The 72,089-nt window shown below is 36.9% G+C and overlaps 2 protein-coding genes and 1 long non-coding RNA gene across 10 annotated transcripts in view; 2 read left to right on the forward strand and 1 right to left on the reverse strand.

Annotated features, from left to right (window-relative positions):
- LOC109168210 overlaps window positions 1-1,705 on the reverse strand; it is a 2,815-nt gene extending 1,110 nt beyond the window's left edge. For 5 of the 8 annotated variants that reach the window (XR_002052027.1, XR_002052026.1, XR_002052025.1 and 2 more), the window contains exons 1-4: window positions 1,437-1,705; window positions 468-533; window positions 222-372; window positions 26-78 (exon numbers count right to left, since the gene is read on the reverse strand). Coding sequence is in view for 1 of the 8 variants with exons in the window: in XM_019317254.1 (XP_019172799.1) it covers window positions 366-533; window positions 1,437-1,604 (336 nt within the window). In the remaining 7 variants the exon portion in view is untranslated. Of the gene's footprint in view, window positions 1-25; window positions 79-118; window positions 534-634; window positions 832-1,436 lie in introns of those variants that run through there. The other 3 variants (XR_002052022.1, XR_002052024.1, XM_019317254.1) reach the window with 3 other exon arrangements.
- Window positions 1,706-29,347: 27,642 nt separating this feature from the next.
- LOC109168328 lies at window positions 29,348-45,370 on the forward strand. Its single transcript, XM_019317341.1, has 9 exons — window positions 29,348-29,367; window positions 29,740-30,503; window positions 30,727-30,876; window positions 31,220-31,357; window positions 31,781-31,861; window positions 32,765-32,902; window positions 43,578-43,826; window positions 44,021-44,346; window positions 44,430-45,370. The coding sequence occupies exons 2-9, from the start codon at window positions 29,885-29,887 to the stop codon at window positions 45,087-45,089; spliced, it is 2,361 nt and encodes a 786-aa protein (XP_019172886.1). The 5' UTR covers window positions 29,348-29,367; window positions 29,740-29,884; the 3' UTR covers window positions 45,090-45,370.
- Window positions 45,371-62,482: 17,112 nt separating this feature from the next.
- LOC109168329 lies at window positions 62,483-65,355 on the forward strand. Its single transcript, XR_002052073.1, has 3 exons — window positions 62,483-62,781; window positions 62,916-63,054; window positions 64,821-65,355. It is a non-coding gene; the product is annotated as an uncharacterized LOC109168329 (long non-coding RNA).
- Window positions 65,356-72,089: the final 6,734 nt, after the last annotated feature.

Below are 72,089 nucleotides of genomic sequence, written 5' to 3' on the forward strand. Positions count from 1 at the left end.
AAAAGAGGTAACAAAGAAAACTCACTACCCATCTTGTTTTCACTAGAGAAAATGTTCACATAAATTGCAGAACCCCTCCTGTTGAGAAGCTTGGTCAGCAAATTCCCAAATTAATAGAGCAAATATTTCACAAATTTAGGTGAAACTCCTAATATCCAGTACAAAGTAGTTTTCTTTTAATGTTTTGACATCTTATCTTATATCCCAAGAAAAGTGCATACTCATCACAAATTCGATATGCTGCCCAACATGGATGCAAAACTTTGGTCGTTTGCTCTGCCTCAGTTCCCTTCTCCAATTCTGACATCCAGTAAAGAGCTTGTTTCTGGTAGGGCCTTAGGCAACACACAAGTGTTTCAGGTGGCTTATCTCCTACAAAATGCATATAAAACAAGAAAGATCAGCAGAAAGGCAAAATGACTAAATACAACATAGAAAAGAAAAGGAATTAGAGAGGATAATGTTACATTTGTCTCTGGATGGTTTAACCTCAAGCTTTCACATGCATACTGATTCAAATCAACAGTCCATTTCTGTAGTTGAATTTAATAACCTTATCAATACAAGTTAGCAACTTGACAAGCAAAGGTAAGCTTTCAAAAGCAATTATAACTTAGAGTAACCAGATTAGCACCACAACTATTAGCTCCTAAACATAATCATGTAAACGTTTCTCCATAATTGTTAAGAGATCTTTTATTCTCCTATGATCCTATCCACCACATTGTTGAATTCCTACAGAAAACATTCAGTAAATTATGCTAGCAAAATTATTGTATAGGATTCAAGTCAAAGAAACAAGACTTGTAGCGAGTATCAAGAGAAAGGAATTTCAATCTGGCAAGCTTTAATTTGATAAATAAGCCACATCTTTATTGCCTCATTCTAAAGTGGAATGTTAGACAATAATCATCTCAAGAACATTTATTTGATAAAGTAAAAATGTATGTTCTATGAAAACAGAAGTTCATATATCAAGTTTCTTAACCTCCCAATATGGATGAATGCATGCTAAAGAGCCAGAGTAAAGTGATTGCAGTAATTTCACATATTAGATAGAAAAATGATACTATCTAAAACCTCTAAACTTTTAAGCAGAATCCCATGTTCTATGAAGAAAGTGAAAATAAGAACTTTTTGCAGAACTTGAAACTAAAACCTTTGGAACTTGTGGTTTTCTTGATATAGTTCAAAAATCTTTCTTCATAAATAAAGCTATTTTGCAAAACTTGAATCTAAATCCATCTCTCATCCATCATTAATTGATGAATCATGCAATTACTAATTGCTATTTTAGGTTATTTCAGTAATTCAGTAGAAAAGAAATACATACTCATATGGCTAGGCCAAGATGAAACATAGACGGCAAATTATTACATTTAATCAGTAAATATAAGAAAATCTAGCAGTAAATTTAAGTTTTTGAAACAACTTACCTTGAGTTCCCAGTAAGTATGTCTTCGGCGGAAGCGGGAGGTGGCGGACTGGCGGTTGATCTGCTGCGTCAGCAACGGCGGCAGGGAGAGGGAGCGGGAGGTGGCGTCTGACCTTCTACGTCGTCGGCAGCAGCGAGAGGTGGCGGACTGGCGGTTGATCTGCTGCATCGACGTTGATGTTCCTCCTCGTGAGCGGCAATGGCGTCTCCACTCTCCAGGAGTCCAAGGAGGCAGCGAGAGATTTTAGGGTTTCCCTACTTTACTTTCTAAACTCGATCAACGCTTGTTGTAGATTATTACAAACCGTTAATTTATAAAATTTTAGTACAAAATTTAAAGGCGGTTGTTATAATTGTCGCGAAATATTTATTTAGAGGCGGTTATATATAACCGCCGCTAAGTGCATGTCGCTAAAAAAACAGTTTTTTGTAGTGTACGGCACACGGCAAACCCCAACACTATAGCTTCGTCATGCTTACGAATCTTATGAAACTTCATGCTTACAATTTGCACACGCCCACCCACATAAGCGCAACCACCATCGAACTAAATTAAAAAAAAAAAAAAAAGAGATGGTGCAAAGTTCCATTACCAGAAATTCGCACACACCCTACCACACAAATGCACACACTAACGCAACATTAACGTAGGAAAATTTACAAATGTACATACATGTGTTCTTATGCACCATTTGCAAGCTCTGTATGAGTGTAAAATACCATTCCTTATTTGCACGTTAAAATATCATAATACAAAGTATATCTAATTATTACCATTGATAGGATGAATAAACACGCACACACCATAACAACATCATGCACAGGCTTCCAATTACCATTTTTCTACGGCTTTAAATATGTTTCCCCCCACGTTACAAAAAAAGAAAAAAAAAACCCAAATAAGTTCATGCACAAGTCCAAACAAATACATGCATGCACCAACAATCAAATTAGACAAATGTTTTTCACCCAAAATAAATGCAATTCACCTGTGGTCTAATTCTCTAATAAAAAAGTTATATTGATTATTACCATTCATATTTAGTCTATTAGTATGCTAATTATTACATTATTATTCTAACAAAAAATAACCACACTAACACAATTACTATTTTCTTCTCATGCTTAAAATCTATCCTTAATTAATTGATATAACTCTTTCAATCTCATCCATCAATTTTAAATGAGTTAATGGTTGTGATGTGGCCTCATGATCTCATTTCTAATAGGGACCTCATGAATCTCATCTCATTTATAATACTTATACTAACACTTGTACTATATATATATATATATATATATATATATATATATATATATATATATATATATATATATATATATATGGTTGCATTCAAATACAAACCCCCTTAAAATACAAACTTCACTTAAAATACAAACTTGAGCTCGTGCACACATTAACATACTTACATGCACACAGGGTGCACTGCCAATAATTTCTGGGATTAACTCGTGCACAAAATAACATACTTATATGCACACAGCGCGTAGGAGGAAAAATCACAATCATTCATCAAAGCTCGTGCACACATTAACATACTTGCATGCACACAACGCGTATGAGAAAAAAATCACAACCATCCATCAAAGCTCGTGCACACATTAACATACTTGCATGCACACAACGCGTAGGAGAAAAAAATCACAACCATCCATCAAAACTCGTGCACACATTAACATACTTACATGCCCACTGGACACACTGCCAACAATATCTGGAATTAGCTCGTGCACACTTTAACATACTTACATGCATACAGTTTGTATTTTAAGGGAGGTTTGTATTCTAAGGGGGGTTTGTATTTGAAAATAATCCTATATATATATATATATATATATATATATATATATATATATATATATATATATATATATACACTAGTTTTTCTACGCGCTTTGCGCGAATAGGATAATGCCCAATACTTATTTTTAAATAAATATTTCAAAGTATATCAATGCAATATTATATAGAAGATGTTCATGCATAGGTAAATAAATGTTGAATTTGTTTATTTAAATCGGTAATTTAAAGTATATAAATGCAAGATAATATATGAGAGATTGATTATATATAACTATCACAAAAATAAGTGTTTACAACTTTGTAATAACGTTAATCTAAATACTAAGTCTAAAAGCGATAGTCTAAATAAATATTACTTTTGGTTTAAATTTTTCTAATTCTCTTTTAGGTAGCATTGTTATTGTTTTCATCTCCACAGTACATGTTTTTTTTTTCTTTTTTTTTTTCTTTTTTTTTGTTATTGGTAGTGTGTCATGTTTAATTGGTTTATTAGTAGTATCATAGAGAGATTCATCATGCAATGAGATTATGGTGTATGAAGTTTTAGAGTTGTCTTGTTGTGTATATGACTGAGATCTTAGTAGTGCTATGAACTCCTTATCTTACAAGCACATGTTGATATTTGGTGTTGGTAGTTTTCCCTACATGTTTCATGTGTTGTAAGACATCTAATTCTAAATTAATTAAATGCATATATATTATTTTTTGTTGTAGCTACTAATTTATTTTTTTAATTTAAGTAATAAGAGCAATAAAATGGGAAAATTATAATGTGGAACTGTGTCCACCTTGCAAGGTGGACACGGTTCCAAAACTGTTCATAATTATGAATATATAGTTCAAAAATTATGAACATATAGATCTATAATTATGAACATAACGTTGTGAACATAATTATGAACATATAGTTCTGTAATTATGAATATAGAGATTCAATAATTGTAAATATGAAGTTAAAAAATTATGAATATATAGCTTTATAATTATGAACATATAGTTCAGTAATTATGAACATAGAGTTCTGTAATTGTGAATATAAAGTTCAATAATTATGAATATGAAGTTCAAAAATTATGAATATATAACTTTATAATTATGAACATATAGTTCAGTAATTATGAACATAGAACTGTGTCCACATTGCAAGGTGGACACAGTTCCACAACTGTTGGTCCCGAAAGGGAGGCGAGAAGTCTAGAGGGGGGGTGAATAGACTTCTCTAACTTTTTCAACTTTCTTCGAAAACACACAAGGCAAATAACACTTTGGTAATTTCAACTCTAAGTAACAAGCATCAACAAGATAACAACTTAGAGTGCACAGCGGAATATATAACGGTAAAGTGTTATGCTTAATTGTGCGGTGTTCAAAGAGAGATTCTAAACATGCAACACGTTAGAAACACTTGATATGGTTCAAAGATGATGTACGTAAGTTTGGCTTGCATGCAAACGTGGGAACTATTAAACCCAGATAGATAAAGATATGCGATAAATCGTAATTGGGTTAGTTCGTAGTTAGAATAAGCATGCACGAAATATGTGAGCAGTAAGTAAAGAGAGAGAGAGATTTATAGTGGTTCAGAGGTGGTGTAATCCTCCTAGTCCACTCTTCTCCTTTCACTCCAAGGAGGAAATTCACTATTCTTCGATCACCCAGATACAATAGTGAATAAGTGTCCACCGACACTTCTCCGAGTGCTTCGCACAAAGCTACACTCCACCAAGGTTTTTCGCAAGCTCCTCTTGTTACTCCGCCTTCCCGAGTACTTTGCACCAAGCTGTACTCCTACACCACGAGAACTACGCACAAAGCTACGCTCTCACAGGGTTTTCACAAGCTCCCCTTGTTACTCTGCCCTTTACACCGAGTGCTACGCACAAAGCTACACTCAACCAGGGTTTTTCACTCTCTCTAGTTACTCCGTCCTCTTTCTACACTCAGTAGAGAAATTTACAAAGAGATAAAATTTTTCTCTCACTCAGACTTGAATTTAATCGTGTATAGCTCAATATGTCACTTGATGATTGATTGGAAATTCTTCGTTGTTTTTCAGCTCTTGTTCAAGTGTCTTGTACATCTTCAAATCTGCTTGGGAAATTTATAGCCAATGAAAACTATTTGCCCGTTGATCAACTTTCGATCTCAATCGTCCATTTTGAATTGTAGTTAATCAAATAATATTGTCAACTTGATCTGAAATATTAGGTAGAAGTCTTTTCTCCTTTTGTCAGATGATTTGAATATTTTGCCCGTTGCCGTGTCTTTAATTTTGTAGCCTCCAAAATTTGAATAAGTTCGGCTTGGCAAGCTTGATTTTTCTTGTCCTTCATAAATGCTCTGACATGTCAAGTTGATCAAATAATTTATCTGCTGATTCTTGCTTGAGTATGAAATAATTTCTCCGTGAATCAGCCTCCTTTGAGCGTCTCCGGTTCCACCGTAAAAAGTTGATGTTCAGATGAAAATATATCAGTTATTTTCTCCTTCATGATCCTTGTAGAATAATATACTGGAACCTTCTGTAAAAGCTTCATTGTTGTTCATGGTGAGATGCTCTGTTTCGGTTTTGCACTTGGTTCACCATACTTGGAATGTTTCTTCATCAGTGCATGGCTTTTGTGAGACTTGTGCATTTTACTTGGTTAGTCTCCATTTTACTTAGTCTCCTTCTTGGCTAGTCTCCAAGTTGGTCAATTGAGGTTAGTCTCCCAAGCTAGTTAGTCTCCCATACGGTATTAGCTAGTCTCCCAAGCAAGGTAAAAATGCTCCATTTAAGATTCAAACTTAGGATAATTTGGCACAGCTCACACGCATATCATCCAACTCCTCTAGCATGGTTCTTAGTGACTTATCCGCATCATAATTTTGTTAAGCTATAATCCCGCTTAACTTCTTCAAATAAATTATGATCTTCCAGACTTGTACATGGGTTGCATGGTATGGGTGCACCATACTCTGTAGACTCAAACTGACTCAAATAGAATAAAATTGGGGACTACTTGCTTTTTCAAAAATACATTCCGCTCATCAAAATTTACAATTTATTCATAACAATTTCCCCCTTTTTGATGATGACGAAATTTATACCCAAGTCATTTTGGCTTTTTCAATTTTGAAAAATAATTTCTTTTAATTGCTTTTATTTCGACAAGCCAATTGACGGGTTTAACAAAAATTGAGACTTAGAGATTTTAACATTGGACAATCCTAAACGTATACTAGAGACTTTGATCGTGGGGTTTGCATTTTTCTTTTTAGCTTGAATTTTTCTTCCCCCTTAATTTTATATTCTCATTTTATACGTATTACAAATTAGTTCTAGGTCCAAATTAAAATTTTGTAACATACTAAACACAAATAAAATAAAATAGCTATGACACACTAGATAAGTATGGTACCAAATTTTGTCATGCAATTTCAACCCATTTTAGCTTAGCATAGATAACGTACCAAAAAGATAATGTGCTTGCTAAATATCATGTACACCAAAAATATGGAAATTTGTCAAGCAATTTTACCTTTCTCTTAATTTAGCATTAATGTGAGCCCTCAATTTCTTGAAATCTTTCTCAAGGCCTTTGTGTTGACATGGTGCTGCAACTTGTCCGATTACGTAGTTACCGTAAGCTTCTCTTATGTTATCTCCTTTCAACACGCCTGCTTCATGCCAAAATATGCACTCATCGAACGTACGGCCATCGCTCATTTGTTCACTCCGATGTCCGAACTCGGTTTGAAGCTCTTGCAATTTTTGTATCCTTGTACCAATAGACTTCGGCATTGGTGCATTTGGCGTTGGTGGCAACACATCATGAGGGGTTGAGCTTGAGCTAGGGCAAGTACCTCTAAGATAATCTATCATGCTCACACGGCTTCTACCTCGACCTCTTGTTGTTGTTGGTCGAATGAGTTCCACCAATGGTCCTCTTGGTTGTGGAGCTCTCGGCTGTGATGATGCATATGCATACGCTTGTGGTACAAAATGACTTGCCAATCTTTCCCCCTTTTAGGCAGCATTAACAAACTATTGAAAGCTCTCCGAGGAAGAATTTTGTGTCTCGAACTCCTTCAAGAAGATCCATATTGATGTGGGTTTGTTGTAGAAGTCCCTTCATTTGTTGCTCCAATAGCTTGAGCCTTGAGGTTGTTTCGGACCCAAGCTTTCCCATTTCAACAAACAATTTCATCACTTCATTCTTCAACTCCTCCTTTGCCATATCAATCTCATTTTTCAATAGGCCTTGCCTATTGAACAATTGCAAAGCATGGTCAACCATGTCTTTATGATAGCCATCAAGCTTGTTGTCCATGGCATCCATTTTGGTGTTTAACCCTCCTGTGGACTCTTGAAGAATTACCTTGACATCTCCAACAATCTCCTCCCGTAATGATTGAACATTGAACAATGTTTCGGCTTGCATTGGGGGTGTTGGATTCGGCAATGTGTGAGTAAAATTATCTTGAGGAGTAGTAAGCATTGTCTCGGCAAGATTTGGCTCGGCCTCCTCGTTGTTGTAACAAAGCATCAAGGTGGTACGATTCCTTGGGTGATCTTGATCATAGAACTCACAACTAGTTGGCAAGCTAGGCAAATTTTGTGCTTCATCCAAAGTTAAAGAAATTTGATGGCTTGGTACACTCACATTGTCTTGAATTGATCCCGTAATCTCCATTACGGGATGAGGAAAGCAAGACTCATAACTCAAGTTTTCATCTCCATAAGTAGCAGGATACGGGTCCAACTCCGGTAGTCCTCTATCATCAATTTGTGCCATAGATCCCTCTCCGGGTGCCCTTCAAATTTCTTCTAAAGAATTAATAGTGGCCCGGCGAATATTGTTCGGGTCAAATTCTCCAATTGGTGCTTCCGATGTGGCTTCAACAACAACATTTTTCTCAGTCCTTTTCCTTCGTGCAAGCTTGGTCACAAAGCAAGAATTAATAACCGACAAACGGGTGGCTCGGGCAAGATCACGAGTACCTAGCCAACTCAAAACAAGTTCCTCCCGTTCCAAGGTGTTTGGCCCAATTGTCTCGGCCAACATGTTGTGATCTCCCAACCTCCATGCTCTCCAAGTTAGTGCACGCTCATACTCCTCCAACAATGCACTGTCCGCCCCAATTGTTGGCATATCATCAACACTTCCAACCTGAACTGTAACACCCCGTGTTACGGTCCCTAAACCAAATCAATTAAATTATCACCCACCCTAAAAAGTGAATTAAAATCCATTAATTAGCTAAAAGGGGTCCACCATAGTCCATGGGCCTTTATCCCTAAAGCCAATCCCTTAGTCTTATAAGAAATAGAATTAGTAAACCCATGCCACTTAGACCCTAATTAGGACTCTTAATTATATAAATTGGGACATAGGAGGCACCTAGAACTCACACCACAAATAATCTCTCACCACACGAGAAGTTCCAAGAATTCCCTTAGGAGAAATCAAGAAAGAAGAAATCTTAAAGAAAGACCCTTCATAGCCAAGGAAATTAATTAAGGCTAAGAGGTAACCCATGTCTCAACAAAACCTATTTTCTTCGCTATAATCTCTTTCCTTGGCCTCCCTCTATATGCTTGTGTCTTGATTAATTCCTCTATGTTATTTGTGAAATATCCTTGTTGATTGATAAAATGATTTGTGTGTATTCTTGATAATCTTGATGATGAAAAGAGGTTCTTGATATTGATGTAATGATTCTTGACAAATCTTGAAAGTTCTTGATGTTAAAGATAAATTGTGATTTCGATGAATTGGGAGGGATTAGAGCCCTAGGATGGATTGGGAATTTGTGTTATAATGTTCTTGATATAAATTGGGTGGGAATTCGCATGTTCGGGTGTTGTTTATGTTTAGAAGTCATAATAGGATGAGTTATACGTGATTTTTGCTTTTGATCCATTAATTGACTACGTGGTGTCGTTAATTGCGTTCCACAAAGGATCCCGGGACGGATTTGTGATGAATAAGTCAGTGGGGTAGGTGGGGGTAGGGGTACCCGCCACCTACCCGCTGCCCGAAGATCACCGCCGGGCAGCGGGTAGGCGCCGGGCAGGCGTCCGCCCGCCGGCAACCCGCTGCCGGGCAGTGATCTCCGGCGGGCAGCCGGCGGGTGACCCTCCACCCGCCTGCTACCCGCTGGTCCGTTAACCACCCCGGGTTCCCGGCTTCCCCGTTTTATGTTCCCCATTCCCCGTGGTGTCCCAACGGACCCCGTTTGTCGTGCTCGAGTCTAGTTTGATGTTTCGGGTGCCGTTCGTAGGATAAAAGAGTTTTAGAAATTGAAGAATGCTAGTTGAATTGGTGACCCGTTGACCTAGGTGGAAGTTGTATTAACCCCTTAGGACTATTCTTAGTATGTGAATAATCACACGTAAGCTTAATTTATATGTCTCCCCCTTCCCAATGTGCAATTATGTGCTATTACGTTCTATTGTGTGTTATGTGATGCATGATTCCCCAACTTGGTTGCGATCAAGTTGGCTATACGGGCAGTTGAATGGGTTGAGAACCATCCCAACTGTTAACCAGGCCGGTTAAGATCGGTAAGGTATATAAATATTATATAGGGCTGCGGTCCACTATACGGGCAGTTGAATGGGTTGAGAACCATCCCAACTGTTAACCAGGCTGGTTGAGATCGGTACGGTATATAAAGATTATATAGGATTTCAGGTCCACATGGGCCTCGGTGATATGACCCACCGACCTGGACGAGCCAGGCGGTGTGTAGGGCCAACAAGCCGAGGAAGGCTGTAGTCCACCAACCTGAGTAATCAGGCGGTGTGTAGGGCTACGGCTGGCTGCGATCCACCGAGTGATGGGACAGCGGTGTGTAGGGCAGTAGTCTCCGAGGATCCTTGCCCACCGACTGAGTCCAGCTCAGCGGTATGTTGGGCTTGATCCTCTACGGTTCACCGACTGTACGCATCAGTGTAGGGTCGTAAGTCCCCCCTTGTAAAAGGGATCACGGTCCACCGACTGTGCGCGTCAGGGGTGTGTCGGGTCGTGGTCCGACGTTGAGTTCGTCAGCGATCCTCTATGGGTTGGTTGCGATCAACTCCCTTCATGCCGCGGTATGAGGTAGGGTGTTGCGGGGCCGTGTTAATGCTATACACATTAACCCTCATGTTCGGGACATGCGATTGGTCCCGTGGCGCCAGTGCAGTGTGATTGAGTGTCACAATGATGATTAAATGACGATTGAATGATGATATGATTGATCTGGAAATAGACTGTGACCTTAGTTGCATACTCTTTATGATGATTCTCCTTAACTATTATTATTGCTTGTGTGCTTACCCTATTTGCTGAGTCCGTTCCTGGTTTTAAAATTAGTGTCTCTTAAGTATATATCTTCCAGCTCCGAAATGATTTTTATATATCTATATATATCTATCTATAATGTATTTCAACGCGTTGGAGTGGGTTACCAGCATCTCTCGCTGAACAGATATATTTGGCTTTCAGGCACAGATGAGTAGACACCAAAGTGTGCTAGGGATCTGAAGCGTAGAGTAGTTAGTTTCCCTTTTCGGCCTGTGTGCCATGTTTATGTACTGACATTACTTTGAGGATTTTAGGTTGTTTGCCTGTGCACCTGAGCTCTCTAACTCAGGTGTGGCATAGCACCCCGTACTCTTATGCTTACTTTTGGAATTTAATGAGTATTTACCTTTGTTATATAAGTTTTAAAAGTTCCAAAATTTCGGGGTGTTACAGTTGGTATCAGAGCCTAAGTTTGACCCTAGGATAAGACTCTTAAGACTAAAGACCTTAGGACGATAGGCTTAAAACACTAAGAGTTCAGTAAGAATAGGATTTAGGTACCTAAAAACACAAGAATTAGGAATCATAGGACGCGCGGCGAGATCATGGGAACCCTTATAAAACTCTCCCTCACTTTATCCCTCATTAATTTAAAGAACCTCCCTTCGCTTATCGCATCAAGGTAAGGGTACCACACTCTAACTCAACATCACTATAAACATTGGCTCTATAGATCAGCAACATGGCACCCAGCAGAAGACCTTCAAGGACTCCAGAACCCGCCACACATGACCCCCTGACTCAAACCCTACAGCAACTCACCCAAGTCGCCCAAGCACTAAGCGACATAGCTCTCCGCAACAACAAACCACCACCACCTCCACCAAACACAAACTCAGAAGTCGCCCGACAAGTTTCTAATCACCGACCACCCACGTTCTCGGGAGAAGAAGACCCCGCCATCCTCGAAGAATGGATACGAACCTTCGACAAAATTCTAGGGTTGGTAGAGTGCCTAGAAAAACGTCGTGTAGAGATAGCCTCGTTCTACTTCGAACACGAGGCAGACCTCTGGTGGATCCACGAGGGACCCACTTACAGACAAGAACCGGGATTCAACTGGGAAAGCCTGAAAACACGACTGAGAGAACGATTTTACCCAGCCCACGTAAGATCATCTATGCACGAAGAGTTCCTTCACCTAAAACAAGGAGCGGCTACCGTCATGGAATACGATAAACGATTCCTCGAACTGGCACGCTTCGCGCCAGAACTAGTCCCCACAGAGACAACCAAAATAGAGAGATTTATATCAGGCCTCAACTTCGAAGCCCGAAAAGCTCTAGTAGTGAGCGCACCCTGGACCCTCAACGAGGCCTACACCAGTGCTGCCAATCTCTATCGAATCCAGCTACTACAGCGTGGGGCTCAGGAACAGATTAGAAAAAGAAACACCAGGGGTGGGGCACCACCTATAAAAAGAACGAGAATCGACACCAACTCAAGGCCAAGCAACCCAGCTGGACAAAGGCCACCCCCAAGAAACGACGAAACCAATATAGGGAGCTTCCCTTGCCCAAAATGCCACCAAAGCCATAGGGGCAAGGACTGCATGGGGAACCCTTTACGATGTTACAACTACGGAAAAGAAGGGCACAAGGCCTTCCACTGCACTCAACCCTCAAGCTCACGCCCTATAGCCATGGGCCAACGCGGGGGCACGAACAATCATGGAAATTACGGTGCCTCCGGAAAAGTATTTGTCATGAGTCGCACGCAAGCCGAACGCGAGGACAAGGGCAACCCTGACAAGGAAAATACAATCCCAGGAGACGAAGATCACGCAAACCCACCAGAAGAAAACCAGGGAGATGAATTCCGTTTAGGATAACTAACAAACCCCTTGCAATCTCCTCGTAGTAGAATCGCTTGTTTAGACTAATTATTTCAGAATTATTATAAATAAAGGGCTAGATCAAAATAATCTTAGCATAAAGAAAAGGAACTAGACTATCCACATCAACAACAAGGGGAACCAACCAAATCTTCTACCACTAGAAGACAAAAGAAGGAAAAAGACAAGGAATACACAATAAGGAAAACTAATGTCATTAAGGCGAATTAAACTCTAGACCTCCCATTTGTAAACCCAAGCACCTAACTACTAAGCCATGAGTGTTTCTTAAAACCTCAAGGGGACACTCCATCCTTAAACCCCAATAGTTCCCTAAAAACCCCCCAAAACCCCCAAATCAAAAACCCTTCTTCTTCCCCTTCTCCCTCCATATTCTCTCTCCCTCTCTTCCTCTTCACCTCGCCGCCACACAACGCAATTCCACCACCACACAAACCACCCCGCCAACCATCGCCATCAGCCGAGCCACCGGCGTCCCCCCAAAACCCTCGCCGCCGCCGCACCGGGAGCAACCCGCAATACCACCGCCGACCACCCGGGGCTTCCCCGCTGCCACACGCCGTCACTACCACGCACCACCACTGCCGCACACCGCCAACGCCGCAAGGCCGAGCTCCACCTTGGTCCGTCGCCACCTCGCCAAGCCGAACCACGCTGGGGACCGCCACCACTGGAAGAGCCGTACCGCCGGAACCCTCGCCGGAATCTCGTCGGAAAACCCGCCGGAAAACACTACCTATGAGAAAATTCGAAAAATGCCGAAAAAGCCCCTCGGAGTCCGCACCCCGGAATGGAGCAACGCCGACTACACCGTGATTGGAGGTAAAGCCCTCGAACCCGACCAATTCTCTCTGAAATTGGTCGACATGCTTAACTACCAAGGGCTTTTGGATACGTATCTCACCATTAAAGGGGATACGTACCCCGAATTGGTAAAGGAGTTCTACCATCATTTGGTGGCCGACAAACGAGGTGATAAACTGGAAATCACCGCTAAGGTCCGAGGCAAAGAAATCATACTTTCCGAAGGCCGCTTGGCCAAGCTGTTAAAACTGACCACCACAGGTGTGTCAGACTACGACCGGAAGGGGTGGATTGGTACCTAAAACACGGGGTACAGAGACTACCTCGGGTACCTACTCAGAAAAGAAGAAGGTTTCACCTCGGCCACTCGGCCAAACAGGAAATGGCTAACCGCGGAACAAAAGAAATTAGTCATGATTGTAACTGATAGCCTGTTGCCCACAAATAATAAAAGCAAGGACGTGGGAAGTTTGGAGTGCACTTTTGCTTACCTCCTAAAGCACAAGATCAAGTTCAATCTACCAGCCCTTATGTTGAAACACATGGAGTTTTGCAAGACTAGCAACCGGCTTAGCCTACCATATGGGATGATCCTAAGTTGGATCATGGAGAAAAAGGGAGTAGACCTGAGCCACACAGAATCTCCGTCGCAATGACATCTACTACACCGAAGGAGGACAATACATCACCCTCGAAGAAGTTTGCCTTAAGCCCGAGGAGGAACGAAGGGAATTGGTTGACCAACTGGATATCTCCAACAAGAAACTCAAACGGGCAATGCAAGAATGTGGGGGAGTGGAGGGAAATGAGGAGCAAGAAGAAGAGGGCGAGCCTAACCCACCAATGACCACTCAGACAAGGGAAAACCCAAGGGACCGAAACGAACAAATCCTTGCACAGCTCACCCGACAAAACCAAATCAAGGACGAAGGATTCTCGGCCCTAATCCACGCAACACGCGCCTTGGATCAGAGGGTGGCGGCAATCGAGACCATCCTAGGTACTCGCGAGGCATCCAGTTCGGAGCAGGAAACCAAGGTAGACCCGAACTTTCCAATCACCACTTCACCAGAAATACAGTCCACACCAGCAAAAACAACGCGCGGGGCCACACTTCCTAATCGGGAGGCCAAAAATACGCGACGTCCAGGGGTGAAAGAGTGGATCCACACACCGGCTTCGGGGACGAAGCCTCTTGTAAGGGGGGGAGAGTGTAACACCCCGTGTTACGGCCCCTAAAACAAATCAATTAAATTATCACCCACCCTAAAAAGGGAATTAAAATCTATTAATTAGCTAAAAGGGGTCCACCATAGTCCATGGGCCTTTATCCCTAAAGCCAATCCCTTAGTCCTATAAGAAATAGAATTAGTAAACTCATGCCAGTTAGACCCTAATTAGGACTCTTAATTATATAAATAGGGACATAGGAGGCACCTAGAACTCACACCACAAATAATCTCTCACCACACGAGAAGTTCCAAGAATTCCCTTAGGAGAAATCAAGAAAGAAGAAATCTTAAAGAAAGACCCTTCATAGCCAAGGAAATTAATTAAGGCTAAGAGGTAACCCATGTCTCAACAAAACCTATTTTCTTCGCTATAATCTCTTTCCTTGGCCTCCCTCTATATGCTTGTGTCTTGATTAATTCCTCTATGTTATTTGTGAAATATCCTTGTTGATTGATAAGATGATTTGTGTGTATTCTTGATAATCTTGATGATCTTGATGATGAAAAGAGGTTCTTGATATTGATGTAATGATTCTTGACAAATCTTGATAGTTCTTGATGTTAAAGATAAATTGTGATTTCGATGAATTGGGAGGGATTAGAGCCCTAGGATGGATTGGGAATTTGTGTTATAATGTTCTTGATAGAAATTGGGTGGGAATTTGCATGTTTGGGTGTTGTTTATGTTTAGAAGTCATAATAGGATGAGTTATACGTGATTCTTGCTTTTGATCCATTAATTGACTACGTGGTGTCGTTAATTGCGTTCAAAAGTGTCTAAGCATGGTTTCGGGTTCCACAAAGGATCCCGGGACGGATTTGTGATGAATAAGTCAGTGGGGGGTTGGGGTACCCGCCACCTACCCGCTGCCCGAAGATCACCGCCGGGCAGCGGGCAGGCGCAGGGCAGGCGTCCGCCCGCCGGCAACCCGCTGCCGGGCAGTGATCTCCGGCGGGCAGCCGGCGAGTGACCCTCCACCCGCCGGCTACCCGCTGGTCCGTTACCCACCCCGGGTCCCCGGCTTCCCCGTTTGATGTTCCCCATTCCCCGTGGTGTCCCAACGGACCCCGTTTGTCGTGCTTGAGTCTAGTTTGGTGTTTCGGGTGCCGTTCGTAAGATAAAAGAGTTTTAGAAATTGCATGCTAGTTGAATTGGTGACCCGTTGACCTAGGTGGAAGTTGTATGAACCCCTTAGGACTATTCTTAGTATGTGAATAATCACACGTAAGCTTAATTTATATGTCTCCCCCTTCCCAATGTGCAATTATGTGCTATTACGTTTTATTGTGTGTTATGTGATGCATGATTCCCCAACTTGGTTGCGATCAAGTTGGCTATACGGGCAGTTGAATGGGTTGAGAACCATCCCAACTGTTAACCAGGCTGGTTAAGATCGGTCAGGTATATAAATATTATATAGGGCTGCGGTCCACTATACGGGCAGTTGAATGGGTTGAGAACCATCCCAACTGTTAACCAGGCTGGTTGAGATCGGTCAGGTATATAAAGATTATATAGGACTTCAGGTCCACATGGGCCTCGGAGATATGACCCACCGACCTGGACGCGCCAGGCGGTGTGTAGGGCCAACAAGCCGAGGAAGGCTGTAGTCCACCGACCTGAGTAATCAGGCGGTGTGTAGGGCTACGACTGGCTGCGATCCACCGAGTGATGGGACAGCGGTGTGTAGGGCCATAGTTTCCGAGGATCCTTGCCCACCGACTTAGTCCAGCTAAGCGGTGTGTCAGGCTTGATCCGCTACGGTCCACCGACTGTACGCATCAACGGTGTGTAGGGTCGTAAGTCCCCCCTTGTAAAGGGGATCACGGTCCACCGACTGTGCGCGTCAGCGGTGTGTCGGGTCGTGGTCCGACGTTGAGTTCGTCAGCGGTCCTCTATGGGTTGGTTGCGATCAACTCCCTTCATGCTGCGGTATGAGGTAGGGTGCTGCGGGGCCGTGTTAATGCTATACGCATTAACCCTAATGTTCGGGGCATGCGATTGGTCCCGTGGCGCCAGTGCAGTGTGATTGAGTGTCACAAATGATGATTGAATGATGATTAAATGACGATTGAATGATGATATGATTGATCTGGAAATAGACTGTGACCTTAGTTGCGTACTCTTTATGATATTCTCCTTAACTATTATTATTGCTTGTGTGCTTACCCTATTTGCTGAGTCCGTTCCTGGTTTTAAAATTAGTGTCTCTTAAGTATATATCTTCCAGCTCCGAAATGATTTTTATATATCTATATATATCTATCTATAATGTATTTCAACGCGTTGGAGTGGGTTACCAGCATCTCTCGCTGAACAGATATATTTGGCTTTCAGGCACAGATGAGTAGACACCAAAGTGTGCTAGGGATCTGAAGCGTAGAGTAGTTAGTTTCCCTTTTCGGCCTGTGTGCCATGTTTATGTACTGACATTACTTTGAGGATTTTAGGTTGTTTGCCTGTGCACCTGAGCTCTCTAACTCAGGTGTGGCATAGCACCCCGTACTCTTATGCTTACTTTTGGAATTTAATGAGTATTTACCTTTGTTATATAAGTTTTAAAAGTTTCAAAATTTCGGGGTGTTACATCAACTCTGTCACTCTCAACAGTGTTAACCTCCAATTGATTAACTCTTTCGGCCATCCCGGAACTATTTAGGACAAGAGGGTTCGGGTTAGGAAAGGGTAAGGGTCGAGTGGTGATTGGGTGGCTTGATTGTTCTTCATTGGATCGAATTGCAGGGGTATTTGATCCTTCATTGCTTGGTTCACGAATGAACGGTCTAAGGGCTAGGGAGGGGTTTGAGATTTTTCTCTTTCGGGTAGGCTTGGGTATTGTGGGTACGGTGGGATTTTTGGGTTCGGTTGTGTTTGGCCGAAAAAGGTAATTGTGGTTTGTGACATGTTTGGCTTTGGATAAAGTCACATTTTTTGTCCTCAAAATTTCTCCAATTACAAAACCATAACCGATTTCCTGTTGAAACCAACCATCTACCTAGGGTTTTGCCTTCTTCAAGGATTCACACAATCTCCCAAATACAAATGCACCCCAATCAACACAAACATTATTCAAGATAATATCCATTATCAACAATTTCTCCCCCGACAACTTATCACGGCAATGGTACCTAGACTCAACACACTTGTGTATAATATCCAAGAGGAGTCCGTAGTCCTTTTTGAGATCCTTTTTACTGCCGTTTATCTTAGGTGCTAGCGGTGCGTTTGCATCGCGTACCTCGGCCCAAGTATCATTGATATCAAACACATGATTTTCCACCCGCAAATTTGTTTCAACAAGGTTAAATATCCTCTGAAAATCATCGATTTTTATTTCTATTTCAACTCCTTTGACCATAGAAATAATTGAATCATTTTCAACTCTAGCATGCATATATAACTCGATCACCTCATCCCTATAGAAACCAACATATCTAAAGGTGCAAAAATTTAACAACCCGCAAGATTCAAGAGAGTTGATAATTTTTACCCCTATAGTTTTGTCCTCCACTTGCTTGTTGAAATCGGTGATGTCGAGTATCATCCCACTAAGCACACGGCTAGATTTCCTTGTCCCTCCAGTAGTGAATGTCTCCACCTCCATTTGCTCAACCTCCATTTGAGTAGAATTTGAGTTTAGGAATTTTTGGAAAAAAAAAATGGGTGTTTCGGCAGTGATGTCCGAAAAAGGGTGAGGGTATGGGTATTTGGATTTAGAGAGTATTTGGGTGGAATTTTGGGTTTGGGTGATGGGTTTTTAAGTGTAGAAGGGTTTTGTGTAGAAGACTTTGGATGTGTGTAGAAGCATTGGAAGTTATGGACTTTTCTATCTTCGAATTTCCGGCCGACGAGTGTTGGAGAAGAAGAAGTGATTTCACTTTTTGGGTTTCTCTCTTCTACCCGTTAGAATTGAGGGAAAACCCTTGTGAAATTACTTCTTTGCCCTCTAGTGGATGGAGAGAGAGTATTGATCTCCTTGAGGATAAATTCGACCTTCCACATGATTTAAATTTGCCAGCTCAGATTTAAATACTCCATTTGTGGGTACATGGCGCCAAAAATTGTGCTTCATATAACCGCCAACCTGGAGCAAATCAGATAAAAGAAAATCTCGAAAATAATCTGTTAGACCAATAAATGTATTCCAGATAAATATTATCATCTCGATTTCATATTTCAATAAAGCTGACATATTTTCTGAAAAGAGATCTGATAAAAATTTTAGATTGACAGATGTATACCTAATATTCTGAAAAGGCTTCAAGTTCCAAACACATTTAAAACATTTGACTTTCTACATTTGGGCCTAACCTTTTTGACATTTGATACTTCAAATTAGGCAAGCAATCATCAGAAAAAAAAAAAAAAAAAAAAAAAAACTTCTTTGTAAAGAAACCCATGCAAATTTCTAAATTCCCCTAAACAGATGTTTTAATTAAAAATTAACCAAACAGAGAATTCATTCCCCCTTAATTGCATACTAAGCTCAAATTAAATTAAGTAAACACACTTAGTAAATAAATCACACAAATTAATTATTCTAAATTGTGACAAATAAATAGATACACATTAAATTACAAACACATGTACATAAATTTCGTAAGATAAATTTTAACACATTTAGACACATATAAATTTTACGGAAACATATATCACATGTACACAAATATAACATATGCTTCAAATTATTATAACAACACATAGGTCACATATTTCACACAGTACGGGCATATTTCAAAATTAAAAGATTAGAAACGCTTAGCTCATTTCGATCATTCCCATTTCATGCCTTAGAGTTGCAAAACGAGATTCACACAACGGCTTTGTGAGAATGTCGGCAATTTGTTTCTCCGTGGGAACGTGATCGATTTTCAAATCTTTCTTTTCGACGTGGTCTCGGATAAAATGGTGTCGAACGTCGATATGCTTGGTTCGCGAATGAAGCACCGGATTTTGGGTTATGGCGATTGCACTAGTGTTATCGCATAAAATGCTAACGTTTTCGCACTTAATCCCATAGTCCAATAATTGTTGCTTCATCCACAAGATTTGTGCACAACAACTCCCAGCTACAATATATTCGGCTTCGGCAGTGCTCGTGGCTATGGAGTTTTGCATTTTGCTGAACCAAGAGACCAATCTTCCCCCTAAGAACTGGCATGTCCCTGAGGTACTTTTTCGATCTATTTTACAACCTGCAAAATCTGCATCTGAATAACCAGTTAGTGTAAAATCTCCTTTAGGATACCATAATCCCACATTGATTGTTCCTTTTAGATATCGAATTATCTTCTTGGTTGTAATCCGATGACTTTCTTTGGGCTTTGATTGGATCTTGCGCATACGCCAACCGAGTAGGATGTGTCCGGTCTGCTTGCGGTTAGGTATAGTAACCATCCAATCATCCCTCGATACATCGTTTGATCGACATCTTTTCCTTCATCATCTTTACCCAATTTTTGAGATGTACTCATGGGAATTTTGACTGAGGATTTTCCATCTACGCCAAATTTTTTGATAAGATCTCTTGTGTACTTGGCTTGATTTATGAAAATTCCTTCTTCAAGTTGCTTGACTTGCAGTCCCAAAAAGTAATTTAATTCCCCCATCATACTCATCTCGAACCTGTTCTGCATGAGCTTAGAAAATTTCTCACATAAAGATTTATCAGTACTTTCAAAAATGATATCGTCAACATAAATTTGTACTAATAAAATGTGATTATTTTCTTGAATTCTAAAGAGAGTTTTATCGACTAGACCTTTGGTGAATCCACAACTAATTAAGAACATCGACAAGGTGTCGTACCAAGCTCGCGGAGCTTGTTTTAACCCATACAATGCCTTCTTTAATTTGTAGACTTGATCACCAACGTCTTTTACCTCAAAATCGGGTGGTTGTTCGACGTAAACTTCTTCTTCAAGTAAGCCATTAAGAAATGCGCTCTTTACGTCCATTTGATATACGATGAAATTCTTGTGCGCTGCATATGCTAGGAATATCTGGATTGCTTCGAGTCGTGCGACGGGGGCGAATGTCTCATCAAAATCAATGCCTTCTTCTTGTGAATACCCCTTCGCAACTAATCTTGCTTTATTCCTAACAATGACGCCGTCTTCGTTTGCTTTGTTCCTAAAGACCCATTTAGTGCCAATTACATTTTGGTGAGTTGGTCTTGGAACAAGTTTCCATACGTCGTTGCGCTTGAATTGATCTAATTCCTCTTGCATGGCATCTATCCAAGTTGGATCGGCTAAGGCTTCGTCAATTTCTTTTGGCTCCAGTTGTGATAGAAAACATGAGAACATTGCATCCCTTGTTACTTATTCGTTCCCTGTAGATGGTCGTGTTCTTACTCCGTCTCTTGGATTTCTAATGACTAAGTCATGTGTGTGACTTTTTAGCCATTTTCGATTCGGTTGGAAACTTGTTGGATTCTCAGAGTTTCCTTCTTGTTGAAATACCACTTGATATGATTCCATTTGTTGCGAATTGTTGACGGGTGTATCTTCGGGTTCATCTACTGGGATTTCTTCAGTTGGAATTTCGGGTGCAATTTCGATTGTAGGTGTGAGTGATATTTCGGGTGTCACATTTGATATTGTCTCAATTTGGTGAGTACCCATATCACTTGATTCTTCTACCTCCTGCAACACATTGTCTTCGAAAGAATTGTTAGAATTATTTAAATCGCGATTACCTCCATTATCTTTGCCAATTTTGTCGTGATTTTCGTCGAACACAACGTGAATTGATTCTTCTACCACCATGGTTGATTTGTTCAATATTCTATATGCCTTGCTGGTAGACGAATATCCTAATAATGTTCCTTCATCCGCTCGCTCGTCAAAAGTCTTTAATTGAGACTTTCCATTAACAAGTACAAAACATTTACAACCAAATGTATGAAAATAGGTGAGATTGGATTTTCTCCCTTTCCATAATTCATATGGTGTTTTGTTATAGGACTTGTGGATTAGACTGCGATTTTGAGTATAGCACGCCGTGTTGATTGCTTTTGCCCAAAATCTCTTTGGTAGTCCGGCGGCTGATATCATGACTCGTGCGGCTTCCTTAAGTGTTCGATTTCTTCTTTCAGCTACACCATTTTGTTGCGGCGTTCGTGCGGCAGATAATTGAAGCAATATTCCTTGTGAGTTGTTGTACGATTGAATCACTCTGTTCACGAACTCTGTTCCTCGATCGATTCGTATTGTTGCAATCTTCATGTCCTTTTCGACTTGCAGTAGCTTCAATAGCTTTGGCAACTTTGATAAGACTTCATCCTTTTTCTTGATGAATATTGTCCATGTGTACCTGGAAAAATCATCAACAACAACCAAAGTATATTTCTTACCACTTATACTTACTGGGTCTACTGGACCAAATAAATCCATGTGCAGTAGACTTAAGGGTCTTGATGTTGACTCTTGATCTTTAGCTTTGAATGATGCTTTGATTTGTTTTTCTTTCTGGCATGCGTCACATATTTGATCTTTCTTGAACACAATGTTGGGTAGTCCTTCGACTAGCTTGTTTCTGGCAAGCTTGTTGATGGTTTTGAAATTCAAATGATTTAGCCTTCTGTGTCATTCCCAACTAGTTTCATTCGAATTGTTTGCCATCAAGCATACAGATTCCTTTGTTGTACTCCAATCTACGACATACATATTTTTCTTTCTTGATCCGGCGAGTACGACTTCGTTCGTAGATTCGTTCTTGACTTGACATTTGCCTTTGTAAAATTCTACGAGATATCCTTTGTCGCAAAATTGACTTGTACTAAACAAGTTGAATTTTAATCCTTCGACATAGGATATGTCATCAATTCGTAGACCATTTTTCACAATTGCGCCGGTTCCTTTTGTCATTCCATATCGATCGTTTCCACCGAACACTACTTTTGGTCCTTCGATACTTTTGAACTCAACTAGACTAGCTTTATTGTCGGTCATATGTCGAGAGCATCCGCTATCGAAATACCAAACTTCCTACAAAAAAGATTAATTACTTTTAGGTACTCATACTTGTTTGGGTCCTTTTGTGTTAGTAATTTTTGGCATCCAAATCCACCTAGATCCCACTGATCCAAGAGTAGGTGATTTGTAACCATTAAAGACTCTATAATCATAACGCACTTGCGAATAATGATTCGGTGCGGGTTGGGAAGCAGATAGTTACTTGATCCTATGAAAAAGAGCAAATCTGGACTTGGTCCATGGTTTGTCTTCAAGCGACCAATCTTGTTCTGAGGGATATAATCTCCCAGCCCTAATTCTCGGGATTCTTCCCATATTCCTATGAGGTTTTATTGCACTAGACTCATTGGCTCTCTTTTGAGATACAAATTTTTGCCTTTTAAAATTTTGTTGTCTATCCGAGATATTAATTTTTGGATTGGGCCTTGCAACATTTTTCTGGGCATTTATTTGATTGCCAACTCCTTGTCTCATTGTGCTATACTGACTTTTCACAAATTTTACCACTGGAACTTTATTAATTAAATTAGTAGTAGAATTTGTCAGTTTCACAGGGGTTTGAGAACATGATGGATCGTAGCCTAGTCCGGCTTTATCTCCAGCGGGTTTTTGCATGTTTACCATTTTATCCATTATTTTGGATGAATTTGTAAATGATGCGATTACTTCTTGAAGGTTATGTTCTCGAACCTCTCTAGCTTTACACTCTTCTTGAAGTCGAACATTTTCAGCTTTCAAGTTACTCATTTCATTTAGAGCATTTTCCAATTTTTGTGCCATTTCTTCCTTTTCAAGGATTAACGTATTATTGCGCTCTTTGATTTGAGTATGAGTGTCCATGACCTTTTGACAATCTTTCATAAGACTTTGAAATGATTCTTGAGTCTCGAAAGAAGTGTCAACGGAACTAAAAGAGCTAAAAGAACTAGAAGATACCTCTTCGTCGATTTCACGCACCATATAGCATTTCTCATGTTCGGATGTCTTGCCCACTAGGCATAGTAGCGCCGTATCTTCTTGTGATGAATCACTTTCGTCACTAGATGATTCTTCGGATTCACTTGCTTCTAGCGGATCGCTTATTAGTGCCTTCCGTTTTTCCTTTTTGAACTTCTTCTCTTTGGATTTGTATTCCACCTGTGGAGAATTAGAAGTGTTCGAATTTTTGTCCGTCTTAGGGTGTGGACACTCGGCCATAAAATGTCCAGACTTTCTACAATTGTAACACACACTTGCGTTATCTTCGACCGGTTCCTTTCTTGATCTTCTATTCTCTCGAAAAGAATTTCCTTGTGGTGATCCTTTGTTCTTTCGCATGAACTTCTTGAATTTCCTAACAAATAAGGAAAATTGTTCGTCAGATAAAAAATCATTATTTACTACTGACCTTGATGAGGATGGTTGTTCGGCCATCAGTGCGGATGTTCATCATCGCGTTCTTCTTCGACTCGTGTCTTCATCTCGAACTCGTACGCCTTAAGATCACTAAAGAGTTATCCGTAGATAATGTCCTTAGATCTCCATGATCGCGCATTGCGGTCACCTTCATATCCCAACTTGTAGGTAGTCCGCGTAACACTTTGAGCGATATTTCTTTCTAGGTAATGATTTTTCCCAGATTCGTGATTTCTCCAAGGATTTTGATCAATCGAGCTTCCATGTCGGTGATGCTTTCGCTCGGTAGCATTTTGAAATCTTCGAACCTCTTCATGGCAATGGTTAGTTTGTTATCATTTTCTTGTTCATCGTCTTCACCGATACCGATAAGTGTATCCCATATTTCTTTTGCTGTGGTGCACTTTCGAACCTTTGGGAATATGGTGTCATCTACGGCCTTGAATAAAATATCTTTGGCAATGTTGTCCAAATTATTTCGTCCTCTATCATCACTTGTCCACTCCATTTTTTGGCTTTGGAACATATTTTGGAGCATTTGGAGTTAGTGCGGCGGCCGTGTTAACTTTCATGATTTGGATAGGACCATTAGTGATGACTTCCCACATTTCGCCATTTAGAGCAGATAAGTGCACCTGCATTCGAATTTTCCAATCATCAAATTTGTTAAGTGAGAAAAGCAGATTTTGAGCGAGAACCATATCTCTCTTCATCTTGAAGATTTTGAGATCTATCTAGCAGTCAAAATTGACTCAAATAGACAACTGCTCTGATACCACTTGTTGGTCCCGAAAGGGTGGCGAGAAGTCTAGAGGGGGGGTGAATGGACTTCTCTAACTTTTTCAACTTTCTTCGAAAACACACAAGGCAAATAACACTTTGGTAATTTCAACTCTAAGTAACAAGCATCAACAAGATAAACAACTTAGAGTGCACAGCGGAATATATAACGGTAAAGTGTTATGCTTAATTGTGCGGTGTTCAAAGAGAGATTCTAAACATGCAACACGTTAGAAACACTTGATATGGTTCAAAGATGATGTACGTAAAGTTTGGCTTGCATGCAAACGTGGGAACTATTAAACCCAGACAGATAAAGATATGCGATAAATCGTAATTGGGTTAGTTCGCAGTTAGAATAAGCATGCACGAAATATATGAGCAGTAAGTAAAGAGAGAGAGAGAGAGAGATTTATAGTGGTTCAGAGGTGGTGTAATCCTCCTAGTCCACTCTTCTCCTTTCACTCCAAGGAGGAAATTCACTATTCTTCGATCACCCAGATACAATAGTGAATAAGTGTCCACCAACACTTCTCCGAGTGCTCCGCACAAAGCTACACTCCACCAAGGTTTTTCGCAAGCTACTCTTGTTACTCCGCCTTCCCGAGTACTTCGCACAAAGCTGTACTCCTACACCACGAGAACTACGCACAAAGCTACGCTCTCACAGGGTTTTCACAAGCTCCCCTTGTTACTCTGCCCTTTACACCGAGTGCTACGCACAAAGCTACACTCAACCAGGGTTTTTCACTCTCTCTAGTTACTCCGCCCTCTTTCTACACTCAGTAGAGAAATTTACAAAGAGATAAAATTTTTCTCTCACTCAGACTTGAATTTAATCGTGTATAGCTCAATATATCACTTGATGATTGATTGGAAATTCTTCGTTGTTTTTCAGCTCTTGTTCAAGTGTCTTGTACATCTTCAAGTCTGCTTGGGCAATTTATAGCCAATGAAAGTTATTTGCCCGTTGATCAACTTTCGATCTCGATCGTCCATTTTGAATTGTAGTTGATCAAATAATATTGTCAACTTGATCTGAAATATTAGGTAGAAGTCTTTTCTCCTTTTGTCAAATATTTGAATATCTTGCCCGTTGCTGTGTCTTGAATTTTGTAGCCTCCAAAATTTGAATAAGTTCGGCGCGGCAAGCTTGATTTTTCTTGTCCTTCATAAATGCTCTGACATGTCAAGTTGATCAAATAATTTATCTGCTGATTCTTGCTTGAGTATGAAACAATTTCTCCGTGAATCAGCCTCCTTCGAGCGTCTCCGGTTCCACCGTAAAAAGTTGATGTTCAGATGAAAATATATCAGTTATTTTCTCCTTCATGATCCTTGTAGAATAATATACTGGAACCTTTTGTAAAAGCTTCATTGTTGTTCATGGTGAGATGCTCTGTTTCGATTTTGCACTTGGTTCACCATACTTGGTGTGTTTCTTCATCAGTGCATGACTTTTGTGAGACTTGTGCATTTGACTTGGTTAGTCTCCTTCTTGGCTAGTCTCCAAGTTGGTTAGTCTCCTTCTTGGGGTTAGTCTCCAAGCTTAGCTAGTCTCCATCTTAGTTAGTCTCCCAAGCTAGCTAGTCTCCATCTTGGTTAGTCTCCCAAGCTAGCTAGTCTCATTGAGGTTAGTCTCCCAAGCTTAGCTACCTTCTTGGTCTCCCAATCTAGCTAGTTTCCATTGAGGTTGGGAGAAGGTCTCCCAATCTAGCTAGTCTCCATTGAGGTTGGGAGAAGGTCTCCCAATCTAGCTAGTCTCCATTGAGGTTGGGAGAAGGTCTCCCAATCTAGCTAGTCTCCATTGAGGTTAGTCTCCCAAGCTTAGCTACCTTCTTGGTTAGTCTCCCAAGCTAGCTAGTCTCCATTGAGGTTAGTCTCCCAAACTTAGCTAGTCTCCATTTTAAGCTAGCTAGTCTCCATTTTAAGCTAGCTAGTCTCCATTGAGGTTAGTCTCCCAAGCTAGTTAGTCTCCAATGTTGGTAGCTAGTCTCTCATACAGCTTCCTTAGTCTCCCAAGCAAGGTAAAAATGCTTCATTTGAGATTCAAACTTAGGATCATTTGGCATAGCTCACACACGTATCATCCAACTCCTTTAACATGGTTCTTGGTGACTTATCCGCATCATAATTTTGTTAAGCTATAATCCCGCTTAATTTCTTCAAATAAATTATGATCTTCCAAACTTGTACATGGGTTGCATGATATGGGTGCACCATACTCTGTAGACTCAAACTGACTCAAATAGAATAAAATTGGGGACTACTTGATTTTTCAAAAATACATTCGGCTCATCAAAATTTACAATTTATTCCTAACAACAACATAACGATTGAATAAAGTGGTGTACATACTTTTCATCCACAATAATGAAATCATTGATTTTTTTAAAATTTCCATTAGACAAATTGTTTTGGGAGTTTGTCAATGACAATTGCTGTCAATAGTGATGATAATAAATAATTCAAAATATAAGGTTACAATAGATATTATTATAATAATATAGTAAAAATTAACTTACAAATTTCTTTAGAAGTTTTCATGCATTGATAAAAGCGTAATTGAAATATTAAGTTTGGTTCTCAATAATCAAAAGAAGATTAATTAAACGGAAAAAAAAAAAAAAAAAAAAAAAAAAAAAAAAAAAACTGAACTTAAATTTTTTTTTTTAATGAAAGAAAATCAAATGATTATCAAAGTTCCTGATTTGTAATCATTGAATGCTATGTATTTAGTCGGGCTAATTATTTGACCAAAGTTTTATGTTAAATTTTATATTTTATTTTTTTAATACATTTTAACATATTCGTAGTATATGTTTAACAATTATGCTAACTCTAATTGGAATGAGGTTCGAACCTTAGACCTTACTTATAGAAATTAATGAGTAATTTAAGAATAATAAATAGTTAACGGAATATTCCGTTAATAAAGTTTATACTAACGGAATTTAAGGTTATTTAAGGAAAGAAAATAATATAATAAAGGGTAAATAAGAAAAATCATTAAAAATACTAAAATCAAAATACTATGAACCATTCATTTTAAGAAACAAGTAGTACTGACATTTGTTTTATTCCAGTTAAAGGCCTAACATTATTGGCTCTTATTAGAATTATATATATATATATATATATATATATATATATATATATATATATATATATATATATATATATATATATATATATATATTATTACATTCATGTAAAAACAGGTCTTAAAATACAAACGTGTGGACATTTCTGGATCGTTGGATTTTGGGTATCTAAGGTTGTGATTAGTTTTTATGATTTTGTGTGCTGCCTGCCTGTGTGCACTGTCGTTCATGGACGTGTGCACGCCGGCCCAAACACTGTGGATTCACACATGCATACTACATTGGATGTGTGCACTGTCGTCCACGGATGTGTGCATACGCGCATTTAGGTGTGTGCACGATATATGTCCACATATTTGTATTTTAAGGGTGTTTGCATGTGAATACAACCCTATAGATAAAAGTTAACAAGAGATGATTAGATGAGGTGGCAAAACACGCCTCTTATCTTTGAAAAGGCTAGGGTTTGAATCCTGGTCCGTATGCAATGTGTGTGCTGACACAATTTATTTCTTTTATATTAATAATGAGATGTATCTATAATGTGTTTTTTATTCGAATTAATGTGCTGACACAATTTATTTTTTTTTTATTAATAATGAGATGTGTCTATAATGTGTTTTTTATTCGAATTATTTTATCAAATTAATATGTTTCATATTTTGTTATGAATATTTTTATAAAGTTTTGAAATGTTTTATTTTTCATCCACATCCAAGGCAATTTATATCGTGCACCAGGGCCCACATTGCATTGTACGCCCTGATGCAAAACGACGTCGTTTTACATAATTGTATAAAAAAAATACACATAATTGTATAAACAAATACACATAATTGTATAAACAAACACACATAACTGTATAAAAAAATACACATAATTGTATGAGCAAATACACATAATGATATAAACAAATACACATAATCACGTCAACTCCCTTCCGCGCCTTTTAAAACGACGTCGTTTTGGGAGGCGCGGGGCGCAGAGTGTTGCGTGCACCGTGGTGCAGGATATAACGATTGCACATCCAACAATGTTTATGACTATACTTTTAAGTGTTTTATTTTTTTTCATCCACATCCAACAATATTTATGGCTATACTAAGTGTTTTATTTTTTATCAAAGTATCTCTTTTGTTTTAATGTGTTTCTTTTTATCAAACTATATCTTTTGTTTTAATGCGTTTCGCCCCTACTGAAAAAGTTTTTTGGATCATAACAGGTGAGTTTGTTGAAATACATGGGCATTGTTTAATTTGTTGAAATATACTCGTAGTAGTTTTCAAACACACAATAGTACCATTGTAGAAAATAAAATAAAACAAACACAGACACACCCACGGTATACCCAATAATAATATCATTCTGAAAATGTTCAACTATGAAAGGCATGAAAAGAGACCCTTTATTATTGTGGAAAAAGAAGTAGGAAAACCGAAAGGCAAACATCCCTAGCATAATATTGGTTTACCCTTTATCCTTTAATTTATAGGAGAAGCCAGGTATTAAAGCGAAGTAAAGGCACAGAGGGGAACATATCACTTGCTTGAGTGAGAAGAAAAGATAAAGATCAGAGAATCAACTTATGAGTGTTGTGCTTCAAGGAGCTGAAACAGTTTAAAGGTCCACCACTCATTTTACATGCAAAATCTGTGGGATGGAGATCGGTAAAGGGTAAAGTCTATTAATTAGTGACTAAAGGATTGTTGGGCAGAGGTCGTTGAAGGGCTAAGTCTAACACCCTACCTCTCAAAAATGTGATGACGGTCTATAAAGAAATAAAGTTGAGCCTTCACTATCAGCTATAGCTTTTGGCGTAGTGGTAAGCACTTGATCCTAATAAAACAAACCTTCCCACTGAATTTATGAAACACGTACAGATTGAATATCAATTTGTTTAATTATGGTGGAAAAAAATAAATTGTGAAAAAGTAAATAGTTTACTTACATGACTTTACCCTTTCTTGTGTTTCACTCTGTTTTCAAAAAAAACAGCTGAGTTATGAAGTGAAGTATTGGATTCTGAGATTTGGAAAAGTGAAAGCTGGAAGGAGAAATGATCTGATCTGTGAGTAAGTTGGATGTGAGTCCTTAAATATGAAGTCTGTAGCATATAAACCTATACCCTCAGCTAACAGACATGAATCCACACAAACACAAACCCCCACAGCTCATAACTGAACAACAGGAATTCGAGATTCCACACTACAAACCTCCCCAGATGAAAACAGAAGTGGAGTTAGAGATGATAAACAAGATGTTTGATCACTGCATGAACAAAGAGTGGAAAGAAGTTTCAAGCACTTACTCCACTCATGGCTTTGTTCGTCGGGCAAAGCTCACTAAATCAGAAGACACGGCTCTGCATTTAGCTATCAACTGTTACCACCCGAAGCATCGATCCAAAGATCATCTGCAGTGCATTAAAGAGATGGTGAGTAAGATACCTGATGATGAAGTGTTGGACATCTTAAAATTGAAGAATGGCACAGGAGACACTCCTCTTCATCTCGCGGCTCAACTTGGAAACGTTGAAATCTGTAGATGTATTCTCACCAAAGTCCAGAAACCTCATGAACTCATCGGGGAGCGAAACAACTTAAACCAGACTCCACTTTTCCTGGCAGCTCATCGTGGCAAGGTTGATGCATTTCAATTACTTTATGAGAAGATTGAGGGAAGAGAAGATCGAATCCATCTGTGTAGGAAGGAAAAGGGGGAAACTATTCTGCACTCTACTTTGTCTGGGGAATACTTTGGTATGTATATATAAACCACTTATTATTATTAGCACTTTTATATATATATATATATATATATATATATATATATATATATATATATATATATATATATATATATATATATATATATATATATATATATATATATATATATATATATATATATATATATATGCTTGGATTTTGTGTTTATGTTCCTCTGAAAAGTGAAAACTAACACCTCTCCTTCCTTCCACAGAATTGGCTTATGAGATAATTGAAAAATTTCCAGAGCTTGTGAATTATGTGAGTGAGGATGGCACATCTCCCCTGCATATTCTAGCCAGGAAGCCACATGTATTCAAGAGCAGCAGCTATCTTGGATCTTATGAGAGCATTATCTACTACTGTAAGAATATACATATTTGGGAAATTGAAATTTAACACACAATGTTGGATGGGTACCATCCATAATCCATTAAGAAATAAAGTAGTGGCCCTTCCCTCCCCTAGCTTTCTCCTCAATTGCTCACTTGCCAATTGCTTTTCCTACCGTACCTTTTATTTTTTTTTTTTTTTTGAAAGTGTACCTTTTATTTTTTTTTTTTTTTTGAAAGTGTACCTTTTATTTAATTGCTTTAAAGTTTTAACTCATCTTTTAATATGTATGTATCAATGACCATATAATTCTTCTATGTACGTAAGAAGGCTCATCTGATCGATCTTCCATTATATTGGGTATTTGTTTTTAGGTACCGAGGTTAGAACCTCTCACAAAAAAACATTTACTGAAGACGATGCAAATGATCATTCTTCATTCCCGGAAAACTGGAGGACATTTGTGGACTTCTACGAGCTTATTTGGAATTTCATGAAGAAGGGGGTGTTTGGTAAATAACTTTTAGCTTATAGTTGTTAGATGATTGGGTTAGTGGGTTTGACTACTTCATAGCATTAGTTGATTGTAAAAAAATGTTTGATAAATTAATTGTTAGTTAATAGTTAATTACATAAAAAATTGTTTTTAAAATTTTAGTGTTTAGAAACAATACAAAAACCTAATTAATCAAACACCCATATTAATTGTTTAACTAAAAGTCAAATAGCTAATAGGATCAAATAAATAAAAATTGACCTATAAACTAACTATTTTACCAAATAGAACCAAAGCGTACTTAGATTTTCATTACAATTAGAAATACGGAGTAGTAGATACATAAATACAACTTCTCCAGAATGCCATCTTTACTTTACGCTAGCTTTATGTGGACGTACGGTTCTAACCTAACCATGCTACCTTCTTTTCTTTCCAGCTTCTGAAAAAACTGAAAAAGGAAATTATCCAACTGCAAAACAAAATAATGATCCAGAGAATCAAGACAGCCAACCTCAAGGTAGATTTATTATTATTATTATTATTATTGATTTATTGTAAGATGACCCATCCAGCCTTGCCAGTTGCCCCCCCCCCCCCCCCCCTCCCCCCCCACACACACACACACACACACATATATATATATATATATATATATATATATATATATATATATATACTAGCATTTTGTACGTGCGATGCGCGAAAACTTATGCTCAATATTAAAATATTTGTAAGTAACAAAATTTAAAAAATTAATTAAAATTATGTTTTGCAATTTCTTAAAGTGATGATACTTTTGAATTATCATATATTTGAATAATATAGTGATCAAAAAAGATTATATTTTTATATAATAATAATTTACAAATAATACTAAGCTAACACGCACATATATAATATATTGATATGTATACACAAATAATATACATACATATTATATATATATATATATATATATATATATATATATATATATATATATATATGATACACATATATAATTTAACATTCATATAAATATTTAATTAAAATATAATTTATAATTAAATTAATTGTTATATGATAATTTTAATAAAATGATAATTAAAAATAAGAAAAAGATATGATAGATGTAGGTGTATGGTAAGATTGGTAGATGTATTAAAAACTAACGGTGTTATAACGGTGTAAGAGTGATTTTGTCCAATGCAAATGAATGTACAACAATTAAAGCAAAATGTATATATTTATTAGCATATAAAAAATGGACAAAAATCAAGGACATAACTTGTATTGACACTTATTATGTTTTTAGATATATATATATATATATATATATATATATATATATATATATATATATATATATATATATATATATATATATATATATATATCCTCATACATACGTTAATTAATTACTAGCAAGCATTATTTGAAGTTTCAGGTAACACAAAAAATAATAAGGGGACAGAGGAAGACGACCAAAGGCCTGTAGGAGCATTTCCCAGAATTTACTACACAGATATTCGTTTCCTCAAGTTTGTAATGAAACTCATGCTCATCATACTGGGAATTGGTAAGTATATATTATTTTCCATTTCTTCAATTTTTCAATTGCTTACCGTGACTCCGTGAGTGCTCGATCTTCACTACATACAATGATGTAAATTTCCTTAGAACAAACTGTTAGATTAAATAGGTCACATGCAAACTACATACTAACCTCCAAGCCATAGTTCTCGTGTTCTCCAAGCCATTGTTCTCGTGTTGATATGATTGAATGATCCGGACTGTTGCAGAGATAACACAAGTATTTTGTCTCTCACTTCTACTCAGCTCTCTCTAGATAGTGTATGATGAATGTAATATGAGCAGTGAGAGGACTAATGACCTTATATAACCACTGCCCATCATTGTGGTTGTATGTCTTTAGGCCGGTCTCCTAAACCCTAACCAGACTCCTAATCATAATGGCAGTCTAGTTATTAGGTTATTAGTATTGCACCACATATCAAATACCTAATATTATTATAACTTATCCTAATGTTATAATAATAACTTATAGGAAAAACGTTACATTCTCCCACTTGGTGCAAACACCACAACTCAATAACAGAAAAAAACCAACCATAATGATATGTTCTCATTAGCGCAAGTAGTATCCATTATGATTAAATGCAAGCACTTAATTAGGAAACAAAATCTAATGAAACAAACCCTATGTTTATTCCAAGTCCAACTAAAGTACATTTTCTCAGTAATATAAACCAAATGAAGGTGTACACACTTAATTGAGAAAAATGTCTAAATGCAAAAGAATTTTTATTGAAACTGAATGTATATACAAATTACAAAGTGGACGAAAGTCCCATTTTCTGAACCAGATCCTTGAATTTAAATGGAGGCATGCCTTTAGTCAAGGGATCTGCTAACATCAACTCAGTACTAATGCGTTCAATGAATAAAACTTTATTTTTGGCATGCTCCCTAATAGCTAAGAACTTGATGTCGACGTGCTTAGTTCGACTCCCACTTTTGTTGTCCTTAGCTAGGAAGACTGCAGCTAAGTTGTCACAGTAGACTTTCAATGGCTTAGATATAGAGTCCACAATTCTAAGCCCAGAGACAAAATTCTTCAGCCAAACACCTTGTGAAGTAGCCTCGAAACAGGAAACGAACTCGACTTCCATGGTAGAAGTAGCTATTAAGGACTGTTTAACACTTCTCCATGAGATAGCCCCACCAGCCATAATAAAGACGTACCCTGAAGTTGATTTTCGGGAATCAATACAGCCAGCAAAGTCCGCGTCAGCATAACCGACAACATCCAAATTGTCCGTCTGCCTAAACCCAAGCTTGTAATCTTTGGTCTTTTTTAGATACCTTAGAACCCTCTCCACAGCTCCCCAATGGTCTAATTACCCTGGATTGTGCAGGTAACGTCCTAGCATCCCGACCGTAAAAGCAATATCCGGCCTTGTAGAGACTTGAATATATCCAAGACATCCAACTGCTGCATCATAAGGAATGTTCTCCATGGATTCTTTCTCCAAATCATTCTTCGGGCATTGATCCAAACTGAAATTTCCCCCCCTTTGCTATGGGGGCAACAACGCTTGGTGAACAATTTTGCATCTGAAACCTCTCTAAAACTTTGTTTATATAGGTTTCTTGAGATAAACCCAGTAAACCCCGGGACCTATCTCTATCAATTTTAATGACAATAACATAAGAGACATCACCCATATCCTTCATATCAAAGTGTTTAGAAAGAAATTGTTTCACGTCACGAAGCATCCCTTTATCATTGGTGGCAAGTAAGATATCATCCACATATAAAACAAGAAAACATATTTAATCCCACTCACCTTATGGTATATACAATGATCTGAGGGATTTTCAACAAAATCAAATGAAGAAATTACCTCATCGAACTTGATATACCATTGACGGGAAGCTTGTTTTAAACCGTATATGGATTTCTTAAGCTTACAAACTAAATTCTCACCACCCCTAGAAGAGAAACCTTCAGGTTGTTTCATATAAACCTCCTCTTCTAGATCACCACTAAGGAAAGCGGTTTTCACATCCATTTGTTGCAACTCAAGATTAAAATGTGCAACTAAAGCCAGTATGACTCGAAGTGAATCTTTCTTTGATAGAGGAGAAAAGTTCTGCTTGTAATCGATTCCTTCTTTTTGAGTAAATCCCTTAGCAATAAGTCGGACTTTGTATCTCTCAATGTTGCCTAATGGGTTTCTTTTAGTCTTAAAACCCCATTTACAGCCAATGGCCTTGGCCCCATTAAGCAACTCAACAAGATCCCAAACCCCATTGATCTTCATGGAATTCATTTCATCCTTCATGGCTTCCAACCATAAATCTGATTGTGCACAATTTGTAGCATGAGAAAACGTTTCAGGATCATTTTCGGCTCCTATGTTAGATTCAGATTTTTGTAGATACGTGACATAATAACTAGGGACTGCTGAACGTCTTATCCGAGTAGACCGTCTTAATGTTGGTTCTCCACCGCTTTGCACAGGCTGTGGGGCAACTACCTCTTCAGGAACTGGTAGCAGTTCTTGAATTGGCTCAGGATGTTGCTGTATATCCTGAATTGGTTCAACCATTGGCTCGAAATCAAGTTCAGGAGGTTGCTGTAACTCCTGAACTGGTTCTTCCAAAGGCTGAGTCTCAACAGTTTGTGAAATCTCAGCAGTAGGCGGTATATCTGCAGGCAGAACTGAAGGAGCACTGCGGATAAGTACAACCCCATTAGATGACGTAGAAAGTTGAGAGTCTGTATGATCGAGAGAAGGAACTAAGTCCTTAAAGCGATCACTCCCACTGATCAAGTCATCTTCAAGAAATTTAACATTCCTTGATTCCACTATCCTAGTAGTATGAGATGGACAATAAAACCTATAACCCTTAGAAGATTGTGCATATTCAATAAAGAATGCACTAATCGTCCTTGGGTCAAGTTTCTTCTCGTGTGGATTATATATCCTCACCTCAGACGGACATCCCCAAACACGCATATGTTGCAAACTCGGTTTTCAACCTTTGAATAACTCAAACGGTGTCTTAGGAACAGCCTTGGTTGGAACACGGTTTAATATATACGTTGCCATCTCAAGTGCATCAGCCCACAACGACTTCGGAAGCTTAGAGTTACTAAGTATACTCCGCACTATATCCAGAAGGGTCCGATTTCTTCTTTCGGCTACACCATTTTGGTCCGGAGAACCAGGCATAGGGTATTGGGCAACAATCCCTTGCTCTTGAAGAAACTTAGCAAAGGGACCAGATGCTTGTCCATTCTCAGTATATCTACCATAATATTCACGACCCCTATCAGATCTAACTATCTGTATTTTCTTGTTACATTGGTTCTCAACTTCAGCTTTAAATGATTTAAAGGCATCCAATGCTTCAAGTTTATGATGAAGTAAATACACATAGGAAAATCTTGAGAAGTCGTCAATGAAGGTGATGAAATATTTTTTGACCAGGTATTGTCATATTAGGACAACATATGTCAGTATGAATAATTTCCAACAACGTTTAACTTCTATTGGCACCTTTCTTTGACTTGTTTGTCTGCTTACCCTTAATGCAGTCAATGCAAGTCTCAAAATCAATATAGTCTAGAGTATAAAGTACTTCATCCTTTACCAACCTTTTAATACGCTCAAGGGAGATATGACATAATCTCTGATGCCACAACATTGAGGATTTGTCGTTAATATGCACTGTTTTGTGCCGTTTTTAACATGTAAAGAATTATAAACTGAATTATTATTTAAGTTAAGACGGAAAAGACCATCAGACAATGTACCAGTACCAACACAAGTAGAATTACGAAATAACTTGAAATAATTGGTATTAAATTCGAACGAATATCCAAAGGGTACAAGTCTAGAAACTGAAACTAAGTTCCTCGAAAAAGTAGGAACATAAAATGTCTTTTCTAATGTCAAAACAAAACTATTGTCCAAAACTAAAGTGCAAACTCTGACAGCTTCAACTCGTGATGCAATCTTGTTTCCAGAGAAGATGCTACACTCAGTTCCCGTTGGCTGTCTCAGTTTTGTCATATCCTGCAAAGAGTTTGCAATGTGGATTGTTGAACCAGAATCAACCCACCAGGAATTAGTATTAACTTCTGACATATTAGACTCAAAACATACAAAAGAAGAGGAAATGTTACCTTTTTTGGACAGCCATTTCTTAAACTTAATACAATCCTTCTTCATGTGACCCTTCTGTTTACAAAAGAAACACTTTTGTATCTTCTTAATGTTTGCTTTAAGGGTTAATTTCCTCTTAGCAGCCGAAGTAGATGCCTTAGACTTCCCAAATTTTTTCTTAAGCCTTGTTGTAGCTATTAAAGCACTTTCCCCAAGCTCAGACATAAGCCTTGTTTCCTCTTGAGTACACATGGTTATCAATTCATTGATAGACCAGTTTACCTTATGTGTATTATAGGAAATTTTAAATTGGTTATATTCCTGAGGAAGGGTATTTAGTGCAAAATGCACTACAAAAGTATCTGGTAGAATGATTTCCAACTTCTTTAACTGAGCCGCAATGTCCCTGACTTGCATAATGTGACTTCGCGTGCCCTTTACGGTGGAAAGACGTATATTGGTAAACTTCATTATCAGGGTACTGGCCAAAGATTTCTTCGAGTCAGTGAATTGATCATCAATGGCCTTGAGCAAAGGTTCAATTTCCTCAATTCCATCAACGGAACCACGAACAACTCTAGAAATTTTTGTCTTAATGAGGTACACGCCTAAGCGATTGGATGTCACCCATCGCTCATATAACGCTTTCTCTTCCTCAGTGCTTGTCGCAGTAAGCGCGGTAGGCTTCTTATTGTGGATAGCATAATCCAACCCTAATATTGCCAAATTCAGGTGAATAGCATCTTTCAACTCATTATGGTTATCGTCATTAAGGATTGGGACATCAATAGTGACAGGTAAAGTTGCAGGTAGAGTTGCTGTAAAGAATAATAATGAAAGCTTGGTTAGTATTTTCGAGGCACAAAATAGAGAGAGATATTGTAGTACATAATATTACCAATGTAAAATTATGCAAAAGATAAATTCGGATGCCATAAAAACTGCCTGTGGGCTAAATTTTTACGCATAATGAATCTATCAAAACTAAATTGTGGAAACGGAATGGGTACGATTTGAAATTTATATATATATATATATATATATATATATATATATATATATATATATATATATATATATATATATATATGTATGTCTGTGCGTGCGCGTGTATAGATATAGAGGAAATGGTTCAGGTGCGGGTATAGGTTTATCGTGCGGTTGAGCACTTATGCATTAAAATTGCGCACCTTAAGTACACAAACCAAGCACCTTAAGCATACAAACAAAGCACCTTAAGAAAACACAAACCACGCACCTTAAACACACAACAAAGCCCCTTAAAAACACAAACCATACACCTAAGGTTTTAAAATGGCTCGCTTTAAGTTTCACACAACTGACGCACTTTAAGCATACAAATCACGCACCTTAAAAAAGAAAACAACGCACATTAAGTTTCAACAACTATTGTACTTACATTAAGCACACAACTCACGCACCTTAAGCACAAAAACCACGCACCTTAAGAAGGAGAACTACGCACTAAAGTTTCAACAACTACTCACATTAAGCACACAACCCACTCACCCTAAGCACAAAACCCAGGTATCTTAAGCACAAAAACCATGGACCTTAAATGTGACCTAGATGCAAAAATTACCAAATTGCCACCGTTTTTTTTTTTAATTTTGGTAATCATTGGCGTTGATTTAAGCAAGATCAATTACTCAGATTTAATTGCACAACCACACCTGGGCGCACCAACCGCATTTGAACCTAATTATATATATATATATATATATATATATATATATATATATATATATATATATATATATATATATATATATATATATATTAGGTTCATATTCGAAGGAATACTTTAGGTAAAAAATAGGGTTTAATCTTAACCTTAAATCTAGTCTAAATCAACAACCCAGATTGAAAGTTAATTAAAAAACGCGGGCGATGGCGTGGTAGCAATATTGTAATTTTGAGTAAGTCAGATTGTCTTTGTATCCGAGTGCACATTTTTTTCTTCTTCAAGTGCATATTTCTCTTCTTCGAGTGCTGTTTTAATTTGTTTCAGTACATAGTTTCTCCTTTGAGTGCACATCTTTGTGCCTTTGATGGCTTTGAGTGCAAAAATTTGACTTTCAAGTGCATGTTTTCCTTTCTAAGAGTGCACAATTAATTTTTCTTCGAATTTTCCCTTTTGGTGTCTTTTTTTTTCCTTGCCTTCTAGTGATCCTCTTTATGCCTTTGAGTGCTCAATTTTATGCCTACAAGTGCATGTGTGTCTTACTATTGTGTAAAAAAAAAAAATAAAAAAAAAAATAATAATAAACTTAGCATTCAAGTGAACCCTTTTTTTCCTTCTTGTACATGTTTTTAGCATTCAAGTGCACATTTTTATGCGTTCAAGTGCATATTTGTTTGTCTTAAATTGCACAATTATGAACAGTATTTGTTATATTTTGTGCATTCTTTTCAATAACATATAACTAAATTTCTAATAAAATTTGTGAGATTTACAAACGATTTCTATGGGTAATTGCTTTAATAAAACTTAAGTTGAATAACTTCCCTTTTTGATACCATAAATTGCATCAATTGCACATCTATTTACCTTCGAGTACAAAATTTTTGCCTTCAAGTGCACATTTTTGTATCTTCAAGTGCATAGTTTTGAGCTTTCAAGTGCACAATTTTAATTAATTCGAATAGAATTTTTTTTTAAAGAGCATCAGATCTGGATAATTCAATGGCTGAGATTTGTGCGCATTTTTTACCTAGAGAGTCATTCGCACATGATCCTAAACCTATATATATATATATATATATATATATATATATATATATATATATATATATATATATATATATATATATATATATATATAGCTTCCCGTGCAGTTAATTAAAAAAGACGCACCTCAAGTAAACAAACCATGCACCTTAAGCTCACAAACAAAGCACCTTAAGAATACAAACCACGCACCTAAAGTTTTAAAATGACGCACCTTAAGTTTCAACAAATGATGCACCTTAAGAATACAAATCACGCACCTTAAGAAGTAAAACAACGCACCTTAAAAAGGAAAACAACGCACCTTAAGTTTCAACTTTCAACAACTGACTCACCTTAAGCACACAAACCATCCACCTTGAGAAGGAAACCACGCACCAAAATATTTAGGCCGATGCACCTTAAGTTTTAACAACTGACGCACCTTAAAAACACAAATGACACCCCTTAAGAAGGAAAACCATGCATCTTAAATTTGACCTAGATGCAAAAAGACCACAATTTCCACCGTGTTTTTTTTTTAATTATTGTTAATCCTGAACGTTGATGTTGGCAATATGAATGGCTCAGATTTAACCGCACGTGAACTAAATTATATATGTGTGTGTCTGTGTGTCTGTGTGTGGTAATAGGCTGCACGTGAAATATGAGGCTTAATCTCATCCCTTAATCTGGCGAAAATCCACCGCCTAGATTGAAAAAAAAAAAAAAAAAAAAAAAAAAAACCTTTTTTAAAAAATATGGTGGCATTATGGTAATTTTATATAAGTTCAAAACTTAAGGTGCGTATGTTTAAAGGTTTAGATGCATAGTTTTATAACTTAAGGTGCGTCACTTTCTAGGTACATCAATTTAAAACTTAAGGTGCTTAAGTTTTAAAGTTAAGGTGTATGTTTTTATAGCTTAAGGTGCATAGTTTTATAACTTAAGGTACTTATGTTTACTTTAAGGTACGTCACTTTCTAGTAAGTTTTAACTTTTAAACTTAAGGTGCTTAAGTTTTAAGGTTAAGGTGCGTAGTTTTATAGTTTAAGGTGCGTAATTTTATAACTTAAGGTGCGTATGTTTAAAGTTTAAGGTGCGTGACTTTTCTAGTTTACGGAGATTTAAGGTGCGTTACTTTTCTATAACTTAAGGTGCGTATGTTTAAATTTCAAGTTCACATGTTAACAGAGGTTCTCAATTATATATATATATATATATATATATATATATATATATATATATATATATATATATATATATATATATATATGATCAAGTGAAAATTGATCCTTATGTGAAAATGCACACAAAATATGGCCATTGGATTAAAAAAAATAAAAATAGATGATCTAAGTCTTTGAGCTTTAATAAAATGGGCGGTGGCAATTATGGAATTTTCATAATGTTAAATGAAATGCGAGGGCAAAAAAGTTTATAAAAAAAAAAAAAAAAAAAAAAAAAAAAAAAAAAAAAAAAAAACTCCAAACAGAGCAACTCTATCACTTTAGTTGTATGCATCCAGTGCACATTGTTGTGCTTTACAGAGCACATTGTTGTGCTCTACAGAGCATATTGTTTGGCCTTACAGAGCATATTGTTTGGCTTTACAGTGCACTTTGTTTAGCCTTACAATGTACATTATTTGTCCTTACAGTGCACATTGTTGTGCCTTACATAGCACATTTTAATTAAATAAAACTTCACAGAATATGTTTATTATACGATTTTTGACATGTAATATACAAACATAACACATTGTTTAGCCTTACAGAGCACATTGTTTGGCTTTATAGTGGACATTGTTTGGCCTTATAAAATATCAAGTGCACAAGGAAAACTATCAATAATCTCTTCAAAATGTTACAGTGCACATTTTTTTTTACAGAATAAAGCACATTTTTCATTCTTACAATGCACGTTGTTCAAGCTTATAGTGCACATTGTTCTTCTTCCAGTGTACATTGTTCCTTCTTCTAGTCCACATTGTTCCTCCTTCCAACGCACAATGTCTCTTCTTCCCGTGCATGTTGTCCCTTCTTCCAGTGCACATTGTTAATTCTTCCAGTGCATATGGTCTCCCTAGCTTTCAGTGCACATGGTTCTCCCTTCAAGTGCATATTGTTCTCCCTTCCAGTGTACATTGACCCCCCACCCCCCAGACAATTTTCTCACTTCTAAAGCACATTGTTGAATCAAGTGCAAAGAATGTGCATGAATGCATGAATAAAATGGTGATTTCAAGTCTACGAATGAATTAAAATTAAAATAGTCCAAAAACGAAATAGAATAATTTTCAATTGAGTTTACTTTCATCCAGTGGCGGAGCCACAATGGGGGCAGTGGGGTCAGCTGCCCCCCTTTACCTCTTCCTTTAATATATATATATATATATATATATATATATATATATATACACACACACACACATGTATAAGTCACTAAGTAGTTTAGTTGCTCAGTTGGTTGAGCTTTGAATTTGACATTAAACGTCATGGGTTTAAACCTTATCTACATCAATATTGTGTGTATATTATAGCATATTTTTTTAAGTCTTTTTTTTTTTTTTTTTTTTTTTTTTTGTGAATCATTTAGTTAATGTAGTCAACAAATTTATATTATACTTCATCATATTCAAATTAATTTAGAAAAATTTAAGTTGATCTAATTAAAAGGAAATTAAAATTAAAGTATTTATGAATATAATGTCTTTTCTATTCAAACTAATCGATTATGTTTTATATTTTGCTATAAATATTTTTATAACATTTCAATGTGTTTTTTTAAATTTCACCCTACCCAAGTATAGTTTTGGCTCCGACCTTAACTATCATGTAATCTATCATAAACATTGTATTATAATTTATAATGTATTTGAACCATATTATAGGTGTTTGATATTTCATCATTGACAATTCTAAAATCATTTCAAGTACGCCCTCACTCACGTCATTTTCTGGCTCCGCCACTGCCTTCATCCATTATGTCGATGGAATAGATTTTGCAATTGATTATGCGAATAGATTATGAGAATGAAGGAGATCCAATTGATTTAATCGAATTTCTTTAATTTGATCAATAGGAAAGAATATCGTGGAGTTAGTTAGCAAATTATGTCTTAGGAAGTTAGGGGAATTATGTAGGCACTTTATATCGTGCACCAGGGCGTGCATTGCACTGTGCGCCCTGGTGCAAAACGACATCGTTTCGGATTTTTTTTATTTTTTTGAAATTTCGCTATCTTGTGTCGACTGTTAATTTTTTTTTAAAAAAAATCTCATGTTCAAAAATGTACATAATTGTATATTAGAATGTACATAATTGTATGACAAAATACAAATACTTTTTTAAAAAAAATAATACACAAACTCTTAACATAATACACATAAATTTCCTGTTTCGGATGTACATAATTGTATAAAAAAATGTACATAATTGTATAAAAAGTGTACATAATTGTATACCATAATGTACATAATCGCGTCAACTCCCTACATAACTTACCAAAACGACGTCGTTTTGAGAGGCGCGGAACGCACAGTGCTACGTGCGCCGTGTTGCAAGGTATAACGATTGAATTATGTATTTGCCCTTCCTTGTGCGCGTTTGTTATTATTTGTAAGTTAATCTTGTGTGTTGGATAAAAACAATCTATGGCTACAATTCCACCCTATTTTTTACCTAAGGAACATAATGCACAGGAGCCCCACCCTATATATATATATATATATATATATATATATATATATATTATTTAGCCAAATTAAAGAAAATTCTAAAGATAACAACGTAGAATATAATAATTAGATGCATGCATGCAGGATTTCGTAGGATATCGAAAATCAAAGAAAAGAAATGCAAGCACACATGGGCAGTCCGGATTTTAGAAAAATTGATCCCGAATGAAGCTAGTTACAAGTATCAGCATGCTGGGGGGAAACCTCTGCAACCTGTAGAAGCTCCAAACAAACCAATTGACCTTCCTATCACACCACCTCTAACAGATGATGCAAGCCACTCTGATACAGAGGAAACAATGCCATACCAAAAAGAGAACCACCCTGTTGCAGGTAAACAATATAATCTATACTCAATTTGATTCAACTAGCTTAGATGCATATATATATATATATATATATATATATATATAATTATTTATACTCAAATTACACATCAATCAATTAAATTCACCTTGTAACAAATCAAAACATCACATGTAATGTAATGCCACTCATATATTTAATTTGTTCCACTACTACTACAGATGCAAACAAACATAAGGAGACACCTATATTAGCAGCAGCAAGAATGGGAATCCAAGAGATAGTAGAGAAAATCATCAAAAAATTCCCAATATCTATTCATGATGTGGATCCAAATCAGAAGAATGTGTTACTTTTGGCTGTTGAGAACAGGCAAGTTGCTGTCTACAATTTCTTACGAAAGCAGAAGCTCCCAGAATTTGTGTACTACCAAGTGGACAACAAGGGAAACAGCCCAGCACATCTTGCTGCAATGTACACTGGTCAAAAATATTGGCGCATTCCTGGTGATGCATTGCAGTTGCAAGGAGAAGTCAAATGGTACAAGGTAATAATTAATTAAAATATAATGGAATTTCATATTTCTCATCAATCAATATAATAATATATATGAGATGAGATGAGATGCAGTATGTGAAGAGTCAGGTGCCACGAGAATCGTATGTTCGTTACAACAATGAAGGGCAGGCTCCAGGGGATGTGTTTTTAGAGACACATGCTAATCTAACTAAACTTGGCACCACATGGCTCATCAAGACCTCCGAATCATGCTCTGTCATCGCAGCACTGATTGCAACTGTGGCATTTGCCGCATCAACAACCGTCCCTGGTGGGCTTAATCAAACCACTGGCTATCCAATTCTTGAAGGGCAACCCGCGTTTAGTGCATTTGCATTGTCATCACTCATAGCTCTCTGCTTCTCGGTCACCGCCCTCGTCTTCTTCCTCGCAATCCTCACTTCGCGCTGCCAACAAAAGGATTTCAAAAACAATCTCCCAATAAAGCTGCTCCTTGGACTCACTTCCCTCTTCACATCCATAGCTGCTATCTTGATCTCCTTCTGTGCCGGTCATTCTTTTGTTATCAAGAGTAAACTCAAACTTGCGGCATTCCCTATATATGGAGTAGTGTGCTTACCCGTCACATTTTTTGCCTTCAATCAGCTCCCATTGTACCTCGATCTTTTCAGGTCCATCGTCCAACCAGTGCATTTTCGCAGCTTCAGGGTTTCCTATACCGGCAAGCCCCCTAAGGGCAACAAAGACTCCTCAACTTCAAAAGATCAGTAGCACACCACAATTAAGGAAAAGCTAAGGATATATGGATTCTTTAATCTTTCCATGCAATGTGAAAATCAATACCGTTCTTTGATTTTCAAGACACAAGCTATGTTTGTTTCTATGAGTGATTTTCTGAACTAGAATAAGGTTTGTCCAAACTTGAATTTTTGTTTCATCCTGGCCGGGCCTGTTAATGTTATATGCATGCATGTTTTTGGTATGTATGTAAACTTGTAATTTCTGTATTGGTGTTCTTCGACAAATTAAAGCTAAAATAAGATTAATTAGGAGAAAAGATAAAGATCAGAATCAACTTATGAGTGTTGTGCTTCAAGGAGCTGAAACAGTTTAAAGGTCCACCACTCATTTTACATGCAAAAACTATTGGAGGAAGGTTAGTAAAGTGCCAAGCAGGGTCGGATCTTGGGCTATGCAAGTTGGGCTACCGCACAGGGGCCCAAATTTTAGAGGCTCAATATTTCATTTTTACCTAGCTAGTTTCGAAATAAAAATTAAAAGTTTTTAATTAAATTTAAAAATCTTTACGAAGAAAAGGTAAGAACATGTGTTTATTGTCTTTCACTTTCAATTAGAGGTCTAAAGTTCAAATCTTGAATGTTGCTCCAGTTGGACAACTCCTTAATTTTTTATTATTGTTATTATGTTACTCCCTCAGTCCCGAAATGAATGGCTGATTTGCTTTTGGCACGCATTTTAAGTAAAGCAAAAAAATTAAACTCTCTTTACAATTATACCCTTGTACTATCTGACTTCTTTGCTACTGTTCTTCTACTTTCTTCATCTATTTTGAGCACTTTGCTGCACAGTACATTTCTGCATCCCATTACAAACATTTCTTCATCTTTATTCAACAAATACTCCATAATTTCTTTGTTTTATATTCTTCTCAATAGACCCAATAATTATACCCAAAAAAAAAAAAAAAAAAAAAAAAACATGAACTTCATACTTCTAAAATCACCAGATCTGCATTCAACTATATAAAGAACATATATAGAAACATAGATAGTGATGTTTGCCAATTTGAAGAACTACTGCCATTAATTTGCGGATGTCGACGACATGGAGGGCCATCAATTCTGGGAGTATTAAAATTTCAGCAAGAACATATGTAGGTGGCGGCTTTGCAACAATGAAACCCATTTTTGAGATGAGAAGAAAGAGATTTGTGTTTGAAGAATAAAGGCTTGAGAAAGTTGAAATGGGGGTCTGCAGAACTCTTGAGATGAAAGATGAAAGAGATAATTGTGTGAAAAAGTAAACATGTAGAAAAGTCTAGAAAGGTACACAACTTTCAAGAAAATAAAAAAGTATACAGATACTTTTGAAAGTCACAAGGGTACTTTGGGAAAAACATAGAGTTAGTAATGTTTATTTTAGGAAAGTGGACAAAATTTTGGGACGGATTAAAAAGGAAAGTAAGACAGATAAAATGGGACAGAGGGAGTATTATTATTGTAATTTATTTCGTAATATGTCTTTTGGCTTTTTCTTTGCGCATAGTAACATTTTACCACCTTCTTATTATTATTAGAAAAAATTATGGTTTTAGTTTTAAAGATTGTGATTTTAGTAAGGCCTCATTTATTTACCCGAACAGGGCCACAAAAATCTAAAAACTGGCCCTAGTGCCAAGTCTATAAATTGGTGGCCAAGTGATTGTTGGGCGGAAGTCAATGAAGAAGTAAGTCCAATACCCACTCTCGAAAATGTGATGGCAGTTAAAGAAATAAAGTTGAGCCTTGACTATCAGCTATATCTTTTGGTGTAGTGGTAAGCACTTCATCCTAATAAAACAAACCTTCACACTGAATTTATGAAACACGTATAGATTGAATATCAATTTGTTTAATTGTGGTGGAAAACAATAAATTGTGAAAGAGTAAATAGTTTACATGACTTTCTTGTATGTGTTTCAATTCACTCTGCTTCATAAGATTAACAGCTGAGTTATGAAAGATTTGAAAAAGTGAAAACTGGAAGGAGCAAGGATATATATATCAGTGACTAAGAGTTGGATGTGAGTCCTTAAATATGTGTGTTTGTTTGTAGCATATACCTCAGGCCTCAGGCCTCAGCTCACAGACATGGATCCACACAAACACGACTCCACCCACAGCTCATAACAGAACAACAGGAATTCGAGAATCCACACTACAAACCTTCACAGATGAAAACAGAAGCGGAATTAGAGATCATAAACAAGATGTTTGATCACTGCATGAACAAAGAGTGGAAAGAAGTTTCAAGCACTTATGGCTTTGTTCGTAGGGCGAAGCTCACAAAGTCAGAACACACGGCTCTGCATTTAGCTATCAACTGTTACCACCCGAAGCATCGATCCAAAGATCATCTGCAGTGCATTAAAGAGATGTTGATGATGTTGAGAAACCTCAAAGATTAGAAGAGGAGCAGTGTGTATTCCATTGAAGAAGATGAAGAGAGTTCATGAGTTCATGTGTCTACAAGCTGAAAGAAGAAAGTGAATCTACTAACTAGTCTACAGCTTTACATTTCATAGGCTATATAGACAAGCCGTTATAACTGCCAAGGGAAGGGGAAAAGACTAATAGGTCCCTGACTTATTATTAAGCTAAGAAAGAAAGCAAAGCAGAGAAGAGCTGAGCTGGACTGGACAGCTGCAAGTTGCTGCATTATTTGAGATGCTTGGGAGAGGATTAAAGATAATTGAGCTGTGTATTACTTCATCACCCCCCCGTAAGCTGGAGCATGAAGGTCTTGAAGGCCCAGCTTATCATGGAACTTGTCAAACAAAGGCTTAGGCAAGGCTTTTGTAAATCCATCTGCAGTCTGATTTTGGGAAGAAACAGCAAGAAGTTTGACAACTCCTTCATTGATCTTTTGTCTAACCACATGGCAATCAATCTCAATGTGTTTAGTGCGTTCATGAAAGACAAAATTCTCACCAATAGCAATGGCAGAGTTGTTATCACAATACAAAGTTACTGGAGTAGAGAATGTTGTCTTCAAGTCTGCTAACAGAAATAACAACCACTGTACTTCACAAGTTGTGGATGCTAGGGCCCTGTACTCTGCCTCAGAAGATGATCTAGAGATTGTAGCTTGCTTCTTGGTCTTCCATGAAATCAAAGAATTCCCAAGATAAATACAATATCCTGTCACAGATTTCCTACTATCCACACAGGTTGCCCAGTCTGTGTCTGAAAATCCTTGCAACTTCATAAGAGAATTAGAAGAGTAAAACAAGCCTTTTCCAGGTGCCCCTTTGAGGTACCTTAACACCCTATGAGCTGTTACCATATGAATGTTTCTTGGTTTCTCTACAAACTGACTCAGCTGCTGGACTGCATAAGAGATGTCAGGTCTAGTATTGGTTAGGTACAAGAGTTTCCCAACTAACCTTCTGAAAACTTCAGGTTGTGTGATGGGAATCCCATCAGAATTGTTCAGTTTCTGTCCTGTGACAGCAGGAGTCCTAGCTGGCTTGGCTTCCAAAAAACCATGTTCTTTTAGGATCTCCAAAGCATATTTCCTTTGGCAAATGTTAATTCCAGCATCAGTTCTAAAGGCCTCAATGCCTAAGAAATAATTCAAGTTGCCCAAGTCTTTGATCTTAAAATCTTTATCCAATGACTGCTTCAATTCATTTATTTGAACAGAATCATTTCCTGCCAAAAGGATATCATCAACATACACTAACAAGGCAATGAAGGATGTTCCTGTTTGTCTAGTAAACAAAGAGGGATCTGCAGAAGATTGTTGGAAGCCATACACTTGTAAAGCTTTAGTCAACTTGGCATTCCATTGCCTACTTGCCTGTTTAAGGCCATACAGGGATCTCATAAGCTTGCAAACCTGATTTGGCTTTCCATCCTTAAAACCAGGAGGTAATACCATGTAGACTTCTTCCTCTAAGTCACCATGCAAAAAGGCATTGTTGATGTCAAGTTGCTGGATGTTCCATCCCTTAATAGCAGCCACAGCCAAGAAGGTTTTGATTGTGGTCATCCTAGCCACAGGTGAGAAAGTCTCAATGTAATCAACCCCTAATTGTTGAGTATAACCCTTTGCAACCAGCCTGGCCTTATACCTTTCTATGGAGCCATCTGCTCTATACTTCACTTTATACACCCATCTACAACCAATGGGGGTTTTACCAACTGGCAATTCTGTTAAGATCCAAGTCTTGTTCTGGTTCAAAGCATTTATCTCAGCTTCCATGGCTTGTCTCCATTCCAAATGTAATACTGCTTCTTGATAGGACTGTGGTTCTTCAGAGGAGGAAATAGCAGCTGCACACATTCTGTGATTAGGAGATAAATTTTGGTAAGAGATGAACTTCTCTAGAGAATGAGGAGAAGTTCTGGCAATAGTGATGTTGGATGTGGCAGTCTGACAAATATAGTCTTGTAACTTTGAGGGAACATTTCTTGTTCTTAAAGACCTCCTAGGTGGTTGTTGAGCAGTTTGATTGTCAGTGTTTCTCAAATCATTCTCAGAGCAAGAATGTGTGTCATAAGCATGACTAGGACCAATGGAATAGTCTCTGGTCTATGGAAGTTCCACATGAATGTCTGGTGTTTGCTGATGCTCTAGCTGGACTTCTGCAGATTGGTCATTCAACAAAGTATCCCTGACCATTCCACTCTCATCATGTTTTCCAACCTGGTCCATTGTACCAAAGTTTGCTTCAATATATATTGGGACCAAAGGGAGAGAAGGTCCAAGGCTTTCTGGTGCAGCATTGTCAGAACCAGTCCCTGAGTATTCTTCTTTGAAAGGAAAAGTGTGCTCATGAAAAGTCACATTTCTGGAAATAAAAACAACTCTATCAGTCATATCAAACACCATATACCCTTTTATATTAGCAGGAAATCCCAAGAAAATGCATTTCTTGGCTCTTGTTTGCATCTTATTCCCCCCTTGTGAAATAGTGGCTGCAAAGCATAGGCATCCAAAGGATCTCAAGTGATTGTAATCAACATCTTTTCTGTACAACATCTGGAAAGGAGACTGGCCATCCAGAACTTCAGTGGGTAACCTGTTTATTAGATAAGATGCATGCAAAACACAATGACCCCAAAAACTGTCAACAAGACCAGATTAGAACTTCAAGGCCCTAGCTATATTCAAAATATGTTGATGCTTCCTTTCCACTACCCCATTCTGCTGAGGGGTATGTACACATGATCTTTGATGGACAATCCCTTTTTCATTATAGAACGTTTGCATCATAAACTCACTCCCATTATCAGTTCTGACAGTCTTAATTTTGGCATCAAAGTGAGTGAGAACATAATTATAGAAGTTATGAAATGTGGATCTGGCCTCTGACTTATATTTCATTAAGTGTAGCGAAGTATATCTGCTATGATCATCAACAATTGTTAAGAAATAATGTTCTCCATTAAGAGAAGCCACAGAAAAAGGACCCCAAATGTCCATATGGATTAGATCAAAACATTTCTCAGATTTATTATTGCTAAGAGAAAAAGGAGATTTCTTATGTTTGGCAAAATGACATGTGTCACAAGCAGAACCAGAGGCAGTACATCGTGAGATTTTCACTCCTTTCAACATTTGTATCTTATTCATTGGGTAATGACCCAGCCTATTGTGCCATGTCTCAGCAGAAAGACTACTACAAGTCATTACATTGGAGTTATCAGCAAACTGAACAGAATGGACCTTCTTCCTGACAGGAGGGTTGGAGAGCATATATAATCCTCCTTTCTCTTTAGCAAAACCATCCACCCTCCCAAGATGGCCCTGAACATCTCAGCAATCAGCCCCAATAATAATCTTATATCCTGATTCTCTTACCAGCTTGCTAGCAGAAACAATATTAAAGGAAAAGGATGGAATAAACAACACATTTTTCAACATCATATCCATGTGAAGTTTAATATTCCCAATGTGAGTAACACCAACTGTCTCCCCATTAGGCAGCCTTACTGATACTCCATGAACAACATAATAAGATTCAAAGTAGTCCAAAGAACTAGTGATATGATCAGTTGCACCAGAATCTAAAATCCAAACATCAAGAGAATTTAACACAGTATTGACATGAGGATTAAAAATGAACTTGCCTTCATTATGTTTCTCTGCAATCTTCATGGAATCTGAGTTGATTCCAGTGTTAGACACTGTCACAGCATTATTAGATGAATGACCCCCTTGGCTTTGGCTCTGCAACAAACTCACAAGCCTTTGAAACTGTTCAGCAGTGAGGCCTACATCTCCAACTTGGTTCACAGAAGCAGGCTGAGCCTCTTGAGCTTGTTTATCCTTAGATTTATAACCTGGAATCCACCCTGGTGGGAAACCATGCTTCTTGTAACACTTCTCAATTGTGTGTCCTAATTTCCCACAGAACACACACTTAGGAACATTCTTCCCAGAGTTATTGCTGAACTTCTTTTTGTTAAAGGAAGTTGCAACAGCCACAGTGGATTGGTCATCTGAGTTCTGTACAGTTATGTTCTGCATAGCATTAGATTGAATCAAATCGGGATTCTTCATGATGCCAGAGTTTCTAAGCTTCCTTTCCATCTTGAGGGCCATATTAAGGACCTTCTCCATAGCAGGGATAGGATCCATAACCAAAACTCCGGACTTAATGTTCTCATACTCTTCATTAAGTCCTTCCAAGAAACGAATAATCTGATCTTCCTGTTTTTCCTTCTGAATCTTGGTAATGAGTGTGCATGAGCACCTCGGCACACACTCACATTTAGGGATTGGTCTCATAGCGTTCATCTGGACCCATAGCGCATTAGATTTAGTGAAATATTCATTAATCGAAAGGTTACCTTGAGTGCTTCTGTAGATCTCATTTTGCAGTTCCGCAATTCTGTGAGCATCGACCTGAGAGTATCTTTTCTTAAGAACACTCCAGATTTCAGCCGCAACTTCGAAATACAGCACTCCCTCTGCAATCGTAGGGCTAAGGGACTTGAAGATCCAGGAGCATACAATATTGTTGCATCTCCTCCAGATCGGAAATCTCGGATCGGACTCTGCAGGACTTGCTATGCTTCCGTCAACGAATCCGTATTTATTTTTAACTTCGAGAGCAATTCTCATCGATCTACTCCACGTTGCATAATTGACTTCTGACAAAGGAGGAGAGACGAGCACGAGGTTAGGATTTTCCGTCACATGCAAGTACATAGGGTCGTGAAACTCATCCACGAGCTGAACAGGGCTAGAGTTCATCGGAATGCGATCGGATGACGTAGCTTGCTCGCCACCGTTTTCATCACCGGTTTCAGTCTCCGCCGTAATCACCGCGGCGTAGCTCCGGTGACGCTCTGATACCATGTTGAGAAACCTCAAAGATTAGAAGAGGAGCAGTGTGTATTCCATTGAAGAAGATGAAGAGAGTTCATGAGTTCATGTGTCTACAAGCTGAAAGAAGAAAGTGAATCTACTAACTAGTCTACAGCTTTACATTTCATAGGCTATATAGACAAGCCGTTATAACTGCCAAGGGAAGGGGAAAAGACCAATAGGTCCCTGACTTATTATTAAGCTAAGAAAGAAAGCAAAGCAGAGAAGAGCTGAGCTGGACTGGACAGCTGCAAGTTGCTGCATTATTTGAGATGCTTGGGAGAGGATTAAAGATGATTGAGCTGTGTATTACTTCATCAGATGAAGTGTTGGACATCTTAAAATTGAAGAATGACACAGGAGACACCACTCTTCATCACGCGGCTCAACTTGGAACCGTTGAAATCTGTAGTTGTATTCTCACCAAGGTCAAGGAACTCCACAAAGCTCATGAACTCATCGGGGAGCGAAACAACTTAAGCATGTTTCCTGGCAGCTCATCATGGCAAGGTGGATGCATTTCAATTACTTTATGAGGAGATTAAGGCAAGAGAAGATCGAATCCATCTGTGTAGGAAGGGAAAAGGGGGAAACTATTCTGCAGTGGCCAATCATACAAATCAGATCATAGGATCAAATGTATGTCTTATTATATTTTGTTTCTAGTTTATATTTTTGTATAATTTTCATTTATTTGAAGTTGTAAACTATTCACTTACTTGAATGCTTAATTATTGACAAAAATGTTTGAGGCGTACAATATAAAATATTATAATTTATATTTTATTTGCATATCCACGCTAACATTCTCATTTTTCGGAATAAATATTCCCAGTTTCCATTATTCAATATTATGACATTGTATAATTTAACATGACATCTCACCATTCTACTTTATTGGATTATTGATACGGTATTCAAGCTAAAACTCTAACTTCAACACAAAAGCTAATTTATGAGTGGAGGTTTGGCCACAACTTAAGTACCAAGACCCTAACTCCACCACAAAAGTTAGCTCATGAGTGACGGTTTGACCCCAACTTAAGTACCACTCCACAATCTCTTGTAAAGCTAATGTGGGTCGTATCAATTATCCATTATTGTAAAATTCAGGGACAAGCCATTTTCCCTTTTTAAAATTTTGGAATTTGGATGCCTAGCACTAAGGGGGCGTTTGGTTCACGGAATCTTGGATTACCCCAGGTAATAGGATTACCTCCTGGAAGGTAATGTGAGATTTTGGGAATATAAGATTATCTTGTGTGTTTTGTTTGGATGGTGTAATATAATATTACCTTATTTGGTTCAGGATTATATTTTAGGTTATATGGATCAATTTACAATAATGCCATATATATATATATATATATATATATATATATATATATATATATATATTATGTGTGTGTATTTATTTATATCTATAAATGTATATTAAAGCTTAAATATTTAAAAAACTAAATATATAAATATACACATATGTATATTTGATTATATAAACATATATTAATTTCTTCATCATCATCATCATTATTATTATTATTATTATTATTATTATTATTATTATTATTATTATATAAAGATTAGTTCACAAGGACAAAGTTGGAATAATTCAAGGTAATCTAAGATTACCTAAAAAAAATGGGGGTAATCACATTACCTTGAAACATTACCGCCACATCAGGTTTTAGGTAATATAACATTACCTGGTAATCTCATAACTTGAACCAAATAAGGTAATATAACATTACCAGACTCAGATAACCTAGGTAATCTAAGATGACCTGAACCAAACGAGTAAGAGTAAAATTAACTACTTTGGAGATAATTAAGGGGAAATAATGTTGCACCGTACCATATATCAACTATATAACTATATTTTAAATTTAAATGGAAATATCTCAGGGCAAAGCTCACACCACACAAGATTTTGTTTCTTACATTAGTTCAATTCCTAGCAGGAGCGGGGCACTCTTCATTCACTCAACCCTCATAAAGCTAAGAAGGTTCATTTCAACAACGTAAATAGTATAATCTTGAAAATACCAAGCACTTTCCAACTCCTCTCTGAATCTATATATCTATCACCCTCCACTGCAGCCTGCACACTTCAATTCATTGCACATTATTAATTTCTACATCAACCATCTTTAGTTAATTTGATACATACAATAATACATGCCCAAATGGAACCAGCTATATGCATTGATCTGATAGAGCAGACCTTATACAAAGCAGTTGTAGAGGGTAAACCTAAAGTTTACTATAAGGCTCTAGGGCAGCAGAGCATGGCGGCGGGAGACGATGGCCTCCAGGTTATGCCAAATGGAAATATTGTGCTGCATTTTGCAGCGATCCACGGCCGCCAATGTAACGCACTTTCATTTTTCTTATTCTGAGCAAATAACAAAGACAAGGCTGTTGTATGATTGTTATCTTTCCCTCGTAGTATGTTTACCACAAAATGTTGGCGGTCGTGAAGCGCTGCAACATGCAGCACAATATTCCCATTTGGCATAACTTGGACGCCATCGTCTTCCACCACCGCCGTGCTATGCTGCCCTAGAGCCTTATAGTAATTTTTAAGTTTACCCTCCGCAACTACGTTGTATAAGGCTAGCTTCATCATATCAATGTCCATAGCTGATTCCATTTGAGCACATATTACTATATGTATCAAATTATTAACTAAAGATAGTTGATGTTGTAAGAGTGTTAGTTGCCCCTAGAAATTATAATGCACTATTACAGAATTGCACATACGCTACTATTGTAAAGGGCTTTTCGCAACTATTGTACATCATTCGCGTCACGAAAAGCCAAACTATTGTTAAACAGCGGCGGACTCTCTTTTCTTTAATATTGAGTATCCACGACTGTTTTTATAAAAGAACAGTCGCAGATTCTCTTTTTCTTTTTTAATATATATTTTTAATTAAATAATTAATTTAAAAACCCCTTAATTTTTTTATTTTAATTTTTATTTAAAAGCCTACCAGATAAATACTATACAATTCAAAATAGAAAAGAATTTTTAGATCTAGTAAGGAATAACAGTCACCGTTTTCATGACAGCATATGTATGTATTGACCAGACTGAACCCATTGTAAAAACTCTATACTCTTAATTCAATTCAATAACATAGTAACTTTGTTAAGAAATTCCACAAGAAAGGAAATAAAGGGATTATGATCATAAAAAAAGTGCAACAGTAAAAATCAGTTCGTAAATAATTACCAAGAGTCAAGCACTCAAGCAGGGAAACCAAAGCAACAACAGCAAATACAAGAAGGGATAAGATAAAGATTGCTCCTATCTTCTTCTTTGCCTTCTTTGGTGCAAATATAAGGAATACCAACACATAAATGAACTCAATTACAACACTAGTCCCATTGATCGTTAACACAAACAAGTTGTTAGGTGGCACAAAAGGCATACCATACCGCAAATATAAGGAATACCAACACATAAATGAACTCAATTACAACACCAGTCCCATTGATCGTTAACACAAACAAGTTGTTAGGTGACACAAAAGGCATACCATACCGCAAATATAAGGAATACCAACACATAAATGAACTCAATTACAACACCAGTCCCATTGATCGTTAACACAAACAAGTTGTTAGGTGACACAAAAGGCATACCATACCGCAAATATAAGGAATACCAACACATAAATGAACTCAATTACAACACCAGTCCCATTGATCGTTAACACAAGCAAGTTGTTAGGTGACACAAAAGGCATACCATACCTATTGAATTGGTAAACAAAAAATCAGTGAATCAGAAATCTTCCCGCAGAAAAAGGGTTTGGTTGTATTGCCGCTAAAAGGACTAGCATCACTGTAATCTAAAGATTATTTCTGAACTTCAAAATTTTACAGCTGAGATTCTTGGGGAATCACTGCAGCTTGTAAAATAAAACAGAAAAAAATGACAAAAAGATAATTTACAGCTCCAAGTACGGGTAATTTTAGAAAATGTTATATTAACAGGATCCTCTTTCACAATTAGCAATGAATCAAAGATATTATAAAATGTCCAACTTTCATATTTAGCAGAAACAATATAATAGAATAAACAACAACTAACTTCACAGAGTTTACATAATTTATATTTAGATAATTAGATATTTAGATATAAAATATAAGTTGTAGAGTTTCTAGTTTGGGTAAAAATATAGAAGATTGGACTTGAAATGAATTTGGGCTCAATCAAAACTTTTGGGCTAAAATGAATACACTTGGGCTCAAATAAAATCATTTAGGCTAGGAAAAACTGATATGAAAAAATACGGTTACGTCTCAAATAGACTTTCGGGTCAAAAGCATAGAATAAATCATCAAATGAATAAATAATTCTATTTTGATACATTATAAAATAGGAATTTGGGAAAAATAATTTGGGTTGTCAACAGTAGGGTTTCAATGAAAATACTTGTTTAGGTGAGAATGTGAGAACAATTCGTGTGCATTCATCTAATATTTTTTAAATGGTATAGATTAGATTAAGGGGGTGTTTGGCAAATTGCTGATAGCTGGTAGCTAATAGCTGATCGAATTAGATGTTTGCTAATAGCTGATTGTGTTAGTTGGTTTGACCAACTGATTGTATTAGCTGGTTATAAAAAAGTGTTTGGTAAATTAGCTGTTTACTATTAGCTTATTGCATGTAAAATGACATTTAAGGGTATGAGTGTATTATATTATTTTAAATTATAAATATAACAAAATATATAAACTCTTATTGATAAATGATTATAAAATTTAAATCAACATCTATACTTTTTCTAGGGCATAAGTTAATTATTTTAGTTTATTTAACTATAATTAAATTATATTTGGAAAAATATTATTAAATTATTTTTTAAGGGAAAATGACACTTTTTCCCCCTGAGTTATATACTTATAGCACTTTTCCCCCCTCAATTATTTAGGTAAGCACATTAGCCCCTTCAATTATTCTAAAAGTGGTGTTTTTTCCCCCTAATATATTAAATTGACATTTATACCCTTAAAATAAATATTTTATTTATTTTACTTCTCCAACAAATTATTGCGTATACGTAGGGATGACCACGATTCGGTTCGAACTGAATCGGACACTATAGCAATCGAATTAAAAGTTTCCGGTTATGATTCAGATCTAGAACCCAATATTTGGATTTCAATTTATTAAAATTATGAATAAAAAAAATTGGATCCTGAACCGTGAACCGGCGGTTCCGGACCCGATTCACGATTTTGAACCGTTTTTATTTTAAAATTTTTATTTTTATTTTAAAAATAGTCTAAATTCAACAATAAATGTATGTTATTTTTTCAGTTCGGAACATGAACCGTCCGTTCCGGGATTTTAATAAACTCTAAATATCGAGTTTCGATTCTAAATTGTAATTAAAATATTTCGGTTTGGTTGCTATAGTGTTTATTTGGTTTGAACCAAATTATGGTCATAATTTGTTGGAGAAGAAAAATAAATAAAATATTTATTTTAAGGGTAAATATGTCCATTTAACATTTTAGGGAGAAAAACAGCCACTTAAATAATTGAGGTGGGTAAAGCGCTATAAGTATATAACTCAGGGGGAAAAAGTGTCATTTTCCCTATTTTTAATTTTAATAATTTAAAATTCAAAATGATTTTTTCTGTTGTTGTTGTTGTTATTATTATTATTATTATTATTATTATTATTAAATACACACTACCCACACTCCCACACCCACAACCGGTTATTATTATTATTATTATTATTATTATTATTATTATTATTATTATTATTATTATTATTATTATTAAATTAAATACCCAAACCCACTTACCCACAAATACCCAAACCCACAACCCATTCCCAATACCTACCCAACTTCCTCTGCAAACGATGCGAAGCAGCGAAAAGAAACGGCGATTTCGAAGCGAAGACGACGGCAAAGACACGACCGAGAATCAGAGGATGAAGATTTGGTGATTGGAGATGGCAGAAGGCAAGAATCAGAGGGGCGAGAAGCGGTGGGCAAGAAAATATTGTGCGAATTTGATTTTTTTTTTTGAATTAAAAAATATAGTTCGTATGTTGAGTTTTGAAGATGAAGATGATTTCTGTGATGGGTTAATAGTCAGTTTCATTATTTTTTATTTGTTTTTAATTTGTGAATTTTCTTCCATTATGTTCTGTTCCATGGCTCCATATGAGGGGAGGAGAAGAGGAGGAGATAGTGTTTTCCATTGTTTTGTTCCTTTACTACTGAATATAGGTGAGATTTGGAATGAAGATGAGATCAGGGATAATTTTGACTTTTTAGAAGAAATGGAGAAGAAATAGAATCAGCTAAGGGAGGCAGCGTTTAGAAAATCAGCTGATTCTATACCAACAATCTCTTTTACCAAACACTAATTTTGGCTGATTGACCAAGTCAATCAGCCAAAATTGGTCAAATCAGCTGAAAAATGGCTGATAACCAAACACCCCCTAAGTGTGTACAAACGCGAATTAAATGTGTGCAAACACACTTAATCGCGTTTGGACACATTTAATTCGCGTTCGCACACACTTAATATAATCTAGACCATTAAAAATATTAGATGGATGCACACGATTTGTTCTCACTTAAGCAAGTGTTCTCATATGATCCTATATATATATATATATATATATATATATATATATATATATATATATATATATATATATATATATATATATATATATATATATATATATATATATATGATTATATTCAAATACAAGCATGCTTTAAAATACAAACGTGTGGATTCATATGGATCGTTGGATTTTGCGATTGGATGTCAATGATTTGTTTTATTATTTATGGTGTGTTTTTATGTTGGGATCAACTGATGTATTTTAGTGGGGGTATTTTTGGATTTTCTTTTTCTTCCCTTCCCATTCAATTCTTTATTAAATTCAATTGTTATTATTGCATGCGACTTTCCCGGTCTTTGTCTCGCTCGTTTTCGATCCGCGTGGCTGCCAAGGGATCATCTCTCCGTCGATTCATCTTCTTCATCAGCCGCCGCACTATGGTTGCTTGTGGGGTTTGTAATGGAGCGAAGCGATGGGGACCATCATCCCAGGGTTCAGGTCGAGGTATTTTTTTGCTCCGCTTGCTTGTTTGCGATATTTCTGCTCGTTTTTTTAGCTTGGTTTTGTTGGGGTGTTTGTCATTTGGTGGGGAATGTGGTTATGCATATGGGTTTCCTTCATCAGCCGAGTTGTGTGTGGGTTGGGGGTGGCTTACGGCGGTTGGAGATCAGCAGGTAGAACAGGGGAAACCAATGAAACATTCGAAACAGGATCAACAGATACAGACTCTACAACATTATCAGGCTTATCTGGAGAGATAGAAATAACAGAAGATGGAGTAGATTTTGACCTGGTTTCAAGAATCTCCTTCCGACGTTGTACTTCATCATGAGCCAATTTCTGGTAATGCTCCTGAGTCGATGTTCGAAGGCGAATGGTATCTTGGTAGCGTTACATCATTTCCTTGGTGTTGAGGTAATTCCCACTCCCGATGGCTTGTTCTTGTCTCAATCGCAGTATACTATCGATATCTTGAAAAAGGTTGACATGCATGAAGCTAAGATTGTGCGTACACCGATTGTGTCTCCTGTTGATTTATTCCGACCGAAGGATCAATCCACTGTTGCTGCTGATGCTACGGTATATCAAAGGGTAATTGGTCTTTTACAATACCTTTCGATTACTTGTCCCGATGTTGACTATGTCATAAATCGCCTTTCGCAATTCATGCACAATCCTCTATTAATTCACTGGCAAGCGGTCAAACGAGTGCTGCGTTACTTAAAGGGAACTGTGTTTCATGGGCTGCTTCTTCGTCGTAGCACTCAATTACATCTCGCTGCTTTCTCAGATTCAGATTGGGGTGGTGTTCATGATGGTGGCCGATCTACAACTGGTTATGTTTTATTTTTTGGGTCCAATGTAATTTCTTGGCGCTCGGTTCGACAGAAGGCAGTAGCTCATTTTTCTACAGAAGCAGAATATCGCGCTTTGGCGAATGCGGCGGCTGAGGTTATATGGGTACACAATTTATTGCAGGATATGGGGGTTGTTCTTCCTCATTCTCCGGTGTTGCATTGTGACAATTTGAGTGCTATGTACGTCTGTCAGAACCTGGTGTATCATTCAAGAATGAAGCATCTCGCGTTGGACTACTTCTTTGTTCGAGTTCATATTGTAAATGGTACACTTCGTGTCCAACATGTTCCGGCTACTTCTCAAATCGCTGCTATCCTCACAAAGGGGTTGGGAAGACGTCTGTTTGAGCATTTTCGGTCCAAGATGGGAGTTTCTGATGGCTCCTCCATCTTGCGGGGGCGTATTAAGAAATAGTATTACTGGTTATTATTATTTAGTCATTTTGTATTTAAATTCACATGCTTACCTTATTATTCTCCTTTGTTAGTTTGCACATAGATAGCTAGTTGTTACCATACTTCTTCTGTATATAATGGATTGTGATGTATGAATAGATGATCAACTTTCACTTCTATTATATTCTCACAATTAGTAACAATCGTTTTTACTCTAATTGGTTACAAGTATTACAATATTTTTACAAATAAGTATTACACTTTCAGTTCCTCTCAAATATTACAATTTCAATTATAAGTATTATAATATTTTTACAAATAAATATTACAATATATTGTTATAAGTAACAATTTATTTATTTCAAATTGGTATTAAATTTTCTATAAATTATTATGAGTTCTATTATAGGTAACAACCCGTTTTCTACGAGTTTTTTTTTTTTTTGCAGTTTTGGTCCCACGACTATAGTGTCACTAACAATTTTGACCCACGACTTTTAAAACTTGTAGAATTGGTCCACGACTATTACTTTCTTAGCAAAAATAGTCCTTCCGGCGAACTCTCCGTCAATTTTTCACCGGAATTTTTTTCTCCTTTTTTTACAAGGGTATAATGGTGTTTTCATTTACCTAAACTAATGACCTAAATAATAATAATAATAATAATAATAATAATAATAATAATAATAATAATAATCTGCTCAGATTACGCACACATAATATTTAGGTCATTAGTTTAGGTAAATGAAAAGACCATTATACCCTTGTGAAAAATGAGAAAAAAAAAAATTCGGTGAAAAATTGACGGAGAGTTCGCCGGAAGGACTATTTTTGCTAAGAAAGTAATAGTCGTTGACCAATTCCGCAAGTTTAAAAAGTCGTGGATCAAAGTTGTTAGTGACACTATAGTCATGCGACCAAAATTGCAAAAAACTCCGTTTTCTACTACTAGACTTGTCTCATGGATAAAAATCTGTGGGATGGTTTCACACAAACTTTTGTGCACTATATTTGATATTTTGTCATTAACTTATTTTAATCATTTAAACTTTGCAAAAAGTTGTGTGACACCATCTCATCGTGAGACGGGTAGAGTCGAGATGAAAATGTAATACTTATATGTACAAATGCAATACTAATTATGAATAAAATGTTTATTACTTTGTGAGAAAATGTAATACTTTTAAGAGAAAATGTAATACATTTACATTTTGATTTAAAAGTATTACATTTTTTCCTCAAAAAAATATTATATTTGCCCTAATACGGAGTACTTTTTATGTATAATATAATAGTTTTACATCAAAATGTAAAATATTATATTTATCTTTAAAAGTATTACATTTTCCGTTATAAGTTGCAAACATTTTATTCATAATTAGTATTAAATTTGAATATATAAGTACAACATTTGAACATATAAACATAATAATCACATGTTGATTTGATTTGACCCGACTCGTATTACGAATTTTATTGGTGAAATAATCACAAGTGTGTCCCTTTAAACTTTGTCCCTATCCAATAATTTGCTTCTGGCTTCGCCTTGGGTTGTAAGTTCAGTATTGATCAACAAGACTTTTGATACTCTCATTTATGCAAAAGGAAAATATTATGTGAGGTATCCATGAATAAAATTTAGGAAGTAAAATTTGAGAATGCAAAAATACATATCATACTGATCTCTTGCTAGAAAGCCGTAGGCCGTAGCCAATCCCACGGCAACCTCATGCTCTTGGGTTTCTAGAAGCCCTTAGAACACCATATTTCTCTACTTACATGGTTACCCAATCCTAGGGAAAAAATAAACAAATATTGGGGTGGTTGGGGATTCAACAGAACAAAGATAAACGAATATTGGGGTTTCGAGCCTAAATCCCTCGTATCCCCCGCCAAGCAGCGTTTTCTCTCACAGTCAACTGCCATCTATACGATTTCAAGCTGATCTCCTGCTTCAATTCTTCCGATTTCACGGCTCATTGGCCCCCGTTTCGGGTATCAAACTCTCCACTTCCTGTTAATTTCTTATCTAAAATTATTATTTCCGAATTGCTTCTATTTTGATTTAATGATTACTACTAGTTTTACAATGCAATTTCTCCTTGAATTAACTGAGCTCTTAATTAAAGTTGAGAAGGCGTGATTCCCTTCGTTTGCAAGCCGAAGGTGCCATGGCGGGGGTGATAATGAAGTTCTTCATTGCATCCGCATTTATGTGGGCAATTCCTCTTGCAATTCTATACGGTTTTAACCATAATTTGTTTCCCGGTAAGCTTTTTTTCCTCTTGTTTTGTTGAGTTATCTAATCTCTTAGTGTCAAGATCACAGCAATTTTTTGTTAAAATTTTTTCATTTTTTAATTTACTTGGAATTCCCCTTGTGGTTTCAACCTAGCGAAGTTGTAGTTATGATCTCTTTTTTTTTTTTTTTTTTTTTTTTCACTAAATAAGCTTGGATTTAGTTCTGGACTTCTGGTTAAATTGTTAAGGGTATGAACTGGTTGTGTTTGGATGCCCATATAGCAAGAAGCTTGGGGGGATGGCATCAACCATTGCTGCTCTTACCATGTTTCAGAGGGCAATCTGGATCTCTTTCAAAATTAGAATGCAGCACGCATTATTGGGGGGAATGATTAATTGAGGTATTTAAAGGAGATTTGTTTAGAACAATCTGGTGGGTAGCAAATAAGGTTGGTTAGACCTTTTTTTTTTTTTTTTTTTTTTTTTTTGAAAGGAAAACCCACTCGGAAGGTTTACACAAGGTAAACCCCGCCTTGTAATCCTAATCGGCAAAAGACCAGAGAGGTAGACCAACCTATGTTGCCCATAGTTGACCGGCTCAAACTAAGACTCTAAGAGAGCTGGATGGGGTTTGAACTCGTGACCTTGTGGTTACAAGTTTATATCCTTAGCCATCTTGGCTTGGGTTACCCCGGTTAGACTTTTATTGTTGTTATAAGATGTTACTGTGAAGGACTGTCATGGGTGGGCTGCAAGGCATGTGTTGAACCAAGACTTGCAGACTATGCAGTAGTATATAGTTATGCTAACATGATATTATGCATTACGTTTAGATCTTTACTAGAGGATAGAGCACTTACTGGCTTACTGCTGGCCTCAATGCCTCATTTGGGTGATGCATTAGGAGGATTTTGTTGGTTCACTTTTTGACGTGTGGTAACTATTTTGAAGTATGATAGAAAATGGAGTATTTCAATGGTGAGCTAAGAAAAACTGGCCAGATCAACCCAAAATAGTTCACTTCTAAGTTTTAAACAATGTACCCCATATTAAACTGATCAGAACCCCAAAAGACAATTATAATTGACTAATTGTGTTAGGCTCAAAAATCTTCTTACTCTATTTAAAATGGTAATTCTTTTAATGCCTTCAAAGGTTACTTGTACCAGTCCCCTAAAACCCAGAAGGTACATGAACACCCTGCCCCCTCAATTCCCTTTCCTCCCAAAATGGAATGTGGGGGGTAACCCGTAACCCTAGCCAAGATGGAAAGAGATCCACACTTGTAACTACAAGGTCACGATTTTGAATCCTTGCCCCTTGGTTTGAGCTAGTTAGCTATGGATAACTTAGACTAGTTTACTTTCTTGTGGTCCTTAGCCAGCTATGGTTACAACAGACAACTTCTTCGGAAACTTTCTCTTTACTTTCGTAACATGATCCAAGATCCCTAGACAACTGCTCTTAAAAATATAACCATAGTACCATACCATACAGTCCATGTCTTATTCAAGGGATGATTCTATTCTTAACTATGTTAAAAACAAAATAACCTTAACTTATTTCAATACTTTGTAGGTTTTTAAAAAAAAATAAAAAATTGCAGACATCATCTTTAAGGATTAATGTGCTAAAATTGATTTTATGTTCTCCCATCCTGTCTTTTACATGCATGCAAATAGCATATGTGAACATACTATTGTCTGGATGGTGTCTTTAATTTAAATATTGCATCTTTGATGCAAATAGAGTTTGGTATTGCTACTGAATCTGGATATCTTTCATCTGAAACAGGTTTGAATGATATGTCACCCTACTCTATGACATTGTTGAGCGGGTTCCTTGCCATCATTTCAGTCAATGTGGTTATTGCCTTGTATATTTGTATGGCAATGAGGGAACCCTCAGATAGGCACAAGCCAGATCCCAAATTCCTGGCAGATGCCAAAGCTAGCATAAATCAGTCTGAACAAAACGAAGCTGAAAATTCATCAGCAGCACACACAAAAAAAGAATAGGCCACCAATCATTATCAGGAATTTAGAACTTTCAGATTTTGGAAACACCTAGAATTAGAAAGTTGGAAAACTCGGGATAAAGTTCTCCAGCCTTTTTTTTTTTTTTTTTTTTTTTTTTTTTGATATTTATGGATACTGTGGTTTTGTAGAAATGGGATTTTTCAGGTTTCAATAACCTACCTTCTAAACAGGATTTAAAACAACTTTTGCTCATGGGGAATTCAGTCAATTTGTGCCCCAGAGTATGTCACGGCATGTTTTGCGGTTATTGTGTTATTGATAAAAAATGTTTCCTAGGTGGATTGTTGGCAGATCAATAAGCATTGTAGATTAGACATGACGTTTGGAAGCTGTATGCCTAAGCAGTGTTTGATACAGACCTAATGAATCATATAAAGATATTTGCAAATACACACTTTAAAAAAAAATTGGTACTTTTCTATTGTATTTGTGTCTTATACTTTCTAGAGTTTTTTTTTTTTTTTTTTAGATGACGAGGAAAACCCTATAACCCTTTCGAGTGTAAGTAAATTTCATCTTGTGATCCTAACCAGCAAATTAAAGGACCGTAAGAAAATAAACCAGCATAAGTTACTCGTTGTTGATATGTTTAAACTAAAGAGGTAAGGATTTGAACTCGTAATCTTGTGATTACAAGTATGGATTTCTTGCCATTTTAGTTGAGACTAATCTTTTTTCTTATTTGTACTAGTATTTTTGCCTGTGCGATGCACGTAATGGATTAAATATTTGGACCGATATATAATTATTTAAATTAGAACATCAAATATTATAGAGTGCGATTGAATATATGGTTTGGATCGTTTATGCGTTTTGGTGTTATCATTGCTTGAATTTAAACAAATAATTGTTCAAATTAATAGCTATGTGTAGATGTACGCATGCGGTGCTGTAACTTTGGAGATTTTATTTATCATTGTTTAGTATTTTTTTATAAATTAGGCAAATACGCTCGTTTTCTAGCAACTCAGTTATAAGAATGAATTGTTATCTTAATTTATTTGTATGGAAGATATATTTTTGTCTAAATATATAACAATTTTGCCATTTAAACAAAAAAATAATATCTCCGATTGTATTTACATATTATTAAAACTTCTTTATAGACGACATTGGTAGTATCAATACAATCTTGTCCATCATCGTCTAGAGCTAATACATTCAGTCCATCAGGATGGGTGACTAATGGTAGAATATTAGTCAATTAGTGAACCTTTTATATTTTTAGTCAATTAGTAATATTAGATTTATTTTCAGCCAATTATTCTTTTTTATTTTTAGTCAATTAGTCAATTAGAATATCATATGCAATGATATTTTTATCTAATTTTCGTTCCATTTTTAATTGATGATGTATAATATTATTATTGAAATATTTCCGTTCCATTTTTAATTTACCTTTACTATTGTTTAAAATATGCATTTACTATTGATGATGTAGAATATTATTATTGAAATAGTCCCGTCCAATTTTAGTTTCTGTTCCATTTTTAATTAAAATGCAATGATCTAACCATTTATTTTTTCATTTTAGTTCATTATGGATCATTTTTTTTTTATTTGCAGTCAACTATTAATATTAATTTTCTTTTATATTTTTAATCAATTAGTAATATCATATTCATTTTCAGCCAATTATTTTTTTAAAATTTTCAGTCAATTAGAATATCAGATGCAGTGATATTTTTTCCTAATTTTTGTTCTATTTTTAATTGATGATGTAGAATATTATTATTAAAATATTTCGGTTTTATTTTTAATTTTTGTTTCATTTTAATTTACCTTTAAATTACTGTTGTTTAAAATATGCCTTTACTATTGATGATGTAGAATATTATTATTTAAATATTTTCTTTCCATTTTTAATTTACCTTTACTTAATGTTGTAGAATGTTATTATTGAAATATTTCCGTTCCATTTTTAATTTTCGTTCCATTGTTTAAAATTGTGAACGATTTATGATATAATTGTGATTTGATATATTATACTGTGCAATATTATTGTGAAAAATTAAAATGCAATGATCTGACTATTTCGTCTTCCATTTTAGTCAATTACGGATCATCTTTTATTTTCAGTCAATTATTAATATTAATTTCCTTTTCCAATTTATCTAATTTCTATTCCATTTTTAATTGATGAAGTAGAATAATATTGTGAAATATTTATGTTCTTTTTTCTATTTCCATTCATTTTTTAATTTCCCTTTACTATTTACTATTGTTTGAGTGGGAAATATGTAAATATGATTTTGTTTTTAATTATAGTATAAATTAAGGTAAGTATAATTTATTTTGTGCCAATAATATTATACCTTAAGTATAAAAATATATGTATATAGATTACCATAAAATAACCATAATAATTACACTGAAAAAAGTGAAGAGAATTACAATAAATAATTATATATATATATATATATATATATATATATAAAAATATATATATATATATATATATATATATATATATATATATATATATATATATATATATATATATATATATATATATATATATATATATATATATATATATATATTATATATATATATATCTACTTCTACTATCTACTATCTACTATACTAATAAGAGCCCAAGAGAGTTAGGCCTATAATGGGTAGAAAAAATGGCGGTCACAGATTTTAATCAAATGAATGGTTCAGATTGATTAAAAGATTGATCAGATTTAAATTTTACACTAAAATTTCCTAAAATACCCACACACCATTACTAATTCCGTTAAAATTTTAAGAATTGTCGTTAGTTCACCGTTAACTTACTCATTGATTTCAATAAAAAAAGGTCTTAGGTTCGAACCTCATCCCAATCAAAGTTGACATAATTAGTACTCTATTTTACTCTTATTAAATTATATAAATAATAATTTAGTAGTTACAACAAAAAATAATACATATGCATTTCTTTAATTTAGAATTATGTGTCCACAATGCCTTTATTCAAAAAAAAATTATTCATTATCAATAAATTAAATAAGAGAAATAATTTTATTAGTTATATTGTCTTTATTTTTCTTCAATATAAAAATTCTTTATATTCAAATTTATTAATTGATTATATTCGCTACATTATCCTTACAATATCTTTATTCAGTGAAAAAAATTATTAATTATCAATAAATTAATTAAAAGAAATATTTTCATTAGTTATATTGTCGTTATTTTTCTCAAATGTAAAAATTTTTACATTCAAATTCATCAATTGATTATATTCACTACATTATCTATTATCTTTTTTGTGCACTATTTTTCTAATTAAATATCAAAGTTATAATACAAAATAATGCTATATATTTATTTACCAAGTATTTTATTAATACCATGAAAAAATTTAAAAAATATAATTAATAAAGCCAACCATATTAACTACTTGAGAGATTTTGTGACAAAGAGAGTATTCAAATCACACAACAAATTGAAGTGAGAACTACCTCGCAATGTCCTTGTTTGACAATCAGCAGTTAGCGGTTAGCGTTAGCGGATTTGACCAGCGAATTTATTTAATTATTAACATTGGGTAGAAAAAATGACCCCCAAATTATTAAATCAAATGAATGGTTCATATTGTTCAGGTTTTAATTTTTTTTCTTTTAAGATTTTCTAATTTATCCTTAATTATATGATTATCCATTTAACTTTTCCGTTAATTCACCGTTAGTCTAATTATAATATTAAAGTCTAATATAGAATTATAACTACACCATTAATCTAATTCTAATATTAAAGTCTTAATAGAACTTAACCACAAATCCTAATGTCGGAATCTCCTCAAACAATATTAGTATATATTTAATATTTTATGTCCTAATTTTTATTTGTTCTCTCTTATGTCCCGTATTTGGTTTCAACCATACCTATACAATTATTTTATTGACAATTATAATCAATCTTGACTATATTATCTTGCATTTGTAAACTTAGAATTACCTATTTAACCCGCACGGGCTTAGCTCAATGGTTTAGTGGGTAGTATTTGGGAGAAGGGACCAAGGTTTGAACCTCGACGGCGGCAGTGCGAGAATTATGTCCAAAGTGGGCAGATTCCTTGTGCGTATCAGCATTTGGCCCTGTCTGCTGAACCATTGAGTCACCGTGATTTACAACTTCCCACAATGCTCTGTAGGGTCGGAGTGTGGGGGGCCCTTGGGGTTGGGGACTCAACCTTTGGGAGAAGAATTACCTATTTAAATACGTAAATTCAACCTTCAATTATCTATGCATGAACAATTTCAATATAATCCTGCCTTAATATACTTTAAAGTACTTATTTTAAAAAAAAGCATTGGGCATTATCCCAATCGCGCAATGCGCGTAAAAAACTAGTATATATATATATCCCGAGTTGGCATCTGTCCTCCGACCGCCGAGAGTTTGTTAGGGAGGAGGTGAAAAAGATGGCGGCGATCGAGCACATCCAACCGGTTATCTATCCCGAATGGGTGGCTAATATTGTTCTTATTCCTAAGCCTCCAGCATGGTGGATGTGCATCGATTTCACCGACCTCAATAAAGCATGCCCGCTCGACCCGTACCCGCTCCCGAGTATTCATCAGATGGTTGATGAGACGGCCGGGGCCGAGCTCATGAGTTTCATGGATGCATTCAAAGGTTATCACCAGATTATGATGCACCATGAAGATGAAAGCAAGACAGCTTTCGTCACCCCGGATGGGTTGTATTGCTACCGAGTGATGCCGTTCGGCCTCCGCAATGCAGGAGCAACTTATCAAAGGATGGTCAATATGCTTTTTGCGAACCTTTTAGGCCGAACGATGGAAGCTTACATCGATGACATGCTGGTCAAGAGTCGGGATAGAGCCGACCACACTCGGAACCTCCGGGAATGCTTTTAGATCATGAGGAGGTACCAGTTACGATTGAACCCTAGCAAGTGCACATTTGCGGTTCAAACGGGAAAGTTCCTTGGCTACATGATGACTAAAAGAGGAATCGAGCCCAACCCCGCCAAGGTCAAGGCTATTTTTGATATGCAGCCACCCACGATCGTTCGGGAGGTGCAACAATTGACCGGCCGGTTGGCAGCCTTGAGCCGTTTCCTCTCCAAGCTAGCCGAGCGCGCCTTACCATTCTTCAAGGTATTGCACAAAGTTAATGGGTTCGTCTGGGACGACGAGTGCCGAGCGGCTTTCGACGAGTTGAAGGAATATCTGATGTCCCCGATCGTGTTGTCAAAGCCTGAGCTTGGCGAAGGGTTAGATGTCTATCTCGCCGTATCCGACCGAGCTGTTAATGCGGTTCTATGCCGGACAGATCCGGAGGGAGTCCAGCGACCGGTCTACTATGTGAGCCACGCGCTCCATGGTCCCGAGCTCCGGTACTCCCGGCTAGAGAAGATAGTGTATGCTCTGTACATAGCTGCAAAGAAGTTGGCCCCCTACTTTCAAGGACGAGCCATCCATGTATTGACTGATCAGCCGATCGGGGCAGTCCTCCGAACCGCTTCTTCTTCCGGACGTCTAGTTAAGTGGGCGTTAATTCTAACCCAGTATGCGATCGAATACCGACCGAGACCGGCTATAAAAGGTCAAGCTCTAGCAGATTTCTTGGTCGAGTACACCGCTCGGGAGACCTGACCCCCGGAGGTTGAGGACCCCGAGGCGGCGTGGTGGTCGTTGGCCACCGATGGGTCCAGTAGCAAAAAAGGAGCAGGAGGAGGGGTCGTGGTCACGAGCCCAGAGGGTTTCAAGGTTTACTTTGCATTGATGTATCAGTTCCATCCGACCAACAATGAAGCTGAGTATGAGGCCTTTGTTAATGGCCTACAATGCGCTCAGGACTTGGGGGCTGAGTATATCCGGGCTCAGACCGATTCTGCACTAGTGGTCGGGCAGGTCTTGGGTGATTATGAAGTTAATGGAGAGCGCTTACAAGCTTACCGAGACTTCGCCATGGAGAAGCTCACTTTGTTCCGGGGATACACCGTTCGGCATGTTCCACGACTAGACAATGCTGATGCCGATATCTTGTCTAAGTTGGCACAGGACGCCCCGGAACACATGTCCAAGATCAATCGGATATTAATGATCCCGAGGCATAGCATTCACCGGTTGCCGGTCGCACCCATCCAACCGGCGGAGGAAACTTGGATTTCGGATCTTATGGATTATCTCCAGCACGGTCGGTTACCAGACGACCCTCAGCGCGCCCTAAAGGCCAAGCTAAGAGCTCCAAGATTTTAGGTTCAAGAAGGCCGTTTGTATAGGCGGTCGTATGGAGGCCTGCTCATGCGCTGTTTGACTTCGTTTTAAGCAGATTTGGTGATGAAGGAATTGTACTCGGGCATCTGCTCGTCACACCAAGGAGGCCGATCGCTCGCCCGCTGTATTATGCTGATCGGGTATTATTGGCCCTCTATTCAGCTCGATTGTGAAAAGCTCGCGAAAGGGTGCAAGACTTGCCAGTTGTTTGCTCGGATGCCTGGACGACCGGCCACATTCTATCAGCCGGTCACGACTGTAATTCCTTTTGCTCGTTGGGAGGTGAATATTTTGGGACCATTCCCGCAACTATCCGGTCGGAGAAGGTTCGTCATCGTCGCCATAGATTACTTCTCTAAGTGGATCGAGGCCGAGCCATTAGCCATAATCACCTCCCAGAAGTGCGCCCGGTTTTTGTGGCGAAATGTAATTTCCCGGTTCGGCGTGCCCGTTCATCTCATCAGTGACAACGGCGTGCAGTTCGTGAGCCAGTACTTTCAGAACTTTCTCGCAACGATCGGGACAACTTCCATCCGATCGTCGGTGACTTACCCTCAGGGAAATGGACAAGTTGAGAATGCTAACCGGATAATTTTAGAGGGTCTGGAGAAGAAGTTGCACTCCGCTGGTCGTAGCTGGGCGGATGAGCTTCCCTATGTTCTCTGGACATATCGCACGACCCCGAGAGAAGCAACTTTGGAGACACCATTTGCGTTAGTGTATGGGGCCGAAGCTAGACTACAGATCGAGGCGTGGATCCCGACCGCTAGGGAGCGATCTTATAA

This window comes from Ipomoea nil, unplaced genomic scaffold (genome assembly GCF_001879475.1).
Source record: "Ipomoea nil cultivar Tokyo-kokei standard unplaced genomic scaffold, Asagao_1.1 scaffold3195, whole genome shotgun sequence".
Classification (NCBI taxonomy): Eukaryota; Viridiplantae; Streptophyta; class Magnoliopsida; order Solanales; family Convolvulaceae; genus Ipomoea; species Ipomoea nil.

Bases quoted from the DNA above. Each gene is read 5' to 3' on its own strand.
- LOC109168328 (XM_019317341.1), top strand. From the start codon at position 29,885: ATGAATCCACACAAACACAAACCCCCACAGCTCATAACTGAACAACAG. The intron at 31,862-32,764 runs GTAGATTTATTA...CATTATTTGAAG, and splicing joins TCAAGACAGCCAACCTCAAG to TTTCAGGTAACACAAAAAAT. The intron at 32,903-43,577 runs GTAAGTATATAT...GCATGCATGCAG, and splicing joins GCTCATCATACTGGGAATTG to GATTTCGTAGGATATCGAAA.